Source organism: Cornus florida, unplaced genomic scaffold, assembly GCF_030987335.1.
Source record: "Cornus florida cultivar Cherokee Brave unplaced genomic scaffold, ASM3098733v1 CherokeeBrave_3.0.0_Hap2_Chr11, whole genome shotgun sequence".
NCBI lineage: Eukaryota > Viridiplantae > Streptophyta > Magnoliopsida > Cornales > Cornaceae > Cornus > Cornus florida.
The window spans coordinates 93,033,725-93,094,672 of record NW_026775581.1 but is presented as its reverse complement, the minus strand read 5'-3'; the positions used below and the strand labels follow the sequence as shown (position 1 = coordinate 93,094,672).

General features: G+C 34.3%; 5 protein-coding genes and 2 long non-coding RNA genes across 18 annotated transcripts in view; 3 read left to right on the top strand and 4 right to left on the bottom strand.

The window, feature by feature from the left end:
• Positions 1-11,479: 11,479 nt before the first annotated feature.
• Positions 11,480-12,373, bottom strand: LOC132281558 (uncharacterized). Its single transcript, XM_059783252.1, has one exon. It carries the CDS (start codon positions 12,371-12,373, stop codon positions 11,480-11,482), a length of 894 nt encoding a protein of 297 aa, XP_059639235.1.
• An 8,386-nt stretch (positions 12,374-20,759) lies between these two features.
• LOC132286413 (uncharacterized) lies at positions 20,760-27,048 on the top strand. Of its 10 annotated transcripts, none has more exons than XR_009472779.1 (7): positions 20,760-21,206; positions 22,331-22,407; positions 23,068-23,119; positions 23,279-23,400; positions 23,865-24,720; positions 25,223-25,400; positions 26,667-27,048. It is a non-coding gene; the product is annotated as an uncharacterized LOC132286413 (long non-coding RNA). The 10 variants fall into 10 exon arrangements; XR_009472771.1 differs by adding an exon at positions 26,427-26,586 and having other exon boundaries at positions 20,770-21,206; positions 22,331-23,119; XR_009472775.1 differs by adding an exon at positions 26,427-26,512 and having other exon boundaries at positions 20,771-21,206; positions 22,331-23,119.
• Positions 27,049-31,897: 4,849 nt separating this feature from the next.
• On the bottom strand, positions 31,898-32,791 carry LOC132281557 (putative B3 domain-containing protein At1g78640). Its single transcript, XM_059783251.1, has one exon. The coding sequence runs from the start codon at positions 32,789-32,791 to the stop codon at positions 31,898-31,900; it is 894 nt and encodes a 297-aa protein (XP_059639234.1).
• Positions 32,792-37,179: 4,388 nt separating this feature from the next.
• Positions 37,180-38,070, bottom strand: LOC132281556 (putative B3 domain-containing protein At1g78640). Its single transcript, XM_059783250.1, has one exon. The coding sequence runs from the start codon at positions 38,068-38,070 to the stop codon at positions 37,180-37,182; it is 891 nt and encodes a 296-aa protein (XP_059639233.1).
• Positions 38,071-44,022: 5,952 nt separating this feature from the next.
• On the top strand, positions 44,023-50,285 carry LOC132286414 (uncharacterized). 3 transcript variants are annotated; one of them, XR_009472782.1, is made up of 8 exons: positions 44,023-44,475; positions 45,551-45,627; positions 46,105-46,403; positions 46,547-46,668; positions 47,755-47,970; positions 48,473-48,650; positions 49,675-49,833; positions 49,914-50,285. It is a non-coding gene; the product is annotated as an uncharacterized LOC132286414 (long non-coding RNA). The 3 variants fall into 3 exon arrangements; XR_009472781.1 differs by having other exon boundaries at positions 44,026-44,417; positions 45,551-46,403; XR_009472780.1 differs by having other exon boundaries at positions 44,026-44,475; positions 45,551-46,403.
• Positions 50,286-57,807: 7,522 nt separating this feature from the next.
• On the top strand, positions 57,808-59,442 carry LOC132281555 (pentatricopeptide repeat-containing protein At1g08070, chloroplastic-like). The gene has a single exon (XM_059783249.1). It carries the CDS (start codon positions 57,808-57,810, stop codon positions 59,440-59,442), a length of 1,635 nt encoding a protein of 544 aa, XP_059639232.1.
• Positions 59,443-59,606: 164 nt separating this feature from the next.
• The window catches only part of LOC132284833 (uncharacterized), a 5,192-nt gene continuing 3,850 nt past the window's right edge, over positions 59,607-60,948 (bottom strand). Inside the window, exon 3 of the mRNA XM_059786967.1 lies at positions 59,607-60,514. Within this exon, the coding sequence (XP_059642950.1) occupies positions 60,185-60,514 (330 nt within the window). The 3' untranslated portion in view covers positions 59,607-60,184. The remainder of the gene's footprint in view (positions 60,515-60,948) is intronic.

Sequence of the window (60,948 nt, the reverse complement as noted above, 5' to 3'; positions counted from 1 at the left end):
AGAACTTGATTATAACTTGTTTCATGTGTAAAGTATGTTTAGATGTTATTTTATCATGCCCACTATGTGTTAACATGCTAAAAATGACTAATGAGAACATGTTTATTTAGATTGTGCCAAATTTCCTATTGTCATAATATTGAGATTTTATGTACATCCATGCACATGTCATTGGGATGCATGAAATAGGAGAATTTGTCTTGAAATGAAAATGTGAAAAATTTTGGGAGAAGAGTTTTGTCAAATAGTTTTGATAAACCCGATCGCTGCGGGGTTACTAACAGGCCAGAGGTTAATATAGCCTAGAGGGGACTAGGGAGTCGCCCTAACGTGGTTGAGCTATTCGGGTCCCTCGATGACGCTGCGGGGTTACCAAAGGTCTAGGGACGATAGCCAATCCTCTTTTCGTGTCGCGGTGGGGTTACCAAAGGGAGGGCTTTATTAACATTTGGAAGTGATGGTTTTGTGAATGAAAATGGGGAGTGATATTAGCATGCATTGCATTTCGTTGCACTGCATGGTTTATAATTGGAATTGACGTGCATATTGTTTTAATTCCCTATATTGCATGATCCCTATTTCCCATTGGCCCATGCTTTGTTTGGATTCACAAGGACACAAGAATTGTGTCTTAAGTGTCACCTACTGAGCTTTATGCTCACCCTACTATTTATATTATTTTTTTCAGGTCTTGGAAATGAACTGGTGGACGACAATCCACCTCAAGCTTGAAAGTTGTTAGAAGGTTGTTTGTTATTTTGTGTTTTTACCATTTTATGTATATTCATAGTTGTGGGGATGTAACTAAGTTAATATTCATGGCCTTGAAACTTAAGAACGAACTTATCTTTTGTTTGATGTAAATGAAACTAAATGAATTATGGTATATGTTTCCATGCAATTGTATCACGTAACGTTGTAAGACAGGGACTTTAAATTTTAACTATGTATTTTGGGACTGTAATTATGATAATTTAGATTAATTGGTGTGTGGATGTTCTCCCATGAGAGGAACTATGTTGAGGTATAATGAACGGATGAATGGGATGCTGAATGATATTATGTGTTTTGTGTATTGTGACAGGTTGTTGAAGGCCCATTTTTAGGGGAGATTATGCCGAATTTTTTTTAAAATTTTGGCAACAGCTAGGGTCGTTACAAATTTGGTATCAGAGCGATGGTTCGAATACCATTAGGACGACGGGTAGAGGCTTACCTAGGGTTGTCTGGGAAGTCATTTGCATTGTTATTTCTTTGTTTGGAAAAGTGTTTTGCTATGTGAAAAAGCATACTTAACTGCTTACTTGCTTACGTGCTTATGTGCTTATATGCCTATATTAATGTGTTCATTGCATAGTATTGCATGCTAAATGTTTGTATAGTATCTTTTTGCGTTGGGTTGTTCACGGTTGGACCTTAGTGTTATCGTTATTGAATTGTTTCCTTTGTTTTATAGAACGATGTCACGGCGTGAGGAAATCAGGAAAGTTGGCCCTAGACCAACTAGGGGTGATGTTAGCGAAAGCTCCAGTTCCAATCCGGAGGAGCTAAATGATGAGGACACACTTCTTAGGGACTTGATTCCCCCGAGAGTTGTTCCCACAAAGAGGGATAATGTTGAAGCACCCGTCGAAGTGGGTGAAGGTTCTGTGGCACTGGAGTTGAATCGTTTGTTGCAAAATGTCGTAAGGGCACCGATTGCTGCTCAGTCGCAGTTGGCACCACAACCTATAGTTCAAGTTGAGGAGACGCCAGCTCAGAAGCGTCTCAAGATTATTAAGGGGTTTTCTCAGCTGATGCCGGTTATGTTTGATGGCGGTACGGATCCAATGATAGCAGATGACTACATGGAGCAAGTTGAAACTTAATTGATTTCAATGGATGTGACGGAGGATCATTTGAAAATCATCCTAGCTACTTATAAGTTTGCTAAGGATGCCAAATTATGGTGGAAGTCGATTACAAGCCGGTACAAGGTGGAGGAGATGAGTTGGGACAAGTTTAAGGAATTGTTTTATGAAAAGTACTTTCCGCTTTCCAAAAGATGGGAGTTACAAGACCAGTTTCATAATCTTATTCAAGGGAGCATGTCAGTGGCGGAATATGAGAACAGGTTCACTTCACTTTCTCGCTTTACTCCACAAATGGTGAGAGATGAAGTTAACAAGACTCGGAAGTTTGTTTCTGGTCTTAATGATCGGATGAGGCCATTGATCACGGCACAGTTCATTAAGGTATATTCTGAAACAGTAGAAAGGGCTTTAATGTTAGAAACGGATAACAGAGATAAGGATGTGAGAAGAGAACAATGGAAGCAGAAGAGTGGTGCAGGGCCATCCTCAAAAAGATCTTCTTAGAAGAAGAACAAGGGTGGTTCATTTCAGTTTCAGGGGCAACAATCTACACGATCTGTTCCTACCACTCCTATGCCAGTTGGATCTGACAAGGGTAGAGTTGTTTGTTATCAATGTCAGCAGCCTGGGCATTACAAGTCCAATTGTCCCATGAGATTGACTTCAGTTTCTTCAGCTTCGAAGGCTTGTTATGGGTGTGGCCAGCAGGGCCATTTGATTCGGGACTATCCGAGTCAAGGAGCAGGCACCACTAGTGGCAGAGGGTCACGGCAGAGGCGGTTACAGTCGGCTACGGTTCAATCAGGTTTCAGACCACCGCCGCCACCACCACAGCCTACCTTGTCTTCTCAGGGTTCACGACCAGCTAGGAGGGATACTCCTACTGTGTCGGTACAACAGTCTGGTGTTCAGATTAGTAATTCACAGGCACAGGCACCGCAGGGGCGTGTCTTTGCCCTTGCACCGACTGATGCATCTCCTGGATTTTCAGTTCTCCGAGGTATATTTCAAGTGTTTGGTTCTTGGGCTCATGTTTTGTTTGACTCTGGTGTATCTCATTTTTTTATTTCATCATCATTTGCACTTGCATCGGGGTTAGAGGTCAGTTTTATGGATCGGGCGTTGTGTGTTGATACGCCAGTTGGAGTTTCAGTGTTTTTGAGCCGAGTTGTAAGGGACTGTTCCATTGTGATAGCCGGGCGGACTTTTGTGTTTGACCTTATCCTCTTGGAGATGACTAGCTTTGACGTCATTCTCGAGATGGATTGGTTAGCTTCCTTTCATGCCACGATCGACTGTTAAAGAGGAAGGGTTACAGTTTATACTCCTGAGGGAGACTGTTTCTTTTTTGTGGGAGATCGGAGTGATTCCCACATTTCATCGTTTTACGGAATTCATGGACGGAGTCGTGGTGATTACTTTTTGGCTAGCCTTATAGCCGAAGAGGATGATGTTGTGGAAGAATATTATCTTGCAGTTGTTCGTGATTTTTTGGATGTGTTTCCGGAGGATTTGACAGAGTTGCCTCGACACCGAGAAGTAAAGTTCTCTATTGAGTTAATGCCAGGTACCGCGCCGATTTCTATGGTACCGTATCGTATAGCACCAGTTAAATTGGAAGAATTAAAGAGGCAGCTTGATGATTTGAGGATGGAGGGTTTCATCCGACCGAGTGTGTCACTATGGGGCACACCGGTCTTGTTTGCTAAGAAGAAAGATGGTTCTTTAAGGTTGTGCATCGATTATCGGAAGTTAAATCGCGCCACCATCAAGAACAAGTATCATTTGCCAAGGATAGATGATTTATTTGATCAGTTAAGGGGAGCCAGTTGTTTTTCCAAGATTGACTTGAGGTCTGGCTATTATCAGTTGCGGGTTAGGGATGAGGATATCTCGAAGACAGCATTCCGTACACGGTATGGACACTATGAGTTCCTTGTTATGCCTTTTGGCTGGACTAATACTCCAGCGGCATTCATGGACTTAATGAACCGAGTCTTTCACGATTACTTGGACCAGTTTGTGGTAGTTTTAATGGATGACATTCTTGTGTATTCACGATCTCGGGATGAGCACGAGATCCATTTAAGTATTGTTTTACAGATTTTGTGGGAGCACCGGTTGTATGCCAAATATGAGAAATGTGAGTTTTGGCTACAAGAGGTGAAGTTTTTGGGACATGTTGTTTCAGAAGGCGGAGTGTTAGTTGATCCATCAAAGATTGAAGCTGTTTTGAATTGGGAGCAACCTAAGAATGTGTTTGAGATCCGTAGTTTTCTTGGTCTAGCGGGTTACTACCGGAGATTTGTGAAAGATTTCTCCCGTTTAGCAGCGTCTATGACCCGTTTAACCCAGAAAGGGATTAAGTTTGCATGGAATGAAGCCTGTGAGTCATCTTTCTAGGAATTGAAGACAAGATTGACTACGACTCCAGTGTTGGTGATACCTGAGCGTGGCTTGGGTTATGTGATCTATTGTGATGCTTCATGTGATGGTTTAGGGTGTTTGTTGATGCAGGATGGTAAAGTAGTGGCTTATGGGTCTCGACAGTTGAAGACTCACGAGTATAACTACCCTATACATGATTTGGAGTTGGCGGCAGTTGTGTTTGCTTTGAAGTGTTGGAGACACTACTTGTATGGTGAAAGATTCGAGGTGCACTCGGATCATAAAAGTCTCAAGTTCCTTTTCTCCTAAAAGGACTTGAACAATAGACAGAGAAGATGGGTTGAATTCTTGGAAGATTATAATTTTGACTTGCAGTATCATCCGGGCAAGGCAAATGTGGTAGCAGATGCCTTAAGCCGAAAATCTCGTGGAACTTTGGCCTGTTTGGCTATTCAGAAGTGGAAGATGCTTAAGGATTTGGCAGAGATGGGATTGTATTGTTTTGATGACGATATTGACAGTGAGCCAGCATTCTTTTTTAGTCTTGTGGCTCAGCCTACTCTTGTTGTACGGGTGATTGAGTCACAGAGACAGGACCCGGATTTAGATGTCATTCACGCTTTGATCTCTAGTGGTGAGACAGTGAAAGATTGGGCCTTGTATACAGATGGGGGTCTACGGTTCAGGGGTTTGTTGGTGGTTCCTACGGTTTGTCGTGAGGACGTCTTACGGGAGTTTCACACTTCCCGCTTTGCAGTTCATCCAGGTGGTACCAAGATGTATCACAATTTGAGACGTCATTATTGGTGGAATGGGATGAAGAAAGATGTTGCACAGTTTGTGGCTAGATGTCTTACTTGTCAGCAGTTGAAAGCCGAGCATCAAAAACCAGCCGGTTTATTGCAACCATTACCTGTAGTGCAATGGAAATGGGAGCATATTGCTATGAATTTTGTGACAGGTCTTCCAAGGTCACGAAGGGGCAATGAGTCCGTATGGGTCATCATTGACAGATTGACCAAGATGGCTCACTTTTTGCCTATTAAGGCAACAGATGATACAGAGAAGCTTGGTGTTCTTTATGTGAAGGAGATTGTAAGGTTACATGGAGTTCCTGTAACTATTGTGTCAGATAGGGATGCTAAGTTCACTTCGAAGTGCTGGGAAGGACTTCAAGCAGCGTTTGGCTCAGCGTTGCATCTGAGTACGGCATTCCATCCACAGACTGACAGTCAGTCGGAGCGTACTATCCAGATTTTGGAGGATATGTTTCGGGCTTGTGTGCTTAATTTGGGTGGTAGTTGGGAGGATCACCTTCCACTTATTGAATTTGCCTGATGGCTCCATTTGAGGCGTTGTATGGTAAACCTTGTAGGTCTCCTGTTTGTTGGACTGAGGTAGGCGAGACAGCCGCCTTATGACCAGACATTGTACTCGAGACTACTGAGAAGATTAAGTTGATAAGATAGAGGTTACTTACAACTCAGAGCCAACAGAAGAGTTATGCGGATAAGCTGAGACGGTCGTTATCCTTTGAAGTGGGAGACCATGTTTTTCTACGGGTTTCTCCACGGAAAGGATTGATGAGATTTGGGAAAAGTGGCATGTTGTCGCCACGATTCATCGGACCGTTTCAGATTTTGGACCGTGTAGGAGAGGTTGCCTACAGACTTGCTTTGCCACCACAGTTGGATAGGGTCCACAATGTTTTCCATTTATCGATGTTATAGAAGTACAAGCCAGATCCATCTCACATTTTGAGTTGGGTTGATGTAGACATTGATGAGGATGTTTCCTACGAGGAAGGATCAGTTCAGATTCTTGACACACAACAAAAGGTGTTGAGGAACAAGACGATACCAATGGTGAAAGTCCTTTGGAGACACCACGGAGTCGAGGAGGCTACTTGGGAGCTCGAATAGGAGGTTCACTCCAAGTATCCAGAGTTGTTTTCTTCTCCAGGTATGTTTTGATTTCGGGAACGAAATTTTTTAAAGTTTGGGAGAATGTAATGTGTGTAAATTAAAAAGAAAAAGAAAAAGAGAAAAGAAAAGAATTTTTGGTGGGTCCCACCACTAAGCCTTAAGTGGCTAGAGACCATTTTTGGTCTCTCATTCTTTCTCTCTCCCCGTATCTATCTCTCTCTCTCAATTTTCTATTTCATTTTCTTTTCTTTTTCAACCCAATCTTTGAGGCAAGATTTTTTCTTCGTTACTTGGCAGATTTAGGTGCCGTTTGAGGCAAAACGACGAGCTCTATGTGCTAGTACCAAAAATTCTAGCTTTTGGTCCTCTTTGGGAGCTCGAATTTAAGAACCCATTTCTAGGGATTTTGCTCATTTTGAGGTAGGGGCATCTTAATCCACTCCTTTCTTGTTCTATTATGAATTACACCTCCTTGTTGTGTCAAACATGTTTAATTGTGAGTTAATTGTATCTATGATTGTATGAATGATGTCTAGAGAATTTTCAAGAACTTGATTATGACTTGTTTCATGTGTAAAGTATGTTTAGATGTTATTTTATCATGCCCACTATGTGTTAATATGCTGAAAATGACTAATGAGAACATGTTTATTTAGATTGTGCCAAATTTCCCATTGTCATAATATTGAGATTTTATGTACATCCATGCACATGTCATTTGGATGCATGAAATGGGAGAATTTGTCTTGAAATGAAAATGGGGAAAATTTTGGGAGAAGAGTTTTGTCAAATAGTTTTGATAAACCCGGTCGCTGTGGGGTTACCAACGGGTCGGAGGTTAATATAGCCTAGAGGGGATTAGGGAGTCGCCCTAGCGTGGTTGAGCTATTCGGGTCCCTCGATGACGCTGCGGGGTTACCAAAGGTCTAGGGACGATAGCCAATCCTCCTTTCGTGTCGCGGCGGGGTTACCATAGGGAGGGCTTTATTAACATTTAAAAGTGATGGTTTTGTGAATGAAAATGGGGAGTGACATTAGCATGCATTGCATTTCGTTGCACTGCATGGTTTATATTTGGAATTGACGTGCATATTGTTTTAATTCCCTATATTGCATGATCCCTATTTCCCATTGGCCCATTCTTTGTTTGGATTCACAAGGACACAAGAATTGTGTCTTAAGTGTCACCTACTGAGCTTTATGCTCACCCTACTATTTATATTATTTTTTTCAGGTCTTGGAAATGAACTGGTGGACGACAATCCACCTCAAGCTTGAAAGTTGTTAGAAGGTTGTTTGCTATTTTGTGTTTTTACCATTTTATGTATATTCATAGTTGTGGGGATGTAACTAAGTTAATATTCATGGCCTTGAAACTTAAGAACGAACTTATCTTTTGCTTGATGTAAATGAAACTAAAGGAATTATGGTATATGTTTCCATGCAATTGTATCACGTAACGTTGTAAGACAGGGACTTTAAATTTTAACTATGTATTTTGGGACTGTAATTATGATAATTTAGATTAATTGGTGTGTGGATGTTCCCCCATGAGAGGAACTATGTTGAGGTATAATGAACGGATGAATAGGATGCTAGATGATATTATGTGTTTTGTGTATTGGGACAGGTTGTTGAAGGCCCATTTTTATGGGAGGTTATGTCGAATTTTTTTTAAAAATTTGGCATCAGCTAGGGTCGTTACAGATTTTGAAGTATTTAAGAACGTCGAATAAGTCATACTCCGTAAGTTGGTTAGTTTTGGATGATTGGGCTTGGAATATGCACGCTTGATGGATCATAAGAGATGAGTCATGAGGTCTGAATATATGTGAGTCTAATTATATCATACAAATATTGGAAAGAACCGTGCTACTCCTATTTATGGAAGAAGACGCACTTAGCCGTAAGGCCCATTTTGTTTGGAAAGAAATGGAAGGAGAAGAAAAGAAAAAAAAAATGAGGGATATAGTTTTTGCACTTTTTATAAAGGTAAAGTATACTGACACCCCTTAAAATTTGTCATAAAGACAATCATATACAAGTTAAATCTTTTTTGAATACCGACACCCCTTGAGATTTGTCATAAGGATAACTATATACAAGTTGAATCTTTTTTGAACAAATGCACCCCTTATCAAAAAAATGAATCCAAACAACCCCTTAAAATTATGAAAAGTCAATATTCCTTCAAGAATTTTATTAATTTAACTATAAAATATAACTTATTAAAAAATATATATATTTAAACTATAAAATATAATAACTTTTAAATGACTTTTTTGCCTTTAGTATATCAACCCTCACTTATGTACATACTAAACCCAGACAACCACCACCATCACAGAAAACCCATCATATGAACAAACTAGAAAACCTAAGACAAACGAAACATCGTTTCTCAAACCCATAACAAACGAACAGTCATCACCTCTCAAACCCACCACCAAACCTAAGGCCTCTCCATTAAACCCAAATTTTGCCAAGATTGAGCTTTCATTATATCCGATTGAAGAATTTCTTAAGATTGATGAAATCCAGTTGGAACACATTTTCTTTGTTGCTAAGAAGTAAGTCTCTTGCTCTGAAGTTAATTTCTTTTATGGAAAGATTTATATCAACTCCATATCCAAATCTCTAGCCCTCTCTGCCCCTAAATCCCTCTTCATCGTTGCTTCCATCAACAAAATCCTTGGATATGCCAGCCGAATCGGGTGGTGTGATACCCCCAAATTTCCGAATGCGGGTTGGTCGGCCCACGCCCAAATACCTAAGGATATCAAAAATAAACTGGCAATAAATAAATACAGAATACAAAAGGATAAATAAGAATAGATAAAACGTTGAAATGAAAACTAAAATGATAATCCAATATTTAAAATTCTCAGAACAAATTTTCATTAATTAATAAATTCTTCTTATACAACTAATTTTTTAAATAATACAACTCGGGAATCCATACTATGTGGACCCCTAGAAAATCTAAACTAAATAAGTAACTGCAATAGCTGTCTACATCTTAATACTGATACATAAATGAATCTTCTATGTAGAATTAGAAGAGTGAAGTAGACTGATCTCTGCTCAGCATAAACAATCTCTACATCTGACGAACACCTGAAAAATAGTAGTGGGTCAGACCCACAAATAAGTTTTATTCTATTACATTCCGAACAGAGACTCGATACACATATACATCCTCATCAACTCGACAATAGATACATAATCCATCTATATATATATATATATATATATATATACACACACACACACACACTAAAAGGGCTCCTACCGGACATTGGGCGACCTCAACCTAAATAGTAAGCAACATGCAAAACGCACATATAGTGAGAATGAATACCTAAACCTACCAGGGCATATAACAATCCACTATGTCCAGCTTAATTATACATCCCCAATGCAATATATGTTCCCTAACCATCAATCATGAGACTCAAGCTCATATCATGGCACATATCTATATATATATAAAATCCATCCTATCAAAAGTATAAAATAAATATTCGGCTTGTCATCCAACCAATTCAGTAGCCTGACATGAAAACGGTAGGACTTAACTTCTTTTGGTTAATCCGTCTCTAGAACATACAAATAAGTAGGACTTTACTTCTTTTGGTTAATTCATCCCTAAAATTCCCCCATAATGGTGCGTTACTCTTTGATCCAACAACCGGTAAGCAAATAGTTGTCCGTCTTCCATCTCTTGAGCGTCAACTCATGTTTAGTCCTTGTGTGAAGTCAAAAACCTTAAGCTTTGCGCCATCTGCAGTCCCACATTCTGTTGCTTGTTTAGCGCTGAATAGAGGGATTATATTTTGTAAAAGACAAATAAGTCCTATATTTTTTCTTATAGGATCAATAATTCTACTTTTGAAATCCTTTTGCATTTTAAGTTTTAAAAACCATTTAATTTTGCCATTACAGTTTCTACTCTAAAACTATATAGAATACTTTTTATTTTTTTATCTTTTGGAAGTTCAAACAAATACAAACTCACTATATATTTTTACCCCCTTCCCAACACTCAACATCCCTAAAAGGTGAGGACGACCTAAACAATTTAGACCAGAGCCCATTAGTTTTTTATTTTTTGTTTCTATGTTTTCTTATGCTTTATTTAATTAATAAATATTATATTATATATTTAAATTATAATTAATTTATTTAAAGTTGATCAATTCCAAAAACTGTTTTAGATTTAATGATCATCATTTTTAATATATTAGAATTAAAAAAAAAATTAATATTTTTTATATAATTTTTTTTTTTCCTAATTGGTATTCATACACACCCCTCAAAAAATTATTTACACCCAAGAGAATTCGAACCGTAAACTCAATGCTTTATAAGACACCAGGACCAAGTTTTTATTCACTTAAGTCAACCCCTTGGGTTCAATTTCATAATGTATTATAACTTCTTTTTATTGAAATAATTTGAATAAAATTTTATCCTTTTGAAAAATAGACTAATTTTGATAAAATGAAACAAAAAAATCCAATTGGCAATAGAAAATTTTTAGACATGTTTAAATAGTCAAATAGAAAAGAAATTATAATTGTTAAATTATAAATCTAATTTATTAAGGACATAAGTGAAAAGTTAAGTGATTTAGAATTTAATGGAGAAGATTTCAAAAGTAGTATTTATTGGTCCTATAAAAAATTTATAGGATATATTAGTGTTTTATTAAAAAAGAAAAAATAGAAAAGTTAGAAAAGCTTGCTACTGTAGTATTTTTCGAAATTTAAATACATCAATCAACCCAAACATACCAAGAACTCATATTGAAAAGAGATGAAAACACTAATACTTTTTTATACATAGCTAAAGTCTCAATTGAATGTGAAACTGGGAGTCTAGCTTATAGGCTCATCAATTAGCTAGGTTAAAACTTTCGCCATAGACTAGAGGCCCTGTGTTCTCAAGTATGACAACTAACTGGAATCTACTCGTTAGTCTTCCCTTTTTAGGTTTAATAATCAGTTGTCTTTTGTATTAGATATCCAGATTCAATTATTTTTTATATTAATTAGGAATTTTCTATAATTAATAACCATGCTTTAACATGCCAATAAAAAAAAAAAAATAAAAAAAAAAAACGCTAAAAACATTTCAAAACTAATATGCTATCAATCATATTCATAAAACATATATATAATAAAATCATTCAAACCACATTACACATTTAATAGCAAATAAAATTGACCACGTAAAAACCATTCAAATAACTAAATGTTCAATTCCAAACTTACAACCAAAGTCATGTTTCATTCAAACATTCAGATATGGCTAGGTATTAGCCTTTTTGAGAAGGCTAAAATAGAGTTGTGAAGTTTGTGAATTCCAGAAAAGGCCAATCTCATCACCCATCTCCAAGTTCCTCCTGTTGGTGAACTCTTTGTTCCAGTTACTGATTAGCAAATAGCTATCTGTCTTCCATTTCTTGAGAGTCAACTCATGCTCAGTCCTTGTGTCAAAATCGAAAACCTTAACCCTTGTGCCTATCCCACTCCCACAATCACTAACTTGTTGAGGGTTGAACAGAGGGATTACCTGTTTGTTCATTAATTCTTTTGGTATCAGGAGCCTACATAAACCATTCACGTCACTTTTTGTCAATATCTTCTTGATTTTCCACCTGTCATTATACAACCTCAATCTTGTCGTCTCTTCTTCTTCTTCACGGGTACAAACAATCTTCTGTTCCTTGGCTTTAGGAGCCAAAGAGCAACTTGGTGGTTTATCACCCATCATCTTCCTTTTCTTGAAAGTTACAATAGAAGATGGTTTCAATTTGGTTGAAACCTTTTCAGGTTTTCTTGCTACGCTAGCTAGTATGGTTCTTGGTTTTGGGATAATGAAACTACTAGTACTGGATTCCAGTGCTTTCATCTTAGGATCAGCATGAAGCCGCAACGATAGTTCCAATGAAACCCCGCCATTTTCTTCATTTTTCGACTCTGCAACTACTGATGATTCTGTATTTTTTACAGGAGAGAAAAGATTATCAAAATTAAAGAACTCTGTTGATGCTGTGCTTTTGGCCCGAGAAAAAAAACTACGATCAACAGAGAACTGTGTTGCCCTATTTTCTTCATCTTCCAAGTCTGCCGCCAGTGATGAGGATGGTATGTTTCTGGACGAAAAGAAAAGACCACGAGCAACGAAAAACTGTTCTGCCATTAATTGTTTGAACCAGAAACAAGAATAACGAAAGTGACTTGAAAAATATTACTAGGGTTTGGGTGACGAAAGATAATAGGGGATGTTATGTGAGAGATTAATTAGAACTGCCTTCTTGGAATGATCAGAGGAACGCAGAATACATAGACGTGCATATGGTTATATATATATATATATATATATATATATATACACACGCGCCCTCTAGCGCAAAGATCATACTTTCCTTAGGATTCCTAAATCAGTTCTACGATCCAACACTAATCAACCTGAAGAATATGTATTTTCCTGCTTGTTTCCTAAATTAGACTTGCACTCCAGCACTGAAATCCTCTAGGTTGGGTTTCCTAATTCAGTTTGATGTTTAAGTTTTTATTTCTTTCCAATTATGTATATTAATGTTATAGTTTTACCTGACTTGAGGAGAAATTTTCTATGCATGTAATAGCTACAAAATAAGAAAATTTACCGCAAAGCCTTACTTTTCTTTTAAAAGACATATAAGTCCTATAATTTTTTCTTAGGACAACAAATACTAAATTTTAAACTACGTACTCAATTTTTCATTTGTACTCTTACCAAATATAAGTAAAGTTTTGCCATTAGATGTTTCAATTGTAACATTGATATAGAATGCTCTTTTGTTTATGTTTACTAGTTAATTAATAGATAGTAATTCAGGGATAAAAAATATATTATATTAAAAATTATAATTGTAATTAATTTAATTAAAGGTCAATTCAAAAAGTTTTTTGTAGATTTTTTTACAATCATTTTTAATAGAGAAAATTTCAAATTCTATTAAAATAATTCATAAAATATTATAATTCCTTTTTTATTCAAACAACTTGAATAACATTTTGTCCTTTTGAAAGAGACAAAAATAAATAAATAAAAGAATTTTGATTAAAAAAAAAATCCAATTGCCAATACATGTTTTTTTTTTTCCGCAACTACCGTATTATCCAAGTGGTTGGGTTATTGCTCCTGGATCCGGAAGTTTGTACTCGAGTCTTGCACCCTTCCCTCCTTTCTAATTACTAACATTCTTGCCTTTGAATTTTTTTTTTGGTTTTTGCCTCTAAGTAAATTGAAAAAAATTATTGATACATAAAATTTAGACATGTTAAAATAGTCAAATAGAAAATTTTAGCTTACATATCAAATTTTGAATAGAAATTATAATTACAAAATTTAAATCTAATTTGTTAAGACTATAAATGGAAAGTTCAGTGTTTTAGAAAATAAATGAAAAAAGCTTTCAAACGGAGGACTTTATTAGTTATAGAACTTATTTTCTTTTGTGTAAAAATAAAATAAATAATAAATAATTGTGGTAAATTTTTTTTTAGAAAATACTTGTGCCATCTAGCTCTGTGGTTCAAAACAGGCCGGTAAGGTCCTTGAACAATCCAGCCCAACTCATCAATTAAATGTGTTGTTTTATTTGTATTTAGTACAAAAAGTAACTTCCGATATGAAATATACCAGTGAACTTTTTCATAAATTTGATATATGAATTTTTTTTTTTTTTTTTGCCCTTTTTGTTTAGATACAAGTTTAGAACTCGCTGGTGTTTAGCGCAAAAAGTAACTTCTTATATGAAATATGCTAGGTGATATAACTTTTTCATAAATTTGACATATCAATTTTTATTTTTTATTATTTTTTCTAGATATATAAGTTCAGAAACCAATGATCACAATATTAGTACCAAGGCAACCGGTAACAGTTGTAATCAATAATAATGTCCAAACAAATCATAGTGAGAAAATTTAACACATCAACCTGTCGAAACCCATCAAGCATTCGTATTGGAAAGAAGGATAACGATTAGAGCACTGATATGCATAGTAAATTTCAACCGAACGAGAAGTTGAACTGTTCAATTAAATTAAGAGAAAATTTTACATGATCCGTGACTGCGTAATTCTTACTATTCACATAAGGTCATGTATGTAATAATAATAATATTAATAATAATATTATTATTATTTTAATGGTAAGTGTGATCGTAATTCTAAACCACATGCTCCATCTAATGAATGGGTAGCCGTTGAGGTTTTCCAATAGAATTTTTTTAGAATTGTTTAAATATTCAAATAGAAAAAATTGACTTACATGTCAATTTTTGTATATCTTTTTTTTTTATATTTATTTTCTAGTGTTTGGCAAACGTCCTGAAATTTTTTTTCTGAAAAATATCTTTTGTCATTAATTATCCAATCTCTATCTTATCTATCCATTTAGTCTAACTATTTCTATTTGAATATTAATAATTATTTGACAAGAAAATGTTAAAAAACTAAAAATGATCAATTGAGTTTTTTGAAAAAGGATAAGCAAAACAAACCAAACCTATATATTTTTTCTGGCAAAAATATTTTACTTGCAAACAAACAAAAGGCAACTTGTGATATGAAATATACAAGTGAAGATATAACCTTTTTCATAGATTTGAGATATCAAAAAAAAAAAAAAATTTCCTCAGTGACCAAAATGTTAGTACAAGATAACTAAATGATTTACACAATATGGACATTATCAAGTGGTTTAATTGGTATAGTTAATCTGTTCTTCAACCTCCTCTCTCTAATTTGTCATAAAAAATAAAAATAAAAAGAACTTTGAATTTATAGATATTTAAGAGTTTGTACTATTACATCATATATTTAATTATCGTAAGTTTGTTATCTAAGTTAAAAAAAAAAAAAAAAATGAATAAAAAATGGAGAAAAGAAATGTAATTAATTAGTAAGGGAGTACATTTATCTTCTCCCTGTCTAAACCACTTAGAAATTGACCCAGCAAAAACTCAGAATTTGCAAGGACAGTCATTCACAAAATTGAACTCGATTTTCAGAAAAGAAAAAAGAAGGGAGATATGCAAACATGTCAATTCTTCTGTTGATAATTTGTTAATCCGACTAGAGTTTTCTTCTATTGAGAATTTGTTGATCTGACTTGAATCTTTGAAGGAAAAATTAATCTGACCATTGAAAGAGATCATGTTTGATTAGAGCAAACAAAGTATTCTTGGATATTTAAACACAACAACCTGTCCAGACTAATCAAGCATTCATTCAGCGCAATTCTCTTTAGCTTAATCCTTATTCTCAATTATTTTTGAAACACATATTTATTTACTATAAATGACAAGCTTAAACAAGCATTCATTCAGCGCATTGGACTTCATCGCAAAATACTTAGATCTTCAGCTTTCCAACGCAAAACCTGATCATTTCACAATTATTCCTATGTGCTTAAGGCCTTTGCTGCTCTCACTTAAGGCAAAATAGTCCATACCCAGATAATAAATTCCGGGTTTGATCACATTGTCACTGTTGCGGATTCAGTACTGATGATATACATGTACTCCAAAGTTGGGTATTTGAAATCAGCCCGCGGTGTTTTTGATGAAATGCCTAAATGGAATTTGGTTTCTTGGAATTGCATAATTTCAGGATATGCATTGAATGGTCTTCCAAAAGATGCATTGGGAGCTCTTTAGTTTGATGAGATGATTTGGAAGGATGGGATTAGTAGACAAAGTGACAATGAAATGAAAACAAAAATGTAGCCCAAGCTCAGCACCCCCAATGTGCTATTTTCAGAAGGAGATAGAATGTTTGAAGGTGGAAGATCCCCAATCTAGAGCTATTGGGCCAATAAGAGGGCCAATAGTTGTGGGTTGAAGAAGCAGCTCTCTGGAAACCCTTGAATTCCTTTCCATCCATAGTTGATACACACATAAAGATAAGGTTAGTTTGCAGACTCTGTTTCTGATGCCTTTTTCCTTCCAATAATGGGAGCTCCATTTGATTTAGTGATGACCAGTTTGCAGGGCAAATGAAGAATCCACATTTCGATTGGAGATTTTGCGAGATTGGGGATGTGAATTGCCACTCAAAAAGCAAGTGTCAGTGGCTCTCTGGTTCTGATACGCATATTAATGGGAATGCATTTGGCCAATGGAGGTAGGGGATAATTTTGTGTTTGGGAATATTGTTGAAAGAGTCCCAAACCAGATGTTAGTCCAGAAGAATGTCCCTCTGCCGTCTTCAATCTTTTTTCTGATAAGAGAGAGGCCTGGCAAAGTGGCTGGAGCAATTTCTTCCAACACCAAGATGTCTGCTTTGGAGCTTTGATGTCCCATAACCAAACATACCTTAACAAGGTATGTTCTACACCAAACAGCCCATACGCTCTGGTTTGATCCATCATGATTTCTCCATATATGCCTTAGAATGCTAGCTTTATTGGAGATTTCAAGGCTTTGAAATCCATAGATTTCATGCAGAAAAAGGCAAGAATATGCCATTTTCTATTCATTCCAGATACGGCAATTGCCCAAAACAGAATTTTGTCCACATTTGTACAACAACAGTGTATTTTAGAGAAGTTTAGCAAAATAATGGACTTTGTTGTTGCTTCTAAAATGATCTAAAACAACATATCTCTATTAGTATATTATTAAGTGCTTGGTTTTATTTTTAGAAGGCAAAATATACAAAATGATGTGGAATACTAGCTTTTCAAGACTGACATATTATTAATCATATTCATTAAACATATAATAAAACCATTCAAGCCATGATACATTTAAAGTCAAGCATGTTACAATGAAGCATTCACATATGACTAGGCAGCCTTTTTGAGAAGGGAAAAATAGAGTCTTGAAAGGTATGGATTCCAGAAAAGGCCAACCTCATCACCCATCTGCAACTTCCTCCTGTTTTTGAACTCTTTGATCCAGCTACTGGTAAGCACATAGCTGTCTGTCTTCCATCTCTTGAGCGTCAACTCATGTTCAGTCCTTGTGTCGAAGTCAAAAACCTTAAGCTTTGTGCCATTTACAGTCCCACAATCTGTGGCTTGTTTAGCGCTGAACAGAGGGATTATATGTTCGTGGGTTGATTCTTGAGATAACAAGAGCCTACATGAAGTATTCACATCACTTCTTGTTAGTATCTTCTTGATTTTCCAAGGTTCTTCATACAGCCTCAATTTTGTCTCTTCTTCTTCTTCTTCTTCTCCTTCACTGGTATAAATAATCTTCTGTTGTTTGGGTTTGGGAGCCAAAGAGCAACATGGGTTATTATCATTACCCATCATCTTCTTGATTTTCCAGGGTTCTTCATACAGCCTCAACCTTGTGATCTCTTCTTCTTCTTCTTCTCCTTCATTGGTATAAACAATCTTCTGTTGTTTGGGTTTGGGAGCCAGAGAGCAACATGGGTTATTATCACCCATCATCTTCCTTTTCTTGATGATAATAGTGGAAGATGGTTTTGAAACCTTTTCTTCAGGTTTTCTTGTTATGCAACGTCCTTCCATGGTTCTTGGTTGTGGGATGCAACTAGTACTACTACTGGACTCCATTAATACTTTCGTCTTTTCCAATGAAACCCCGCTGTTTTCTTCATCTTTCGAGTCTCCGACTGCTGTGTTTTTCGCCGGAGAGAAAAGACTAAGAGCGAACCGATTCGCACTATTTTCTTGATCTTTCGAGTTTGCAACTAGTGATGATGCTGTGTTTTTCACCGGAGAAAAAAGACTATCTGCTTTAAAGAATTGTTTCGCACTTCTTTCATCATCTTTGAAGCCTACAACTAGTGATGATGTTATGTTTGTGGTCGGAGAGAAATCGAATAGACTACTAGGAGCCATAAAGAACTGTTTCGCCATTGTTTGAAGAAGAAACAAGATTAAAGAAAGAGACTTGGAAAATAGTAATTGGGTTTGGGTGATGAAAGAGAAAGAGAACGGTATGTGAGAGATTTAGGCTTAAGACTTAAGAACGAAGAATAAACTTATGTCTGTATGTATATATATATACACACGCCCTCTGCCGCAGATATCATACTAACTTTAGTTTCCTAATTCTGTTCCATGATCCAACACTAATAAAACTGACTGGAATGATTAGGATCAAGAATATATATATGCGCGTGTGTATATATATATATATATATATATATGCATTATACGCGCTTTAACTGGTTGTTTCCTAATGAGTTTTCACTCAGCACAAATGAAAGCAATTAGATTTTTATTTCTTTCCAAATACGTGTGTTCAATGTATAGTTTTACATTATTTGAGGACAGAATTTCTATGCTTGGAATAGAAAATAGGAAAGATTAATCCGAAGTCTTATTTATTTTTATTTTTATAAAAGACTAATAAGTCCATTATTATTATTATTATTATTATTATTATAGGATCAATAATTCTACATTTGAAATCCTTTAACCTCCCAATTTTTCACATACACTACTACTAAATAGAATTAAAGTTTTGCCGTTGTAGTTTCTATTCTAAAATTGATATAAATCCTTTTTTTTTTTTTCCTACGTTCATTTATTTTTTTCCGGTAAATAAAGAAAAACCACGTTCATTTATGTTTTACTTAATTAATAAATATTATGATGTAAATTTAAATGATAATTAATTTAATTAAAGCTTAATTCCAAAAATATTTTGTAGATTTAGGACAATCATTTTTAATATACAAAAATTTTAAATTCTATTAAAAAATTTCATAAAATATTGTGATTTCTTATTGAAATAATTTGAATAAAATTTTATCCATTTGAAAATTAGATTAATTATTTTGATAATAAAAAAAACTAATTGCTAGTAGAAATTTTTTAGAATTTTCAAATAATTAGATATTAGATGGATTTTGAACTATTTAAGAATGCTGAATAATTCATACTCCGTGAGTTGGTTGGGTTTGGATGATTGGGCTTGGAATATGCACGTTTGATGGATCATAAGAGATGGGTCGTGAGGTCTGAATATATGTGGGTCCAATTATATCATACAAATATAGGATTGAACCATGCTACTCCCATTTATGGAAGAAGACGCACTCAGCCGTAAGGGCCATTTTGTTTGGAAAGAAATGGAAGGAGAAGAAAAGAAAGAAAATGGAGGGATATAGCTTTTGCACTTTGTATAAAGGTAAAGTACACTGACACCCCGTAAGGTTTGTCATAAGGACAATATATACGAGTTAAATCTTTTTTGAGCACCGACACCTCTTGAGGTTTGTCATAAGGACAATCATATATAAGTTGAATCTTTTTTTAACAAATGCACCCCTTATCAAAAATTGATTCCAAACAACCCCTTAAAATTATGAAAAGTCAATATTCCTACAACAATTTTATTAATTTAAACTATAAAATATAACTTATCAAAAATATATATATTTAAACTATAAAATACAATAACTTTTAAATGACATTTTTGCCTTTAGTATATCACCCCTCACTTCTGTACATACTAAACCCAGACAACCACCACCATCACAGAAAACCCAGCATATGAACAAACTAGAAAACCTATGGCAAATGAAACATCGCTTCTCAAACCCATAACAAACGAACAGTCATCACTTCTCAAACCCACCACCAAACCTAGGGCCTCTCCCTTAAACCCAAATTTTGCCAAGATTGAGCTTTCATCAGATCCGATTGAAGAATTTCTTAAGATTGATGAAATCCAGTTGGAACACATTGTCTTCGTTGCTAAGAAGTAAGTCTCTTGCTCTGAAGTTAATTTCTTTTATGGAAAGATTTATATCAACTCCACATCCAAATCTCTAGCCCTTTCTGCCCCTAAATCCCTCATCGTCGTTGTTTCCATCAACAAAATCCTTGGATATGCCTGCCAAATCGGGTAGTGTGATATCCCCGGATTTCCTAATATGGGTTGGTCGGCCCACGCCCGAATACCTAGGGATATAAAAAACAAACTGGCAATAAATGAACACAGAATACAAAAAGTTAAATAAGAATAGATAAAACACCAAAATGAAAACTAAAATGATAATTAAATATTTAAAATCCTTAAAACAAATTTCATTAATTAATAAATTCTTCTTATACAACTAATTCTCCAAATAATACAACTTGGGAATTCATATTATGTGGACTCCTAGAAAATCCAAACTGAATAAGTAATAGCAATAGCTGTCTACGCCTTAATACTAATACATAAATAAATCTCCTATGTAGAATCAGAAGAGTGAAGTCAACTGATCTCTGCTTAGCACAAATAATCTCTACACCTGACGAATACCTGAAAAATAATGGTGCACTACACTATATTAGGGTCTTACCAGCGCTTTTTTAAAGAGCGTTGGTATAGGTGCAATCGTACCAGCGCTCTTTAAAAGAGCGCTGGTGTAGGTGCAATTGTACTGACACTTCTGAAGGAGCGTTGGTATAGGTGCAATCGTACACCAGCGCTCTTACTAGGAGCGCTGGTATAGGGCTAATAGTACCAGCTCTTTACAAAAGAGCGCCGGTAAGTGTGAAATTTAATGCGGGAAAAATTGGCGCTTTAACAATATTTCACTTTTTTATTTTTTTTTATTTTCCATTTATTTCTTCTAACCTTATCTCATCCAAGCCTAAGGTTTCTCTTCAGCCTCCCATTCGCCTCCATCTCTATTCTCGGTCTCAACTCTGAACTTGCCCCCTCTCCTTCTCTCTGCAACTCCCCAATCGCCTCCATCTCTATTCTCGTTCTCAACCTATTGCACCTTGCACCACAGCCACCACCATCACTCCACCCCATATCCTCACACCACCACTGAAGCCAACCCCTCTCTTTTTGTTCGAGCTCTCTGCTATGGGTATTTCGGCGAGATCTCTGGCCAAACCTCGGCCTCTCGCTCTCGATCTCATCTCTTCTCCATCGGCTTCGTCTCCGGCCGACCTTCGGCCAAGGAGATAACATTCTCATCTTGCTGCCATCCACCGCTACAATTTTCGGTCATCTTCTCCGGCGAATCTCAGGCCGTCATCTCATCGTTCTCGGGTTGGTCTCTCTTTCGGATTTTTCTCTTCATTCCTTTGCTCTTCTCTCTATCTTTCGAGTAAGCATCTTTCCCCTGTCATTCATATAAATATATATATGAGTTCATGTTTGAAAATTTCTGAAAGAAGGTTTAATTAAACTGTTTTGGAGATTTTTGGAATTTTATTTTGAAATGGGAATTTGGGATTTTAGTTATGTGAGATTTTATATGTTTTGCCATGTTACAAATATTGTGAAGCATAAAACTGTGATAATGAAGACTCTGGAAAAATTGAGAAATCACTGTGAACCTGTATTTGATCATTGGGACTGCGATTTTAAGAATACTTTGATATATATTCTGTGATGTTGAAAAAGGAGGATGGTTAGTGATGATGGGCTGTATTTGAAAATTATTTCTGAAAATTTTGTCAAGGGCTGTGTCCCTAACTTTGGAGATTTGAAGTTCCAAATTTATCTGTGTTGTCATAATAAATTTTTGTGAAGCATGCTTTATGTTTTGATATATATTTCTATGTTTTGAGTTTCAAATTTTTGTGGAGGCTATAACCTTGATGACGCATATGTATCGTATGTGTTGAAAATTTGAAAACTCTGTTTTGATATGCATATATAGTCTGTATTTCAAATTTCCAATGAGGCTGTGAACTGTGGCTATGGAACTGTAATTGTGAAACTGTGATTGGTCGTGGTTTGTTGATATAGTAAGTAGAAGAATACCTTGAGTTGGTTATTTACAATTTAAGAATAGAGACATTTTTCATTTTCTTTTTGTGAACAACCTTCCTTCTGGTATTTGTATAAGTGGAGTCTATATTAATTACATATATAGGCTCTTTTATTTACATGAATGGTTTTTCAAATAATGAAAAAAAAAAAAATTCCTCTTCTTTTGTTGAACTTAACCTAGCACCTTAAGTTAGAAAAAATTCATGTTTTTTCTTTTTTTCTTTTTCTTCTGAATTTTCAAGTGCAGAGCAATCTAATATTCTAAATTGTTCATACAGAGCGTTGATTTCTTTAGAATGTTACTAGATTGTATGATTTTCGGTAGAAACTATCTTGAATTTTTAGGCCCTCTCTTGAGTAAGGTTAACCATTGTTATTTCTTATGCAAATTCTAGGCACTGTGAGACAGTGAGAGCAGAGACTGGCAAGTTATAGGCACCTTGGGAGTGACTGCACTTGGATGGAGCACTTGGTCAGATATCTAATTTCTTGGATGTTCTAAATTTCTAATAGTGTGTGTGTGTGTTTTCTTTTTTCTTTTTCAGTTGTAATTTTACATTATTCAAAGCACGTAGATCTTATAATTAGCTCAAAAGAGGGATTTTATGTATATTTAGACAGCGTACTATAAACTGACATAAAAAGGTAGATACATAAAGCCTGAAGGCTCACACACTGGTGCTAAAAATTTATGCCCTTGAACACTATCATTTCTGTGCTATACAGATTGCTAAATTTTTTGAAATTCTTTTCAGTCCACAAGTTCTAAACAGAATAAGCTCATGCCAGAAATGCTATATTTTCAAAAGGGCAAGAAAGGTCACTACACCATATTAGGGTTTTACCAGCGCTCTTTTAAAGAGCATTGGTATAGGTGCAATCGTACCAGTGCTTTTTTAAAAACCTATTACATAATCAAAACCCAAATCTTTTAGTTTTCATCGCCCGCTGTTCCAGTTCGGGTTCGCTGTTCGCAAGCTTCAGCCACTGTCTCTCAACCCTCAAGCTTGCCCCCTTCTCTCTTTACAACTGCTAACTTGTATGTATGGGTTTTGTTTTTTTTTTTTTTTTTGTTTTTTTGTTTTTTTCTAAATCAATTAATCACTGGCTTGTTGTGATGGAAAAACATGAGGAGGACGACACTTCCAGGGACCAGATCATCGATAGTTACATCAAAACCCTAGGTATGGTTGTTGGAAGGTTTGGATTAATATTTTATTTTTTTCTGTAATTTTCTTATAATTTGATTAAGGCCGCTCCCCCCTTTGATTGATGAGAGATGTAAAGGAAGTTACAGAAAATTGCCCAAGTCAGATTGTGATGTATGTGTGTTCTGTTTGTAGAGTGAATGCTCCGCAGTATCGGATGTTGCCGACGCAGACAAATTTGAATATGCTTCCACTTCCTTCCAATATGACGGAAAAGGTTCTTCCAGTTGCAGCAACACAGTCAAAGACTAGTGGGGGTGAGAATTTTGAGTTCCTCAAACTATTTATGTGCTTCAAATTTTGTATTCTGAATTTGTAAAGGAAGTAAAACTTTGGATCATATATATGTGTATGTACATATATTGTTTTGATATGCACAGGAAATTTGGGAAAAAATTGTTCTGATTTTGAATCTGTAAAACTTTGGATTTCTGCAAAACCCTCTCAAAGTTGAGTCAATAATTGTGTATATAATATTATCCTTTTTAACATTTTGTGTTAATTTATCATGTTTATTCCTTCAATGTATTAAGGGTTTTTATTCAGAACCATGCTCTACTGTGGTGTTATAATTTCTAAATCAGAAGTTATCAAGTTCTTTTAACATAAATTTTCTTATTTTTTGTGCTTGGGAGTGGTTCTTGTATTACCTACAAAATGAGTAGTTCATTTAATTTTCAGGAAGAAATTAAAGTCACTTTATTTTTCTCTTTGTCAGCAGAAAACTATAGCCGTCTCAAATTGAACCAAATTCGACATTCTGGTGAAGAAAGCCGCGCTTCTGTAAATTAGCAGTTTGATGAAGAATTAATGGCCAACTGAGAGTTGATTGTGCATGTGGAAAATTAAAATGTTATGTTTCTTATGCATTGTGATAAAATGTTTTGTTTCTTGTGCTGATATGCTTGAGACATTTATAATGAAATTTTGATTCTTCTGTTGCCAGTTGCTGTTATATGTAAAAGCATTTTCTTATCAAGTTTCAGATTTTTTGGTTGTAATTTTATTTTTTCCCCCTTTCATGTTACAATTTCTTCGGAGGTGAAGGTTTCAAATTGAGGTCATTGGTTACTTAGGAAGGTTTGAACACTAGATCAAGTCCATTAGTGATCAAAGGGATCTGCATTTTTCTTATAGTGTTTAGAGGTTTCAAGAATCTCGTAGCTTATGTGGTACACTAGTACTGTATTTTGCTATCATTTGTTTGAAAGAAGGATAGACCATTAAATTGAATGCGACTAATTTTAGACCTTTGATTTATTTGCTGCACCTTTTTTATTATTTTTTTATTTTTTTATTTTTTCTCTCTAATTGCACGTTTTCTTGCAGCAACACTATGTTATTCCTAATTTTGTGCACAGGTGAATGATGGGAGGACCATCGATCCATCTGAGCTGGAAGAGAAGTTGACCGACTTAATCATCCGGACTTCAAGTTAGATCCCCTTTTAATTTTTGTTTCTCTGATGTTTTTGTTTTCAAACTAGAATGGGGCTTTGAGTTGGATTTTGAAGTGTGAACTTGTGGTGCTTGTGGGAGCTACTTTCTACTCTAGGGAAGTTTGTTGTCTATATATTTGTAAGTCTTCCTTCCTTGCATTCCAGATAGTAATTAAGATAGTGTAGTGACTGTTCTTGTACACAGGAAAATTATTTCATGTTAGGATTGTTGATTGAGACAACATGCATTAATTCTGTCTTTCATGTGTTTTTCTATTTCTCCAGTGTTATGACTCTTAGTTAAAACACATATTCCATTAAATTTTTGATTTGGCTCTATCTTATTATCCTTATTCCTTAATGTTGTACAGATAGGAGCTATTGATATTTAATTTGCTCACCTTCTGTTCATGTAATATAAATCATATTGAACTTTTTTTTTGGCAGTTAACTGAGTAAACTATTTCAACAGCTACAAATTTTATTTCATTTTCCACAAATGACATCATCAATAATTTGCCTCTTCTATTTTTGTTTCGATTCCTAGCTAGCTTAATTTCATTACCTTTTTTCCCTTTCCAAGCCAAAATATATGAACTTAATAGATTATTAATAGATTACCTTTTTGTTTGCTTTTCCAGGAATGATAAATAATAAGCTGACAATGAAACGAACGGTTAGTGAAGTCGAAAAAGTGAGTGAACAAAATACCGAAACTTCAACTTCAAAATCATCCCAACCACCTCCGCAGATTTATTCATTCGCACACATATAAATAAGGATGGTAATGCTACTGATGTTGCTGCTTCGGAGATGATTGTAAGTTTTCATGATTCCATGTTGCAAAAAGGGAGTCACGTGCCCTGAAGTGACCAATTTTTAAACTCTTTGCGGTGTATTAGGGGGTCACATGCCTTGAAGTGACCAATTTTTAAATCATCGGCCCGTGTGGAGGCATTTTAATTTCATTGTTTCTGATCGGCCCGTGTGGAGGCAATTTACTTTATTGTATTTGTTGAAAAGCATTAGAGTATGGGATCATTGTATGTGGAGGCTTCTTGTTGATTGATTTATGTTGTGGAGGAAAAGTATTTTCTATTTGTTGTTTGTTGTTTGTGTTAATTTCTTACTCATACCAGTGCAATGGTCTTTTGAATGTAGAGCAGTGAGATTGAAAAAACAAAACAAGTTGAAAAACGGACTTAGTAAAACTAACCAGAACTAAAGATTTAACAGATTTGAGAGGTGACTTGCCCAGAGAATACTTGTATCACTTTACAAGCTTTGTTTTCTCAGTTGTGAGGAAACATGTAGTATAATTTTGTGTGACACACAACTATATCATGTTCAATGTGAATTTAGAAATTTGTAATTAAAAAAAGAAATTCTCTAGCAAAAACTAATGTAACCTTGCTATATGGAACAAGAGCTCAGTATTAGATGTCTTCAGGCCTTAGAGTCATCGAATGGTAGAAATCATATACGGGAACACATTCAAATTAAAATGTACAGAGACTTGGAATCTTAGTAACTTTCATTCATATGACCCCTTCATATTTAAGTACAGGGTGGTAGAACATCATTGTTTATAGTAACTTGGACCATAGTCAGCACATTATGTTGTACTTTATGCTTGCATTTCCTCATTATCCTTGTATCATTATGTTGTTTCATTCCATTATGCCCATGTTTTGAAACTCTTTCGTAAGTCTAGCTTGATTTTTGTTACCTTTTCTAGTGCTTAGTTCCCCACACAGGATAAATGATCTACTAGTTGGTTCAAAATGTCTCCAATTGCTTCCTTTGCTACTTTAAATGTTGCTGACATTCTTTAATACTCTTTAGGTTCCTTATGTGAACTAGTACTGAAAACATAGCAAAGGAAATGTCTCTCTACTATAATGAATCTGCTATTGAGGAATGATGCATAGGTATAGATGTTTATGATGCATAGAAGATATAGATGTTGAGTCCATTTTCTAGTCATGATGCCAATTCAATTAAGGTTATGAACTTTTAATTTCTCTTATATGTTAAATTTTCATTTATTATAATGTGCGCTTAATGAATTTATAAAAAATGTAGGGTAATTCAAATCAAATGGGCAAGAAGACTTGTTGAAGTTGAAGCTGAAGATGGGGTCGTGACTGTGCTTTCTGAATTTCTTTCCCCTTGGATGGGTCCTTTTTGAAAAACTTGTACTACATTTGTCAAAAATTCTTAATTCTTTTTGTGTGACATTTTAGTAGCTTTATCTAGACAATTTGGATGGTATTTTCATATTGGCAGGTTAACTTGTGGTTGTATTAGTATACATTTTGGCTTTTTGGTTGACATTTACCAGCTTTATCAATTAGTAGCCAATTTCAATGGTATTTTTCATATTGGCAGCAGGTTAACTTGTGGTTGTATTATGTAAAAACAATTTGGATGGTATTTTTATATTGATTTGTGTTATATTGGATGACATTTAGTAACTGCAAAAATAAAAAATAAAAACAAAAATTTAAAATGATCGCTCTACCAGCGCTTGTTCAAAAAGCGCTGGCATAGGGGGAAAAAAAATAAAAAATAAAATAAAATAACACCAGTACCAGCGTTGGCATAGGGGAAAATAAAATAATAAAACAAAAATTAAAATGACCCTTGTACCAGCGCTTCCTAAAAAAATGTTGGCACAGGGAAAAGGAAAATAATTAAAAAAAATTAAAATGACCCCAATACCAGTGTTTCTTGAAAAAGCGTTGGCATAGGGGAAAATAAAATAATAAAAAAATAAAATAAAATGACCCAAGTACCAGCGCATCTTGAAAAAGCGCTGGCATAGGGGGAAAAAAAAAAATTAAAAAAAAAAAAATTAAAATGACCCCAGTGCCAGCGCTTCTTGAAAAAGCGCTGGCATAGAGGAAAATAGAATAATTAAAAAAAAATTAAAATGACTCCAGTACCAACATTTTTTGAAGAAGCGCTGGCATAGGGGGAAAAAAAATAATTAAAATAAAATTAAAATGACCCCTGTACCAGCGCTTTTTAAAAAAGCGCTAGTAATACCCTATGCCAGCGCTTCTTCACAAGCGTTGGTAAAGCCCTACCAACGCAGGCTTTACCAGTGCTTTTTCAAAAGCGCTGGTAAAGCGCTGGTAATTGAATTACCAACGCTGGTAAAAGTCAGATCTGTTGTAGTGGTGGGTCATGCCCACAAACAAGTTTTATTCTACTACATTCCAAATAGAGACCCGATATACATATACATTCTAGTTAACTCAATAATAGATACATAATCCATATATATATATATATATATATATATATATATATATACACACACACACTAAAAGGGCTCCCACTGGACATAGGGCGACCTCAACTTTAATAGTAGGCAACATGCAAAACGCACATATAGTTGGAATAAATACCTAGACCTACCAGGGCACATAACATTCCACTATGTCTAGTTTAATTATACATCCCCAATGCAATATACGCTTCCTAACCATCAATCATGAGACTCAAGCTCATATCATGGCACATATCTATACATATATAAAATCCATCCTATCAAAAGTATAAAATAAATATCCAGCATGTCATCTAACCAATTCAGTAGCCTGACATGAAACCGGTAGGACTTAACTTCTTTTGGTTAATCCGTCTTTAGAACATACAAATAGGTAGGACTTAACTTCTTTTGGTTAATCCATTCTTAAAATTCCCCCATCCTATAATGGTGCATTACTCTTTGATCCAACTACTGGTAAGCAAACAGTTGTCCGCTTTCCATCTCTTGAGTGTCAACTCATGTTCAGTCCTTGTGTGAAGTCAAAAACCTTAAGCTTTGCGCCATTTACAGTCCCACTTTCTGTTGCTTGTTTAGCGCTGAACAAAGGGATTATATTTTTGTAAAAGACAAATAAGTCCTATATTTTTTCTTATAGGATCGATAATTCTACTTTTGAAATCCTTTTGCATTTTAAGTTTTAAAAACCATTTAATTTTGCCATTACAGTTTCTACTCTAAAACTATATAGAATACTTTTTATTTATTTTTTATTTTTTTTGGAAGTTCGAACAAATACAAACTCACTAAATATTTTTACCCCCATCATAACACTCAACATCTCTAAAAGGTCACGACAACCTAAACAATTTAGACCAGAGCCCATTAGTTTTTTATTTTTTGTTTCTATGTTTTCTTATGCTTTATTTAATTAATAAATATTACATTATATATTTAAATTATAATTAATTCATTTAAAGTTGATCAATTCCAAAAACTATTTTAGATTTAATGATCATCATTTTTAATATATTAGAATTAAAAATGGGTAAAGTACAGAGACACCCCCTGAGGTTTGCTAAAAGGACACCTAGATGAAAGTTTGCTTATTTTAGGATAACCTCACCCCCTTGTGAAATTTGTCATCCAAACATAGTCTTAAAACATATGAAAAGTACATTTTACCCTTCATTATTTTATTAATTTTAATTATAAAATATCAAAATACTTAAATGACAAAATTACCCCCAGCCCCAATCAATCCTACACAACCTGATCTGCCGCCACCACCACACCAAAATCACCATCATCCTCTCTCCAGAATTTTCTCTTTCTTCATCCTCCTCCTCCAACTCTGGTATCCCCTCAGCCTCCATCACAGCCCTCAGATCATCATCAGAGCTTTGACTAAACCCATTGACCACCTCTGTTTTCACCCCCATCAAACGGATTAAAAAAATCCCACCCAAAATCAAACTGTGGTGATGGCATCAGTGGGTCCTCACTGCCATGAAAATGCTCACAAACCTCTCCTCCTTCATCCTCATTATCATCATCCTCTCTCTCTAGATTTGAGGAGTGAGAAGAAACCCTATTAACAGTTTACTGGGTTTTCGCTAAAAATGAGAAATTTTGGATAAAATTGAGCACAACCCATCTCTGATTCACTGCCAAACTTGGATTTGGGGAATTATCTCTGATTCACTGCCAAACTTGGATTTAGGGAATTGGGTTATGCTAAAAATGGGAAAATTTTGAATCACATTGAAGAAAAAGTTGGTTTTTGATGAACCCAACAAAGGCAGGCCGCGGATCTAGAGTTGGCGCCACTCGTTGTAGAGCCGGAGGATGACGATGACGCCAACGGTGGAGGAAAGGCGGTGCGCCGCCGCCGCCCATCGCCGCCGCCCGTCGCCGCCTTGTGTGTGTATATATATATGTATCTGTATATACACACACATATATATGTGTGTGTGTGGGTGTGTATATATGTGTGTGTGTGTGACAGTATGTTTGACAGTATGTGTGTGTGTGTGTATATGTGTGTGTGTGTATGTGACAGTGTGTGTGTTTTGGTGTAGGGGGCAGAGGAAGTAGGGATGTCAATTTTTACCGCCCCGTAGGGGTCCCGTCCCGTCCCACCCCGTTAATAATGGATATGGGAACACTTGTTATACCGTTGGGGCGGACATGGATACAAATTTTGTACCCGTCGAGGGTCGCGGGGCGGGTAAGGGTTCAATATACATATCTTAGGGGCCCCGCCCTGTATATAACTATATATATATATATATATATATATATATATATATATATTAATAAGTTATTTTAGCGGCTTACCCAATTACCCATCTCTTATAATCCTAATTTGGGATATAAACTTGGTATTAAATTTGCTTTTGTTTTGGATATGGTGGAAGTTGGAGCTTAGAACTTCTTGTGATTTGGTTGTATTAAACTTTTATTTTTGTTTATTATGTTCTCTGAATTATGTTATGTGCATGTTATTTTTTATTTATTTATTAGGATACATAATTTTATTTATGTTGTGTCATTTCTAGGCTTTGCACATTTAAATAGCAGGAGTTTAAGTTCCAAAAAGTGGGAGAAAAAAATTTGTTAGTGGGCGGGCACGGGGGCACAGTATTTCCTAACGGGGCGGGGTTGGATATGAAAATCCAACCCGTCGCGGGTCTCGGGGCAGGCATGGACTTGATAAAAATTAAAAGGGACGGGGCGGGATTTAGAAAAACCCGCTCCAAACCCACCCCGTTGCCATCCCTAAGAGGAAGAGAGAGAATAGAGACGGGAAAGAAATGGTTTTTGGTACGAGGGTAGAAAGGTCATTTCAATATTTAAATTGGTTAATATAAAAGTCAAAGGGTAAAAATGTCAATTTATTACCATTGGGGTGTCTTTGGTATCTATATCAAACTTGAGGGGGTGTCATTGTCCCAAAATTGACAAACTTTCATCTGGGTGTGCTTTTAACAAACCTCACGGGGTGTTGTTGTACTTTACTCTAATATTTTTTATTGAATTTTTTTTTCCTAATTGGTATTCACACACCCCCGTCAAAAAATTATTTTCATCCAAGAGAATTGGAATCGTAAACTCAATGCTTTATAAGACACCATGACCAAGTTTTTATTCACTTGAGTCAACCTTTGGGTTCAATTTCATAATGTTTATAACTTCTTTTTATTGAAATAATTTGAATAAAATTTTATCCTTTTGAAAAATAGACTAATTTCGATAAAATGAAACAAAAAAATCCACTTGGCAATAGAAAAATTTTAGACATGTTTAAATAGTCAAATAGAAAAGAAATTATAATTGCTAAATTATAAATCTAATTTATTAAGGGCATAAGTGAAAAGTTAAGTGATTTAGAATTTAAATGGAGAAGATTTCAAAAGTAATACCTATTGGTCCTATAAAAAATTTATAGGATATATTAGTGTTTCATTAAAAAAGAAAAAATAAAAAAGAGAGAAAAGCTTGCTACTGTAGTATTTTTCGAAATTTAAATACATCAATCTACCCAAACATACCAAGAACTCATATTGAAAAGAGATGAAAACACTAATACTTTTTTATACATAGCTAAAGTTTCAATTGAATGTGAAACTGGGAGACTAGCTTATAGGCACATCAATTAGCTAGGTTAAAACTTTTCCCATAGACTAGAGGCCCTGTGTTCTCAAGTATGACAAGTAAATGGAATCTACTCGTTAGTCTACCCTTTTTAGGTTTAATAATCAGTTGTCTTTTGTATTAGATATCCAGATTCAATTATTTTTTATATAATTAGGAATTTTCTATAATAATTAATAACCATGCTTTAACATACCAATAAAAACTTTTCAAAACTGATATGCTATCAATTGTATTCATAAAACATATATATAATAAAATCATTCAAACCACATTACACATTTAATAGCAAATAAAATTGACCACATAAAAACCATTCAAATAACTAAATGTTTCCAAACTTACAACCTAAGTCACGTTTCATTCAAACATTCAGATATGGCTAGCTATTAGCCTTTTTGAGAAGGCTAAAATAAAGTTGTGAAGTTTGTGAATTCCAGAAAAGGCCAATCTCATCACCCATCTCCAAGTTCCTCCTGTTGGTGAACTCTTTGTTCCAGTTACTGGTTAGCAAATAGCTATCTGTCTTCCATGTCTTGAGAGTCAACTCATGCTCAGTCCTTGTGTCAAAATCGAAAACCTTAACCCTTATGCCTATCCCACTCCCACAATCACTAACTTGTTGAGGGTTGAAAAGAGGGATTACCTGTTTGTTCATTAATTCTTTTGGTATCAGGAGCCTACATAAACCATTCACGTCACTTTTTGTCAATATCTTCTTGATTTTCCACCTGTCATTATATAACCTCAATCTTGTCGTCTCTTCTTCTTCTTCACGGGTACAAACAATCTTCTGTTCTTTGGCTTTAGTAGCCAAAGAGCAACTTGGTGGTTTATCACCCATCATCTTCATTTTCTTGAAAGTAACAATAGAAGATGGTTTCAATTTGGTTGAAACCTTTTCAGGTTTTCTTGCTATGCTAGCTTGTATGTTTCTTGGTTGTGGGATCATGAAACTACTAGTACTGGATTCCAGTGCTTTCATCTTAGGATCAACATGAAGCCGCAACGATAGTTCCAATGAAACCCCACCATTTTCTTCATTTTTCGACTCTGCAACTACTGATGATTCTGTCTTTTTTACAGGAGAGAAAAGATTATCGAAATTAAAGAACTCTGATGATGCTGTGCTTTTGGCCCGAGAAAAAAAACTACGTTCAACAGAGAACTGTGTTGCCCTATTTTCTTCATCTTCCAAGTCTGCCGCCAGTGATGAGGATGGTATGTTTCTGGACGAAAAGAAAAGACCACGAGCAACAAAAAACTGTTCTGCCATTAATTGTTTGAACTAGAAACAAGAATAACGAAAGTGACTTGAAAAATATTACTAGGGTTTGGGTGATGAAAGATAATAGGGATGGTATGTGAGGGATTAATTAGAACTGCCTTCTTGGAATGATCAGAGGAACGCAGAATACATAGACGTGCATATGGTTATATATATATATACACACACACGCCCTCTAGCGCAAAGATCATACTTTCTTTAGGATTCCTAAATCAGTTCTACGATCCAACACTAATCAAACTGAAGAATATGTATTTTCCTGCTTGTTTCCTAAATCAGTCTTGTACTCCAGCACTGAAATCCTCTCGCTTGGGGTTCCTAATTCAGTTTGATGTTTAAGTTTTTATTTCTTTCCAATTATGTATATTAATGTTATAGTTTTACGTGACTTGAGGAGAAATTTTCTATGCATGTAATAGCTAGAAAATAAGAAAATTTACCGCGAATCCTTACTTTTCTTTTAAAAGACACATAAGTCCTATAATTTTTTCTTAGGACAACAAATACTAAATTTTAAACTACGTACTCAATTTTTCGTTTGTACTCTTACCAAATAAAAGTAAAGTTTTGCCATTATAGTTTCAATTGTAACATTGATATAGAATGCTCTTTTGTTTATGTTTATGTTTATTAGTTAATTAATAGATAGTAATTCAGGGATAAAAAATATATTATATTAAAAATTATAATTATAATTAATTTAATTAAAGGTCAATTCAAAAGGTATTTTGTGGATTTTTTGACAATCATTTTTAATAGAGAAAATTTCAAATTCTGTTAAAATAATTCATAAAATATTATAATTCCTTTTTATTCAAACAACTTGAATAACATTTTGTCCTTTTGAAAGAGAGAGAAAAAAAAAAATGAATTTTGATTAAAAAAAAAATCCAATTGCCAATACATTTTTTTTTTCTTGCAAATACCATATTATCCAAGTGGTTGGGTTATTGCTCCTGGATCCGGGAGTCTGTGTGCATCCTTCCCCTCCTTTCTAATCATTAACATTCTTGCCTTTGAAAAAAAAATAAAAAATTACTTTTTGCCTCTAAGTAAATCGGAAAAAATTATTGATACATAAAATTTAGGCATGTTAAAATAGTCAAATAGAAAATTTTAGCTTACATAACAAATTTTGGATAGAAATTATAATTACAAAATTTAAATCTAATTTGTTAGGACTATAAATGGAAAGTTCAATGTTTTAGAAAATAAATGAAAAAAGCTTTCAAACGGAGGACTTTATTAGTTATAGAACTTATATTCTTTTGTGTAAAAATAAAATAAATAATAAATAATTGTGGTAAATTTTTTTTTAAGAAAATACTTGTGCCATCGCTCTGTGGTTCAAAACAGGCCGGCAAGGTCCTTGAACAATCCAGCCCAACCCATCAATTAAATGTGTCGTTGTATTTGTATTTAGTACAAAAAGTAACTTCTGATACGATTTTAACCAAATAAAAAACAAAAAAAAACTTCTGATACGAAATATACCAGTGAACTTTTTCATAAATTTGAGATATGAATTTTTTTTTTGCCCTTTTTGTTTAGATATAAGTTTAGAACTCACTGGTGCTTAGCGCAAAAAGTAACTTCTTAGATGAAATATGCTACGTGATATAACTTTTTCATAAATTTGACATATCAATTTTTATTTTTTATTATTTTTTCTAGATATATAAGTTTAGAAATCAATGATCACAGCATTTTTTACTGAAAAATATCTTTTGTCATTAATTATCCAATCTCTATCTTATCTATCCATTTAGTCTAATTATTTATATTCGAATATTAATAATTATTTGACAAGAAATTGTTAAATAACTAAAAAATGATCAATTGAGTTTTTTGAAAAGGGATAAGCAAAACAAGCCAAACCTATATATTTTTTCTGGCAAAAATACTTTACTTGCAAACAAATAAAAGGCAACTTGTGTTATGAAATATACAAGTGAAGATATAACCTTTTTCATAGATTTGAGATATCAAAAAAATACATATATTTTACTTGAATTTAAAAAAATATATATATATATATTCCACTTTGTCTACATATAAGTTTGGACTCCGTGACCAAAATGTTAGTACGGGATAACTAAATGATATACACAATATGGACATTATTAAGTGGTTTAATTGATATTGTTAGTCTGTTCTTCAACCTCCTCTCTCTAATTTGTCATAAAAAATAAAAATAAAAAGAACTTTGAATTTATAGATATTTAAGAGTTTGTGTACTATTACATCATATATTTAATTATCTTAAGTTTGTTATACATACAAGTTTGGACTCAGTGACCAAAATGTTAGTACGAGATAACTAAATGGTATACACAATATGGACATTATTAAGTGGTTTAATTGGTATAGTTAGTCTGTTCTTCAACCTCCTCTCTCTAATTTGTCATAAAAAATAAAAATAAAAAGAACTTTGAATTTATAGATACTTAAGAGTTTGTGTACTATTACATCATATATTTAATTATCTTAAGTTTGTTATCTAAGTTAAAAAAAAAAAAAAAAAAAAAAAAAAAAAGAAAAGAAATGTAATTAATTAGTAAGGGAGTGCATTTATCTTCTCCCTGTCTTAACCACTTAGAAATTGACCCAGCAAAAACTCAGAATTTGCAAGGACAGTCATTCACAAAATTGAATTCGATTTTCAGAAAAGAAAAAAGAAAAAAGAAGGAAGATATGCAAACATGTCAATTCTTCTGTTGAGAATTTGTTAATCCGACTAGAGTTTTCTTCTATTGAGAATTTGTCGATCTGACTTGAATCTTTGAAGGAAAAATTAATCTGACCATTGAAAGAGCTAATGTTTGATTAGAGCAAACAAAGTATTCTTGGATATTTAAACACAACAACCTGTCCAGACTAATCAAGCATTCATACAGGGCAATTCTCTTTAACTTAATCCTTATTCACAATTATTTTTGAAACACGTATTTATTTACTATAAATGACAAGCTTAAACAACTGTCCAGCATTGGACTTCATCGCAAAATACTTAGATCTTCAGCTTTCCAACGCAAAACCTGATCATTTCACAATTATTCCTATGTGCTTAAGGCCAGTGCTGCTCTCACTTGAGGCAAAATAGTCCATACCCAGATAATAAATTCCGGGTTTGATCACATTGTCATTGTTGCGGATTCAGTACTGATGATATACATGTACTCCAAAGTTGGGTATTTGAAATCAGCCCGCTGTGTTTTGATGAAATGCCTTAATGGAATTTGGTTTCTTGGAATTGCATAATTTCAGGATATGCATTGAATGGTCTTCCAAAAGATGCATTGGGAGCTCTTTAGTTTGATGAGATGATTTGAAGGGATGGGATTAGTAGACAAAGTGACAATGAAATGAAAACAAAAATGTAGCCCAAGCTCAGCACCCCAATGTGCTATATTCAGAAGGAGATAGAATGTTTGAAGGTGGAAGATCCCAATCTAGTGCTATTGGGCCAATAAGAGGGCCAATAGTTGTGGGTTGAAGAACCAGCTCTCTGGAAACCCTTGAATTCCTTTCCATCCATAGTTGATAAACACATAAAGACAAGGTTAGTTTGCAGACTCTGTTTCTGATGCCTTTTTCCTTCCAATAATGGGAGCTCCATTTGATTTAGTGATGACCAGTATGCAGGGCAAATGAAGAATCCACATTTCGATTGGAGATTTTGCGAGATTGGGGATGTGAATTGCCACTCAAAGAGCAAGTGTCAGTGGCTCTCTGGTTCTGATACGCATATTAATGGGAATGCATTTGGCCATGGAGGTAAGAGACAGCCTTTCGATCAAATGTGCCGAGACATTGTTTGATGCCTGGCAAAGTGGCTGGAGCAATTTCTTCCAACACCAAGATGACTGCTTTGGAGCTTTGATGTCCCATAAGCTTCTAGCCTTAACAAGGTATGTTCTACTCCAAACAGCCCATATGCTCTGGTTCGATCCATCATGATTTCTCCATATATGCCTTAGAATGCTAGCTTTATTGGAGATTTCAAGGCTTTGAAATCCATAGATTTCAAGCACGAAAAAGGCAAGAATATGCCATTTTCTATTCATTCTAGATACGGCAATTGCCCAAAACAGAATTTTGTCCACATTTGTACATCGACAGTGTGTTTTAGAGAAGTTTAGCAAAATAATGGACTTTGTTGTTGCTTCTAAAATGATCTAAAACAACATATCTCCATTAGTATATTATTAAGTGCTTGGTTTTATTTGAAGAAGGCAAAATATACGAAATGATGTGGAATACTAGCTTTTCAAGACTGATATATTATTAATCATATTCATTTAACATATAATAAAACCATTCAAGCCATGATACATTTAAAGTCATGCATGTTACAATGAAGCATTCACATATGACTAGGCAGCTGCCTTTTTGAGAAGGGAAAAATAGAGTCTTGAAAGGTATGGATTCCAGAAAAGGCCAACCTCATCACCCATCTGCAACTTCCTCCTGTTTTTGAACTCTTTGATCCAGCTACTGGTAAGCACATAGCTGTCTGTCTTCCATCTCTTGAGCGTCAACTCATGTTCAGTCCTTGTGTCGAAGTCAAAAACCTTAAGCTTTGTGCCATTTACAGTCCCACAATCTGTGGCTTGTTTAGCGCTGAACAGAGGGATTATATGTTTGTGGATTGATTCTTGAGATAACAAGAGCCTACATGAAGTATTCACATCACTTTTTGTTAGTATCTTCTTGATTTTCCAAGGTTCTTCATACAGCCTCAATTTTGTCTCATCTTCTTCTTCTCCTTCACTGGTATAAACAATCTTCTGTTGTTTGGGTTTGGGAGCCAGAGAGCAACATGGGTTATTATCACCCATCATCTTCCTTTTCTTGATGATAATAATGGAAGATGGTTTTGAAACCTTTTCTGCAGGTTTTCTTGTTATGCAACGTCCTTCCATGGTTCTTGGTTGTGGGATGCAACTAGTGGACTCCATTAATACTTTCATCTTTTCCAATGAAACCCCACTGTTTTCTTCATCTTTCGAGTCTCCAACTGCTGTGTTTTTCGCCGGAGTGAAAAGACTAAGAGCGAACCGCTTCGCACTATTTTCTTGATCTTTGGAGTTTTCAACTAGTGATGATGCTGTGATTTTCACCGGAGAAAAAAGACTATCTGCTTTAAAGAATTGTTTCGCCCTTTTTTCTTCATCTTTGAAGCCTACAACTAGTGATGATGTTATGTTTGTGGTCGGAGAGAAATCGAATAGACTACTAGGAGCCATAAAGAACTGTTTCGCCATTGTTTGAAGAAGAAACAAGATTAAAGAAAGAGACTTGGAAAATAGGAATTGGGTTTGGGTGATGAAAGAGAAAGAGAACGGTATGTGAGAGATTTAGGCTTAAGACTTAAGAACGAAGAATAAACATATGTCTATATGTATATATATATATATATACACACGCCCTCTGCCGCAAATATCATACTAACTTTAGTTTCCTAATTCTGTTCCATGATCCAACACTAATAATACTGACTGGAATGATTAGGATCAAGAATATATATATGCGCGTGTGTATATATATATTAAACGCGCTTTAACTGGTTGTTTCCTAATCAGTTTTCACTCAGCACAAATGAAATCAATTAGATTTTTATTTCTTTCCAAATACGTGTGTTTAATGTATAGTTTTACATTATTTGAGGAGAGAATTTCTATGCTTGGAATAGAAAATAGAAAAAATTACTCCGAAGTCTTATTTATTTTTTTTATTTATAAAAGACTAATAAGTCCATCATTATTATTATTATTATTATTATAGGATCAATAATTCTACATTTGAAATCCTTTAACCTCCCATTTTTTCACATACACTATTACTAAATAGAATTAAAGTTTTGCCATTGTAGTTTCTATTCTAAAATTGATATAGAATCCTTTATTTTTTTCCTACGTTCATTTTTTTTTTTTCGGTAAATAAAGAAAAACCACGTTCATTTATGTTTTACTTAATTAATAAATATTATGATGTAAATTTCAATGAAAATTGATTTAATTAAAGCTTAATTCCAAAAATATTTTGTAGATTTAGGACAATCACTTTTAATATACAAAAATTTTAAATTCTATTAAAAAAATTCATAAAATATTGTGATTTCTTATTGAAATAATTTGAATAAAATTTTATCCATTTGAAAATTAGATTAATTATTTTGATAATAAAAAAAAACTAATTGCTAGTAGAAATTTTTTAGAATTTTCAAATAATTAGATATTAGATGGATTTTGAAGTATTTAAGAACGCCGAATAATTCATACTCCGTAAGTTGGTTGGGTTTGGATGATTAGGCTTGGAATATGCACGTTTGATGGATCATAAGAGAAGGGTCGTGAGGTCTGAATATATGTGGGTCCAATTATATCATACAAATATAGGATTGAACCATGCACTTAGTCGTAAGGCCCATTTTGTTTGGAAAGAAATGGAAGGAGGAGAAAAGAAAGCAAATGGAGGGATATAGTTTTTGCACTTTGTATAAAGGTAAAGTACACCGACACCCCCTTAAGGTTTGTCATAAGGACAATATATACAAGTTAAATCTTTTTTGAACACCGACACCCCTTGAGGTTTGTCATAAGGACAACCATATACAAGTTGAATCTTTTTTTAACAAATGCACCCCTTATCAAAAAATGATTCCAAACAACCCCTTAAAATTATGAAAAGTCAATATTCCTTCAACAATTTTATTAATTTAAACTATAAAATATAACTTATCAAAAATATATATATTTAAACTATAAAATACAATAAATTTTAAATGACATTTTTGCCCTTAGTATATCACCCCTCACTTCTGTACATACTAAACCCAGACAACCACCACCATCACAGAAAACCCAGCATATGAACAAACTAGAAAACCTATGGCAAACAAAACATCGCTTCTCAAACCCATAACAAACGGACAGTCATCACCTCTCAAACCCACCACCAAACCCAGGGCCTCTCCCTTAAACCCAAATTTTGCCAAGATTGAGCTTTCATCAGATCCGATTGAAGAATTTCTTAAGATTGATGAAATCCAGTTGGAACACATAGTTTTCGTTGCTAAGAAGTAAGTCTCTTGCTCTGAAGTTAATTTCTTTTATGGAAAGATTTATATCAACTCCACATCCAAATCTCTAGCCCTCTCTGCCCCTAAATCCCTCATCGTCGTTGTTTCCATCAACAAAATCCTTGGATATGCCTGCTGTAATACCCCTAAAATTAAAAAGGATAAAATTGAGATTTAAATTTCATTCTATGTGCATTTTTGTCTATTGATTTTGTAATTGTTGTATTTTGTTTGTTTTATTTAATTATTTGTAAATTGGTACTTGTGTATTTGTATTTCCTTATTTGGTTAATTATTTTCTTTATTTGAATTATGGTTTGTTTAGTTATCTGAGTTATTGTATTGTTTGTTTTATTTTAAATTGTATTTTAAATGCATTATTTGGTTAATTATTTAATTGTTTTTAATAAGTGCTTAAGTAGAAGTAGAATTAACAGTTTTCAGTTAGGGTTTCTTGGAGCCGTCATACAAGTATTTAACGTGTATATGACTTAAGTTTATGGGCCGACTCCAGTTTAATTAGGGTTCTGCCTTAGCTCTAGTTTAATTAGGGTTTTCTAAAGGCCTATAAATATATAGTTTAATTAGGGTTTTTCTAAAGGCCTATATATATACGTGTATGAGTTTCACTAAGGGTTTTGGAAGAACCTTATTCACGGCACAGTAAAAATAGAACGTAACAGAGAGAGAGCTGAGAGAACAGAGGCAATTGTAAGAGCTACCAAGGATAAGAACAGAGAGGGTCAAAGGAGGGTTCTGGTGGAATAGATCACACCCATAAGAGGCTTGAAGGAAGTTAGTAGTTGCCGGAAACTTAGAGACAACGCTGGGATTTCATAACTGAAATCATAGGCAAGTTCTTCTCTTTTTCCTTCTCTTTGGCTCGTGTTCTGTGCACCTAGATGATCTCTAGGGTTTAATCAATCAATAACTGGAAGTTATATGTTTAATATGTGTTATATGAATGATTTGTTTGCCGTAAATTCAAATCTGTTTACAGTTCATGTATGGTTGCTCCCAGTTTTGTTCTTAAAAGCATATTAAGTTTTGTTGTAATGTTTGTTACTGTACTTGCTTCTGTCTTCTATAAACGAACCATGGGGATGTTAATGGGGTGATAAAAGACCTTAGGTTCAGTATTATTGAGGAACAGAGGGGTTGGAATGGAGCTGTGGTTGCAAAATAGTTTCAGTGTTGTCCCTAAAGCATGTCTAGTTCGGTAGCAAATTTGATCTATGTAATTGATTTAAATGGTTAAAATCAAACCTTTGGGATGCTAGTGGATATTAATCAGACCCATAGGATCAGTTTTTGAAACCAACTGAAGGGCAGAAACATGCCGGAAAAGAAGCAGAAAGTCATAACGGAGCAGAACGGGGACAGAGGCTCTCAAAGGAGGTGAGAGCTGGCTCCATGGATGTGGGAGCCAGCTCCCATACTCATTGAGCCGGCTCTAAATTCTATAGAGCCGGCTCCAGGCTCAAAAAGAGCCTGCTCTTGGAATTTAGAGCAGGTTCTTTCAAATAGTGGTTTTCTAATTTTTTATTTTTTTTTTTATTTTATTTTATTTTATTTTATTTTATTTTTTTTTTTTTTACGATCTGTTTGCAACTGTTGGAGCATGGGAACTGTTTGGATGGGTCTGGGTCTACATAGAGGTATTAAGAAATTTATTTTGGGTGTAATTAAGACCTTAAGTTGATTAATGTTAACCTCTAAGTCAATGGGACAAACAGTATAAAATTAAGGAATTTTCTACGCTGTTAACGGATGGAAGAGAAATAAATTGCTTAATTAAATTTCAGCAATTGTTATGGGATTTAGTAAGTTATTAAAACTTATTTTATATGCACGGTGAAGTATTTTAATTAACCAATTGGACTTGTGGCATAGTGTATGGCTCTGTGCTAAAAGATGAAATAGAATACGAGTATACAACTTAGTACGCTGTTATCGGACAAAAGGAACTAAATTGCCTAGATTAGTTTAGGAATTGATTGGACTATAATATGATTATAAAACTTAATTGTAATGCATGATAGAGTCATTGATATATTAGATGTGATCTACGCATGCTTTGGATGTTAGTTGTTGAACCTTTAAACCGTTTCCTGCAAATACATGGTTTAACTCTTGGATTTAAATTATTGAAACTATAAATAGTCTCCTGCAAGTATTTGGGATGGTTCTGGATTGTAAATTGCTAAACTGTTAATTGTGTGTTGTAATTTACACGGGTTGGATGTTAATTGTGGAATCTTATATATTATTCTACAGTTAATTGGATTATGGTTTTGAACTGTAATTGTTGTGGCATTGTATAAACTATTCTGCAATGATATAGATAATTAGTTTTGGACTGTAAATTACTTACTTATTATTTATATGTTGTAATTTACATGGATATGGAGGATTGTATGCACCGGTATGGGACGGTGACATACTATGTATGATTTAGCTCAAAACGCTCATTCCTACCTTATGGATTTTAATTGGTGAACAGTTTTACCTATTCAATCAATTATATGAATTTTGTGAATTGTATGCACCGGTATGGACGGTGGCATACTAGGGACAGACTGATTCAAAATAACTCAATCCTACTTATTTTGGATTAAGGGTTCGAATTATAAAAACATAATTCTCCTTATATTTAGGTCTGTGCAGCTGAATAAGCTGAACGACTTATTGGATTTCCTATGGATGGATATGAATGGATTTTAAATATATGTTTATGGTACCACGAGATAAGCTTGAGTCTCAGACTCGTTGGTTAGGGTGCGTATATGCAGTGGATGCGTAGTTGGCTATAGTAGGTTGAGGTGTACCCTGTTAGGTCTCGGTACTCATGCCCACCTTTGGGTGCGTTTTCGCATGTTGCCTTCTATTCAGGTTGAGACCCCTATTGTAGACCAGTGAATGTCCCTTAGTGTGGATATATCTATATGTATGGACTAGATAGCAATTGGTGAGATATTTAGGGTGTATCTGCGTATCGAGTCACTGTTTGGATTGTAGTTAGAGAAGAATTTGCATGTGGGCCTGACCCACTCTTATTTTTACAGGTGTTCGTTAGTTCCAGACTTAGAGCTGGATCGTGCTGAGCAGATACAGTCTTCACTCCACCGATGACCAGGATTTTATTTCATATTTTAGACTTGGGTTTCATTTCCAATCTTTTGAGTTCAATGAGATATTTTAGGGGTCCACTAGATGGAATCCCGAGTTGTAATAGAAATGGAGAAGTAGGATGTATCAGAATTATTCTTTGTTAATAAAATTTTATTCTGAGGTTTTTGGATTATTATTCTAGTTTCTTTTTAGCAATTTATTTATTCCTGTTTTCTTATTTGTATTATGTGTTCGATTATTGCAAATTAGTTTGATATCATCGGGTAATCGGGCATGAGCCTGGCCAACCCGCATCCGGAAATCCGGGGGTATCACACCTGCCGAATCGGGTGGTGTGATATCCCTGAATTTCCTAATATGGGTTGGTCGGCCCACGCCCGAATACCTAGGGATATAAAAAACAAACTGGCAATAAATGAACACAGAATACAAAAAGATAAAGAAGAATAGATAAAACGCTAAAATGAAAACTAAAATGATAATCAAATATTTAAAATCCTCAAAACAAATTTTCATTAATTAATAAATTCTTTTTATACAACCAATTCTCCAAATAATACAACTTGGGAATCCATATTATATGGACCCCTAGAAAATCCAAACTGAACAAGTAATAGCAATAGCTGTCTACACCTTAATACTGATACATAAATAAATCTCCTATGTAGAATCAGAAGAGTGAAGTAAACTGATCTCTGCTCAGCACAAATAATCTCTACACCTGACGAATACCTGAAAAATAATGGTGTACTACACTATATTAGGGTTTTAACAGCGCTTTTTTAAAGAGCGCTGGTGTAGGTGCAATCATACTAGTGCTCTTTTAAAGAGCGCTGGTGTAGGTGCAATCGTACCAGTGCTTCTGAAGGAGCGCTGGTATAGGTGCAATCGTACACCAGCGCTCTTACTAGGAGCGCTGGTATAGGGCTAATAGTACCAGCGCTTTACAAAAGAGCGCCGATAAATGTGAAATTTAATGCGGAAAAAATTGGCGCTTTAACATTATTTCACTTTTTTATTTTTTTAATTTTCCATTTATTTCTTCTAACCTTATTTCATCCGAGCCCTAGGTTTCTCTTCAGCCTCCCATTTGCCTCCATCTCTATTCTCGTTCTCAACCTATTGCACCACAGCCACCACCATCACTCCACCCCATATCCTCACACCACCACTGAAGCCAACCCCTCTCTCTTTGTTCGAGCTCTCTGCTATGGGTTTTTCGGCGAGATCTCTGGCCAAACCTCGGCCTCTCACTCTCGATCTCATCTCTTCTCCATCGGCTTCGTCTCCGGCCGACCCTCGGCCAAGGAGATAACATTCTCATCTCGCCGCCATCCACCGCTGCAATTTTCGCTCATCTTCTTCGGCGAATCTCAGGCGTCATCTCATCGTTCTCGGGTTGGTCTCTCTCTCGGATTTTTCTCTTCATTCCTTTGCTCTTCTCTCTATCTTTCGGGTAAGCATCTTTCCCCTGTCATTCATATAAATATATATATGAGTTCATGTTTGAAAATTTCTGAAGGAAGGGTTAATTAAACTGTTTTGGAGATTTTTGGAATTTTATTTTGAAATGGGAATTCGGAATTTTAGTTATGTGAGATTTTATATGTTTTGTCATGTTACAAATATTATGAAGCATAAAACTGTGATAATGAAGACTGTGGAAAAATTGAGAAATCACTGCGAACTTGTATTTGATCATTAGGATTGCGATTTTAAGAGTACTTTGATATATATTCTGTGATGTTGAAAAAGGAGGATGGTTAGTGATGATGGGCTGTGTTTGAAAATTTTTTCTGAAAATTTTGTCAAGGGCTGTGTCCCTAACTTTGGAGATTTGAAGTTCCAAATTTATCTATGTTGTCATAATAAATTTTTGTGAAGCATGCTCTATGTTTTGATATATATTTCTATGTTTTGAGTTTCAAATTTTTGTGGAGGCTATAACCTTGATGACGCATATGTGTCGTGTGTGTTGAAAATTTGAAAACTCTGTTTTGATATGCATATATAGTCTGTATTTCAAATTTCCAATGAGGCTGTGAATTGTGGCTATGGAACTGTAATTGTGAAACTGTGATTGGTCGTGGTTTGTTGATGTAGTAAGTAGAAGAATACCTTGAGTTGGTTATTTACAATTTAAGAACAGAGACATTTTTCATTTTTTTTTTGTAAACAACCTTCCTTCTGGTATTTATATAAGTGGAGTCTATATTAATTACATATATAGGCTCTTTTATTTACATGAATGGTTATTCAAATAATGAAAAAAAAAAAAAAAAAAAAAAAAAATTCCTCTTCTTTTGTTGAACTTAACCTAGCACCTTAAGTTAGAAAAAATTCATGTTTTTTTTTTTTTTTTCTTCTGAATTTTCAAGTGCAGAGCAATCTAATATTCTAAATTGTTCATACAGAGCACTGATTTCTTTAGAATGTTACTAGATTATATGATTTTCGGTAGAAACTATCTCAAATTTGTAGGCCCTCTTTTGAGTAAGGTTAACCTTTGTTATTTCTTATGCAAATTCTAGGCACTGTGAGATAGTGAAAGTAGAGACTGGCAAGTTATAGGCACCTTGGGAGTGACTGCACTTGGATGGAGCACTTGGTCAGATATCTAATTTCTTGGATGTTCTAAATTTCTAATATAGTGTATGTGTGTGTGTGTGTGTGTTTTTTTTCTTTTTCAGTTGTAATTTTACATTATTCAAAGCACGTAGATCTTATAATTAGCTCAAAAGAGGGATTTTACGTATATTTAGACAGCGTACTATAAACTGACATAAAAAGGTAGATACATAAAGCCTGAAGGCTCACACACTGGTGCTAAAAATTTATGCGCTTGAACACTATCATTTCTGTGTTATACAGATTGCTACATTTTTTGAAATTCTTTTCAGTCCATAAGTTCTAAACAGAATAAGCTCATGCCAGAATTGTTATATTTTCAAAAGGGCAAGAAAGGTCACTACACCATATTAGGGTTTTACCAGCGCTCTTTAAAAGAGCGCTGGTATAGGTGCAATCGTACCAGCGCTTTTTTAAAAACCTATTATATAATCAAAACCCATATCTGATATGCCAGATTGTTCAAAAAATCAAAACCCATATCTTTTAGTTTCCATCGCCCGCTGTTCCAGTTCAGGTTCGCAGTTCGCAAGCTTCAGCCGCTGTCTCTCAACTCTCAAGCTTGCCCCTCTCTTTCTCTACAACTGCTAACTTGTATGTTTGGGTTTTGTTTTTTTTTTATTTTTATTTTTTTGTTTTTTTTTCTAAATCAATTAATCACTGGCTTGTTGTGATGGAAAAACATGAGGAGGACGACACTTCCAGGGACCAGATCATCGATAGTTACATCAAAACCCTAGCTATGGTTGTTGGAAGGTTTGGATTAACATTTTATTTTTTTCTGTAATTTTCTTATAATTTGATTAAGGCCGCTCCCCCCTTTGATTGATGAGAGATGTAAAGGAAGTTACAGAAAATTGCCCAAGTTAAATTGTGATGTATGTGTGTTCTGTTTGTAGAGTGAGTGCTCCGTGGTGTCGGATGTTGCCGACGCAGACAAATTTGAAAATGCCTCCACTTCCTTCCAATATGAGGGAAAAGGTTCTTCCTATTGCAGCAACACAATCAAAGACCAGTGGGGGTGAGAATTTTGAGTTCCTCAAACTATTTATGTGCTTCAAATTTTGTATTCTGAATTTGTAAAGGAAGTAAAACTTTGGATCATATATATGTGTATGTACATATATTGTTTTGATATGCACAGGAAATTTGGGAAAAAATTGTTCTGATTTTGAATCTGTAAAACTTTGGATTTCTGCAAAACCCTCTCAAAGTTGAGTCAATAATTGTGTATATAATATTATCCTTTTTAACATTTTGTGTTAATTTATCATGTTTATTCCTTCAATGTATTAAGGGTTTTTATTCAGAACCATGCTCTACTGTGGTGTTATAATTTATAAATCAGAAGTTATCAAGTTCTTTTAACATAAATTTTCTTATTTTTTGTGCTTGGGAGTGGTTCTTATATTACCTACAAAATGAGTAGTTCATTTAATTTTCAGGAAGAAATTAAAGTCACTTTATTTTTCTCTTTGTTAGAAGAAAACTATAGCCATCTCAAATCTAACCAAATTCGACATTCTGTTGAAGAAAGCCACGCTTTTGTAAATTAGCAGTTTGATGAAGAATTAATGGCCAACTGAGAGTTGATTGTGCATGTGGAAAATTAAAATGTTATGTTTCTTATGCATTGTGATAAAATGTTTTGTTTCTTGTGCTGATATGCCTGAGACATTTATAATGAAATTTTGATTCTTCCGTTGCCAGTTGCTGTTATATGTAAAAGCATTTTCTTATCAAGTTTCAGATTTTTTTGGTTGTAATTTTATTTTTTCCCCCTTTCATGTTACAATTTCTTCGGAGGTGAAGGTTTCAAATTGAGGTCATTGGTTACTTAGGAGGGTTTGAACACCAGATCAAGTCCATTAGTGATCAAAGAGATCTGCATTTTTCTTATAGTGTTTAGAGGTTTCAAGTGTCTCGTGGCTTATGTGGTACACTAGTATTGTATTTTGCTATAATTTGTTTGAAAGAATGATAGACCATTAAATTGAATGCGACTAATTTTACACCTTTGATTTATTTGCTGCACCCTTTTTTTTTTTTTTCTCTAATTGCACGTTTTCTTGCAACAACACTATGTTATTCCTAATTTTGTGCTCAGGTGAATGATGGGAGGAGCATCGATCCATCTGAGCTGCAAGAGAAGTTGACCGACTTAGTCATTCGGACTTCAAGTTAGATCCCCTTTTAATTTTTGTTTCTCTGATGTTTTTGTTTTCAAACTAGAATGGGGCTTTGAGTTGGATTTTGAAGTGTGAACTTATGGTGCTTGTGGGGGCTACTTTCTACTCTTGGGAAGTTTGTTGTCTATATTTTTGTAAGTCTTCCTTCCTTGCATTCCAAATAGTAATTAAGATAGTGTAGTGACTATTCTTGTACACAAGAAAATTATTTCATGTTAGGATTGTTGATTGAGACAACATGCATTAATTCTGTCTTTTATGTGTTTTTCTATTTCTCCAGTGTTATGACTCTTAGTTAAAACACATATTCCATTAAATTTTTGATTTGGCTCTATCTTATTATCCTTATTCCTTAATGTTGTACAGATAGGAGCTATTGATATTTAATTTGCTCACCTTCTGTTCATGTAATATAAATCATATTGAACTTTTTTTTTGGCAGTTAACTGAGTAAACTATTTCAACAGCTACAAATTTTATTTCATTTTCCACAAATGACATCATCAATAATTTGCCTATTTCATTTTTGTTTTGATTCCCAGCTAGCTTAATTTCATTACCTTTTTTCCCTCTCCAAGCCAAAATATATGAACTTAATAGATTATTAATAGATTACCTTTTTGTTTGCTTTTCCAGGAAAGATAAATAATAAGCTGACAATGAAACGAACGGTTAGTGAAGTCGAAAAAATGAGTGAACAAAATACCAAAGCTTCAACTTCAAAATCATCCCAACCACCTCCGCAGATTTATTCATTCGCACACATATAAATAAGGATGGTAATGCTACTGATGTTGCTGCTTCGGAGATGATTGTAAGTTTTCATGATTCCATGTTGCAAAAAGGGGGTCACGTGCCCTGAAGTGACCAATTTTTAAACTCTTTGCAGTGTATTAGGGGGTCACATGCCTTGAAGTGACCAATTTTTAAATCATCGGCCCGTGTGGAGACATTTTAATTTCATTGTTTCTGATCGGCCCATGTGGAGGCAATTTACTTTCTTGTATTTGTTGAAAAGCATTAGAGTAAGGGATCATTGTATGTGGAGGCTTCTTGTTGATTGATTTGTGTTGTGGAGGAGAAGTATTTTCTATTTGTTGTTTGTTGTTTTTATTAATTTCTTACTCATACCAGTGCAATGGTCTTTTGAATGTAGAGCAGTGGATTGAAAAAACAAAACAAGTTGAAAAACGGACTTAGTAAAACTGACCAGAACTAAAGATTTAACAGATTTGAGAGGTGACTTGCCCAGAGAATACTTGTATCACTTTACAAGCTTTGTTTTCTCAGTTGTGAGAAAACATATAGTACAATTTTGTGTGACACACAACTATATCATGTTCAATGTGAATTTAGAAATTTATAATTAAAAAAAAAATTCTCTAGCAAAAACTAATGTAACCTTGCTATATGGAACAAGAGCTCAGTATTAGATGTCTTCAGGCCTTAGAGTCATCGAATGGTAGAAATCATATACAGGAACACATTCAAATTAAAATGTACAGAGACTTGGAATCTTAGTAACTTTCATTCATATGACCCCTTCATATTTAAGTACAGGGTGGTAGAACATCATTGTTTATAGTAACTTGGACCATAGTCAGCACATTATGTTGTACTTTATGCTTGCATTTCCTCATTATCCTTGTATCATTATGTTGTTTCATTCCATTATGCCCATGTTTTGAAACTCTTTCGTAAGTCTAGTTTGATTTTTGTTACCTTTTCTAGTGCTTAGTTTCCCACACAGGATAAATGATCTACTAGTTGGTTCAAAATGTCTCCAATTGCTCCCTCTGCTACTTTAAATGTTGCTGACATTCTTTAATACTCTTTAGGTTCCTTATATGAACTAGTACTGAAAACATATCAAAGGAAATGTTTCTCTACCATAATGAATCTGCTATTGAGGAAGATGCACAGGTATAGATGTTTATGATGCACAGAAGATATAGATGTTGAGTCCATTTTCTAGTCATGATGCCAATTCAATTAAGGTTATGAACTTTTAATTTCTCTTATATGTTAAATTTTCATTTATTATAATGTGCGCTTAATGAATTTATAAAAAATGTAGGGTAATTCAAATCAAATGGGCAAGAAGACTTGTTGAAGTTGAAGCTAAAGATGGGGTCGTGGCTGTGCTTTTTGAATTTCCTTCCCCTTGGATGGGTCCTTTTTGAAAAACTTGTACTACATTTGTCAAAAATTCTTAATTCTTTTTGTGTGACATTTTAGTAGCTTTATCTAGACAATTTGGATGGTATTTTCATATTGGCAGGTTAACTTGTGGTTGTATTAGTATACATTTTGACTTTTTGGTTGACATTTACCAACTTTATCAATTAGTAGCCAATTTCGATGGTATTTTTCATATTGGCAGCAGGTTAACTTGTGGTTGTATTATGTAAAAACAATTTGGATGGTATTTTTATATTGATTTGTGTTATATTGGATGACATTTAGTAGCTACAAAAATTTAAAAAAAAAAAAAAAAAAAAAAAATTAAAATGACCGCTCTACCAGCGCTTGTTCAAAAAGCCCTGGCATAGGGGGGAAAAAAATAAAAAATAAAATAAAATGACCCAGTACCATCGCTTTTTGAAAGAGCGCTGGGATAGGGGAAAATAAAATAATAAAACAAAAAATAAAATGACCCCTGTACCAGCGCTTCCTAAAAAAACGCTGGCACAGGGAAAAGAAAAATAATTAAAAAAAAATTAAAATGACCCCAGTACCAGCGCTTCTTGAAAAAGCGCTGGCATAGGGGAAAATAAAATAATAAAAAAAAAAAATTAAAATGACCCAAGTACCAGCGCTTCTTGAAAAAGCGCTGGCATAAGGGGAAAAAAATAATTAAAAAAAAAATTTAAAATGACCCCAGTGCCAGCGCTTCTTGAAAAAACGCTAGCATAGAGGAAAATAGAATAATTAAAAAAAAATTAAAATGACCCCAGTACCAGCGCTTTCTGAAGAAGCGCTGGCATAGGGGGAAAAAAAATAATTAAAATAAAATTAAAATGACCCTTGTACCAGCGTTTTCTTAAAAAGCGCTGGTAATACCCTATGCCAGCGCTTCTTCACAAGCGCTGGTAAAGCTTTACCGATGCAGGCTTTACCAGCGCTTTTGAAGACTTTTACCAGCGCTGGTAAAAGTCAGATCTGTTGTAGTGGTGGGTCATGCCTACAAACAAGGTTTATTCTACTACATTCCAAATAGAAACCCGATATACATATGCATTCTAGTTAACTCAACAATAGATACATAATCCATATATATATATATATATATATATATATATATATATACACACTAAAAGGGCTCCCACTGGACATAGGGCGACCTCAACTTGAATAGTAGACAACATGCAAAACGCACATATAGTTGGAATGAATACCTAGACCTACTAGGGCACATAACATTCCACTATGTCCAGTTTAATTATACATCCCCAATGCAATATACGTTTCTTAACCATCAATCATGAGACTCAAGCTCATATCATGGCACATATCTATACATATATAAAATCCATCCTATCAAAAGTGTAAAATAAATATCCAGCATGTCATCTAACCAATTCAGTAGCCTGACATGAAACTGGTAGGACTTAACTTCTTTTGGTTAATCCGTCTTTAGAACATACAAATAGGTAGGACTTAACTTCTTTTGGCTAATCCATTCCTAAAATTCCCCCATCCTATAATGGTGCATTACTCTTTGATCCAACTACTGGTAAGCAAACAGTTGTCCGCTTTCCATCTCCTGAGTGTCAACTCATGTTCAATCCTTATGTGAAGTCAAAAACCTTAAGCTTTGCGCCATCTACAGTCCCACATTCTGTTGCTTGTTTAGCGTTGAACAGAGGGATTATATTTTTGTAAAAGACAAATAAGTCCTATATTTTTTCTTATAGGATCGATAATTCTACTTTTGAAATCCTTTGCATTTTAAGTTTTAAAAACCATTTAATTTTGCCATTACAGTTTCTACTCTAAAACTATATAGAATACTTTTTATTTATTTATTATTTTTTTTGGAAGTTCAAACAAATACAAACTCACTATATATTTTTACCCCCATCATAACACTCAACATCCCTAAAAGGTCACGAAAACCTAAACAATTTAGACCAGAGCCCATTAGTTTTTTATTTTTTGTTTCTATGTTTTCTTATGCTTTATTTAATTAATAAATATTATATTATATATTTAAATTATAATTATTTTATTTAAAGTTGATCAATTCCAAAAACTATTTTAGATTTAATGATCATCATTTTTAATATAGTAGAATTAAAAATGGGTAAAGTACAGAGACACCCCCTGAGGTTTGCTAAAAGGACACCTAGATGAAAGTTTGCTTATTTTGGGACAACCACACCCCCTTGTGATATTTGTCATCCAAACATAGCCTTAAAACATATGAAAAGTACATTTTACCCTTCACTATTTTATTAATTTTAATTATAAAATATCAAATGACAAAATTACCCCCAGTCCCAATCAATCCTACACAACCTGATCTGGCGCCACCACCACACCAAAATCACCATCATCCTCTCTCCAGAATTTTCTCACTCCAGAATTTTCTCTTTCTTCATCCTCCTCCTCCTCCAACTCTGGTATCCCCTCAGCCTCCATCACAGCCCTCAGATCATCATCAGAGCTTTGACTAAACCTATTGACCACCTCTGTTTTCACCCCCATCAAACGGATTAAAAAAATCCCACCCAAAATCAAACTGTGGTGATGGCATCAGTGGGTCCTCACTGCCATGAAAATGCTCACAAACCTCTCCTCCTTCATCCTCATTTTCATCATCCACTCTCTCTAGATTTTCTCTCTCTAAATTTGAGGAGTGAGAAGAAACCCTATTAATAGGTTACTGGGTTTTCGCTAAAAATAGGAAATTTTGGATAAAATTGAGCACAACCCATCTCTGATTCACTGCCAAACTTGGATTTAGGGAATTGGGTTATGCTAAAAATGGGAAAATTTTGAATCACATTGAAGAAAAAGTTGGTTTTTGATGAACCCAACAAAGGCAGGCTGCGGATCTAAAGTTGGCGCCACTCGTTGTAGAGCCGGAGGATGACGATGACGCCGACGGTGGAGGAAAGGCGGTGCGCCACCATCGTTGCCGCAGCTGCCTGTCGCCGCCTTGTGTGTGTATATATATATGATACTGTATATACACACACATATATGTGTGTGTGTGGGTGTGGGTGTGTATATATATGTGTGTGTGTGACAGTATGTGTGTGTGTGTGTGTGTATGTGTGACAGTGTGTGTGTTTTGGTGTTCGGGGCGGAGGAAGAGAGAGAACAGAGACGGGAAAGAAATGGTTTTTGGTACGAGGGTAGAAAGGTCATTTCAATATTCAAATTGGTCAATATAAAAGTCAAAGGGTAAAAATGTCAATTTATTACCATTGGGGTGTTTTTGGTATCTGTATCAAACTTGAGGGGGTGTCATTGTCCCAAAATGGACAAACTTTCGTCTGAGTGTCCTTTTAACAAACCTCATGGGGTGTTGTTGTACTTTACTCTAATATTTTTTATTGAATTTTTTTTTCCTAATTGGTATTCACACACCCCCCTCAAAAAATTATTTTCATCCAAGAGAATTGGAAGCGTAAACTCAATGCTTTATAAGACACCATGACCAAGTTTTTATTCACTTGAGTCAACCCCTTGGGTTCAATTTCATAATGTATTATAACTTCTTTTTATTGAAATAATTTGAATAAAATTTTATCTTTTTGAAAAATAGACTAATTTCGATAAAATGAAACAAAAAAATCCAATTGGCAATAGAAAAATTTTAGACATGTTTAAATAGTCAAATAGAAAAGAAATTATAATTGCTAAATTATAAATCTAATTTATTAAGGGCATAAGTGAAAAGTTAAGTGATTTAGAATTTAAATGGAGAAGATTTCAAAAGTAATACCTATTGGTCCTATAAAAAATTTATAGGATATATTAGTGTTTTATTAAAAAAGAAAAAATAGAAAAGAGAGAAAAGCTTGCTGCTGTAGTATTTTTCGAAATTTAAATACATCAATCTACCCAAACATACCAAGAACTCATATTGAAAAGAGATGAAAACACTAATACTTTTTTATACATAGCTAAAGTTTCAATTGAATGTGAAACTGGGCGACTAGCTTATAGGCACATCAATTAGCTAGGTTAAAACTTTCCCCATAGACTAGGGGCCCTGTGTTCTCAAGTATGACAAGTAACTGGAATCTACTCGTTAGTCTTCCCTTTTTAGCTTTAATAATCAGTTGTCTTTTGTATTAGATATCCAGATTCAATTATTTTTTATATAATTAGGAATTTTCTATAATAATTAATAACCATGCTTTAACATACCCAAAAAAAAAAAAAAAAAAATCACTAAAAACTTTTCAAAACTGATATGCTATCAATCATATTCATAAAACATATATATAATAAAATCATTCAAACCACATTACACATTTAATAGCAAATAAAATTGACCACATAAAAACCATTCAAATAACTAAATGTTTCCAAACTTACAACCTAAGTCACGTTTCATTTAAACATTCAGATATGGCTAGCTATTAGCCTTTTTGAGAAGGCAAAAATAAAGTTGTGAAGTTTGTGAATTCCAGAAAAGGCCAATCTCATCACCCATCTCCAAGTTCCTCCTGTTGGTGAACTCTTTGTTCCAGTTACTGGTTAGCAAATAGCTATCTGTCTTCCATGTCTTGAGAGTCAACTCATGCTCTGTCCTTGTGTCAAAATCGAAAACCTTAACTCTTATGCCTATCCCACTCCCACAATCACTAACTTGTTGAGGGTTGAACAGAGGGATTACCTGTTTGTTCATTAATTCTTTTGGTATCAGGAGCCTACATAAACCATTCACGTCACTTTTTGTCAATATCTTCTTGATTTTCCACCTGTCATTATACAACCTCAATCTTGTCGTCTCTTCTTCTTCTTCACGGGTACAAAAAATCTTCTGTTCTTTGGCTTTAGTAGCCAAAGAGCAACTTGGAGGTTTATCACCCATCATCTTCCTTTTCTTGAAAGTAACAATAGAAGCTGGTTTCAATTTGGTTGAAACCTTTTCAGGTTTTCTTGCTACGCTAGCTTGTATGGTTCTTGGTTGTGGGATCATGAAACTACTAGTACTGGATTCCAGTGCTTTCATCTTAGGATCAACATGAAGCCGCAACGATAGTTCCAATGAAACCCCATTATTTTCTTCATTTTTCGACTCTGCAACTACTGATGATTCTGTCTTTTTTACAGGAGAGAAAAGATTATCAAAATTAAAGAACTCTGTTGATGCTGTGCTATTGGCCCGAGAGAAAAAACTACGTTCAACAGAGAACTGTGTTGCCCTATTTTCTTCATCTTCCAAGTCTGCCGCCAGTGATGAGGATGGTATGTTTCTGGACGAAAAGAAAAGACCACGAGCAACAAAAAACTGTTCTGCCATTAATTGTTTGAACCAGAAACAAGAATAACAAAGTGACTTGAAAAATATTACTAGGGTTTGGGTGATGAAAGATAATAGGGGATGGTATGTGAGAGATTAATTAGAACTGCCTTCTTGGAATGATCAGAGGAACGCAGAATACATAGACGTGCATATGGTTATATATATATATATACACGCCCTCTAGCGCAAAGATCATACTTTCTTTAGGATTCCTAAATCAGTTCTACGATCCAACACTAATCAACCTGAAGAATATGTATTTTCCTGCTTGTTTGCTAAATTAGTCTTGCACTCCAGCACTGAAATCCTCTAGGTTGGGTTTCCTAATTCAGTTTGATGTTTAAGTTTTTATTTCTTTCCAATTATGTATATTAATGTCTAGTTTTACCTGAGTTGAGGAGAATTTTTCTATGCATGTAGTAATAGCTAGAAAATAAGAAAAATTACCGCAAAGTTTACTTTTCTTTTAAAAGACAAATAAGTCCTCTAATTTTTTCTTAGGACCAATACTAAATTTTAAACTACTCAATTTTTCATTTGTACGTACTCTTACCAAATAGAAGTAAAGTTTTGCCATTATAGTTTCAATTGTAACATTGATATAGAATGCTCTTTTGTTTATGTTTATTAGTTAATTACTAGTAATAGACAGTAATTCAGGGGAAAAAAATATTATATTAAAAATTATAATTATAATTAATTTAAGTAAAGGTCAATTCAAAAAGTATTTTGTAGATTTTTTGACAATCATTTTTAATAGAGAAAATTTCAAATTCTATTAAAATAATTCATAAAATATTATAATTCCTTTTTATTCAAACAACTTGAATAACATTTTGTCCTTTTGAAAGATAAAAAGCAAAAAAAAAATTTTGATAAAAAGAAAAATCCAATTGCCAATACATGTTTTTTTTCCCGCCCAAGTGGTTGGGTTGTTGCTCATTAGATCTGGAAGCCTGTGTTCGAGACCCTTTCTCTCGTTTCTAACCACTAACATTCTTGCCTTGAAATTTTTTTTTTTTTTTGCCATGGATAAATCAGAAAAATTTATTGATACATAAATTTTAGACATGTTAAAAAAGTCAGATAGAAAATTTTAGCTTACATATCAATTTTTGAATAGAAATTATAATTACAAAATTTAAATCTAATATGTTAAGACTATAAATGGAAAGTTCAGTGTTTTAAAAAATAAATGAAAAAAGATTTCAAACGGAGGACTTTATTAGTTAGAGAATTTATTTTCTTTTGTGTAAAAATAAAATAAATAATAAATAATTGTGGTAAAGTTTTTTTTAGGAAATAGTGGTGCCAGCTAGCTCTGTGGTTGAAAACAGGCCGGTAAGGTCCTTGAACAATCCAGCCCAACCCATCAATTAAATGTATAGTTGTATTTGTATTTACTACAAAAAGTAACTTCTGATACGAAATATACCAGTGAACTTTTTCATAAATCTGAGATATGAATTTTTTTTTTTTTTTGCCCTTTTTGTTTAGATATAAGTTTAGAACTCACTAGGTGATATAACTAATAACATTTTCATAGTTTGACATATCAATTTTTATTTTTTATTATTTTTTTTAGATATATAAGTTCAGAAACGAGTGATCACAATATTAGTACCAAGGCAACCAGTAGCAGTTGGAATCAACTGTAATGTCCAAACAAATCATAGTGAAAAAAATTAACACATCGACCTATCAAAACTCATCAAGCATTTATATTGAAAAGAAGGATAACGATAAGAGCACTGATATGCATAGTGAAAATTTCAACCGAATAAGAAATTAAATTGTTAAAGTAAATGAGAATAAAATTTTACATGATCCGAGATTACATAATCTCGATCAATCACATAAGGTTATGTATGTAATTATTATTATTATTATTATTTTAATAGTAAGTGTAATTGAACGTAATTCCAGACCACATGCTCCATCTAATCAATGGGGAGCCGTTGAGGTTTCCCAGTAGAATTTTTTTAGAATTGTTTAAATATTCAAATAGAAAAAATTGACTTACATATCAAATTTTGCATATCAATTTTTGAATATAAATTATAATTGTAGAATTTAAAATCTAATTTGTTAAGGGTATACGGGGAAAGTTCAATGATCTAGAACTTAAATGAAAAAGATTTCAAAAGTGGAATTTATTTTACATATCCATTAGATAAAATATCAGAACCCAGTGGCATGTGGTAAAAAAAAAAGAGTAACTTTGATATGAAATATACAAGTGATATAATTTTTTCATAGATTTGAGATATCAATTGTTTTCTTTTTCTTTTTGTCTTTATAACCCAATGGTATTTAATACAAAAGGTAACATCTGATATGAAATATGTAAGTAATATGACTTTTTCATATATTTGTGATTTCAAATTTATTTTTTTCTTTTAGTATTTAAATACAAAATTTAATTATCTTAACCATATTAAAATACACAATTACTTCCGGCTTTTGTTTCTATCCCACTTCCATGCTAAAGCTGGTTTGTAAGTTGAAGCCTCTTCTTTCTTCTTCTCTTGGATTAACATTGAAGTCTAAGAGTAGTGCTCATTATTTCCGGTACCAATCACCACAAATATCTTCCTCATCGACCTTTTGTGTCAATCCTCGCTATTCTCATTTTTTCCTTGAAACCCATCTTCATTTACTAAATGAAAAGCTTAAACAACTGTCCAACGTTGGACTTCATGATCAAATACTTGATCTTTACTTCATTCTTCAGCTTTCCAATGCAAAACCTGATCATTTGACATACCCATATGTGCTTAAGGCCTGTGCTGCTCTCACTGCTTTCAATGAAGGCAAATTAGTCCATACCCGGACAATAAAATCCGGGTTTGATCACAATGTTGTTGTCGCGAATTCATTGATAGACATGTACTCCAAAGTTGGAACTTTGAAATCTGCCCATTATGTTTTTGATGAAATGCCTAAAAGGAATTTGGTCTCTTGGAATTGTATGGTTTCAGGATTTGCATTGAATGGTCTTCCAGAAAGTGCATTGGAGCTCTGTAGTTTGATGAGATTTGAAAGGATTGGATTAGATAAAGTGACACTGAAAATTGTTCTTCCTGTATGTGGTTTGTTAGGAGCAATTCATATTGGAGAATCAGTTCATGCTCATGTTATTGTATTGGGTTCTTCTTCAGACACAACTATATCAACTGCTATCATGGATATGTATGCAAAATGTGGGATGATAGACTCTGCACAGAAACTTTTTCATGAGATTCATCATAAAGATGCAGTAACTTGGAATGTGATGATTAATGGGTATTGCAGAAAAGGTCAGTTAGATATGGTGCTCAATTTCGTCTGCAGGATGCATACAGAGGGTGTAGAACCAACTGCTGTTACCATATCGATTGCCCTCCAAGCTTGTGCTGATTTACCAAGCTTGCGAATAGGAGGAACTATCCATGGTTATGTTATGAAGAATGGGTTCAGTTCAGATGTCTCTGTTGAAGCACTTCTGATAAACATGTATTCGAAGTGTGGAAGACTAGATTTAGCTTGTCAGGTACTTCTTACAGTTACCGAAGAAAGTGTAAACGCATGGAGTGCCATAATTCATGGCTTGGGAATGCACGGATATGGAGAAGCTGGTTTGATGAGTTTCTTCAGGATGTTGAAGAGAGGCATAGATCCTGATGGTGTGTGTTTCCTTCTTGTACTTTCTTCTTGTAGTCACACCGGAATGGTTAGTGAAGGCAACAAAGTGTTTGATTATATGGTTGGACAGTTTGGAATTGAACCAAAGATGGAGCACTTTGTGACTATGGTTGATCTTATTGGGAGGGCAGGCTTCATTGATGAAGCATTTCAGTTCATCAGGCAAATGCCAATGGAACCGGACATCAGCATTTGGGGTGCTTTCTTTGGTGCTTGCAAGATACATGGGAAGTTTGACATAGGGAAATCAGCAGTGGAAAGTGTGGTTAAATTGGATCCAAAAACAGCAGGTTACTATAAGCTACTATTAAATACTTACGCCAACAAGGGAGGATGGGATGATGTGCACAAGATTAGAAGCCTGATAAGTGAGAGAGGAGTTCAAAGAGTTGTAGGATATAGTTCACTTGAAGTGGACAGGTCAGCTTCTTGAAAAAGTAAGGATATTTTATGTAAGCAAAATTTCTTGTAAAATGCAGTTATGAAGGATATGAAAACAGAAGAGGAGTTTATATCTGCTCTTTGAATTCCAAAAGTTTACTATTCTTGAAATAATACATACTATGGGATTAGAGCAAAACATTTGAAATTCATAGATTTCATATAAGAAAAAGGTAAGAGCATGCATGTCATTTTCTATTTATTCTAGATACAGAAACTGCCAAAAACAGAGATGCAATCTGCTTGGCATCAGCAATATTGAAAATGGAAGCTTTCTGAAAGCATTTCTAGTATCTACTTCCCCATAACACCTTACCCATCATTAATTTTAAATAATCTACACAATTGAATGGTTACTCCTTTTTCACCATCGACTGATAATATGGACAGTATTGTGTTTTGTTCAAATTTGACTATGTAACTAGAAGAAGTAAGAACGAATTGAATAGTTCTACAAAAGGATTTTGGCACCTCCACTGTAGTAATCTTCCACGCAAAGAGTCAGAACCGGTAGCCTCTGTAATCTGAATCTGGAATTCATTGGAAAGCCGTTTCAGCTTCGCCAAGCAAGCTGGAGACTTGGGTCTATCTCTATCCACAAAATGTTCGAAACGTTTTGGTTTACCCCACATCTGTAGCAATACAGATGTCAGGAACTAACAACCTTTCTCTATACACCCGAACTGGGGTTCTCTGAGAACTCATCTCTGCCTTACCAAGCGAAGTCATGAAGTCTATACTCTAGCAATTGGAGAAAAGGGTGGATTGAGTACAAAAGATGGTTTAATTTCTTGCGTCTTTGGATTGGCTTTCCTCTTTTCCTCCTCTCTGACTGTTTCAATTAGATATTTCACTTCCTTTCCGATAAACAGTCCCAGAGAATTGCATTGCAACAGTTCTTCGTCTCTCTCCTGACCAACAGCAATGGAGGCTTCCGTACTATGCAAGATGGCAACACAAATAGAGAATGCTTGTAATGTGGATAACTGTGCATGGAAGTCAACTGAGTACAATCCCTCTTCAATAACTCTTATGTTCAATGCTGGAGTTTTGTCTTTTGGTCCCTGCATACAAGTAGAATCAAGTAACAATTAGTGAGACAGTGACCATGTTTGTGAACAAAGCATTAGCACCACTTGGAGCCTTAGACAAAGCAGGTTGCATTCGGATTGAATTTCAACCAATACTACTAAAATAATTATTATTATTATTACAATTAAACATCTACCACTAAGTCTAGCTAACCAAAAGGGTGGGGGAAGAAGAGGTAATATTTAGTGATCTAGTAGTATGATTTATTCTACAGTTACTGCAATGACCAGTTGCAGAAATGCACATGAGGGATTATGTAGCTTTTTCTTTCAAAAGGGTTATTTGGTGCAATATACTTTATTTCTGAAATACATAAATATGTGACAAGAACTGAAAAAAGCAAAAATTTGAATGGATAAGCATATGATGAACAAATAAGTTCATTTAATAAGCAAAATAGATTAAT

Excerpts from the sequence above, each read along its gene's own strand:
- LOC132281557 (XM_059783251.1), bottom strand. The coding sequence starts at position 32,791 with ATGGCAGAACAGTTTTTTGTTGCTCGTGGTCTTTTCTTTTCGTCCAGA.
- LOC132281556 (XM_059783250.1), bottom strand. The coding sequence starts at position 38,070 with ATGGCGAAACAGTTCTTTATGGCTCCTAGTAGTCTATTCGATTTCTCT.
- LOC132281558 (XM_059783252.1), bottom strand. The coding sequence starts at position 12,373 with ATGGCAGAACAGTTTTTCGTTGCTCGTGGTCTTTTCTTTTCGTCCAGA.
- LOC132281555 (XM_059783249.1), top strand. The coding sequence starts at position 57,808 with ATGCTAAAGCTGGTTTGTAAGTTGAAGCCTCTTCTTTCTTCTTCTCTT.